We start from the raw sequence: 60,948 nt of genomic DNA on the forward strand, positions 1-60,948 counted from the left end.
GTTGAATGGATAATAACTATTTATAAAGCAATAACTGAAAAATAACAGTTTTTTAACTGTTAAATACAATCAATAAGTGTAAGTTATAGATTATAAATTAGTAAAAAATAGATTATAAATATAAAATTTTGTAAGTGATAAGACAGTTAGTTATAAAGCAAGAACTGTCATAGACAGGTCTAAGACTCCATTTTGCTGCTTTCTATAAAAAAACTGCTACAAGAACTGTTTCTGAGAAACTGAAATGAAAACTGTTTTCTTATATATTGTTTTCTGTACTTTGTACCCCACCTGCTCAAACTCAGGATATGGTTGTCTAACACCTTCTTGGACCCAAGATGTAGTTAACTGAGTTGCAAGCTATCTGTTTTGTTGTTGTTGTTGGGGGGGGGGGGTACTTTGTTTTCTTTTATTTAGCTTGTGTAACTTGCTTGCCTGCTAACTGGAAAATTCCAGTCCTGCTTAGGGCTTGCAGATAACTTCTGATTTAGCTTCTGTGATTAGCTTGCTTGCATGACACTGAGAAAAAGCCCCTGAGCTGTGGGTTTTTCAACCTTAAGTTCTCAAGACAAGCCAGGAAATTGCTGTTCTCCCACAGAGCTTTAGTCTCTACCTTTGGGTGACAGTCCCTGGCCAGGTAAATAAAGCTCTCTTTGATTTGGATTCGGACTTAGAGTGTTTTCTGAAGTAGTTCCTCATAACACCTACTGTGGTTTTTTTTATTAAATTATTTTATATTGCACATACATTTGAAATATACCTGGTGTTTCCTGATGCATTCAATTTCTATGTCAAAAAAGGTCATTTTGTCTTATAGGTGATAAAAAGAGAATTTGCTTTGTCCTTACCATCATAGAACTTACCAATAGGGACTGTAAAGTAAGTAGAGTACTTGCTATGTTTGAATTTCCCCTCAGAACTCATGTTGAAATTTAATTGCCATAGTTAACAGAATTAAGAGGTGGGACCCTTCAAGAAGTAATTAGGCCATTAGGGCTCTGTCCTCATGGATGAGTTTAATGCCCTTTAGAAAGGGCTTTCCTGAGTGGATCAGCTCTCTTGGCAATTCTGTGAGGACTCAGCGTTCTTCCTCTCCAGAGGATACAGGCATTCAGGGTACCATCTTGGAAACAGAGACCCACCCTTTCAGACACCAAAACTACCAAGATCTTGATCTTGGACTTGCCATTCTCCAGAACTGTAAGAAGTAAATTTCTGTTCTTTATAAATGATAAAATTTCAGGTGTACTGTTACAGCAGCACAAAATGGATGAAGACTATATATTGCTATGATTTTTAATACAAAGTGCCACTTTCTAAACATACACATTAAGTCACATAAACCTCATAGTATTACTATGAAATACCATATTTTCATGCTTTATGTTATAGCTATAGAAATTGAGACACAGAAACCTGTCTAAGGTCATATAGGTTAATATGTGAAATTTAGGTATTCTATTTCCAGAGTCTGTACTTAATCAGCTGCCTCCAGGACCACCTTTAGAATTTTTAGGATCCCATATAAATATTTCAAGGGCCCCACTTATGTAACCAACTTGATTAAACTATGTACTACATAATTCATGACCCCATATACAAGGTATAATATTTTATTAATAAAGATTCGAGATAATGGTTTGAAAGTGGTACTTACATATTTGATAAATGTCACATCAGTACACATAAAAACCCTTGGTAGTATCTAGACATTGTCTCTTTCCATACAAGTCTTAAGTACCATTTCTGTTGTTATTGTCAAATGCACCATTCCTGGCTAATTTTACATCTCCCATATAAGAAAAAATAATGATGCTCTTATTATTCACAGGGCCATGGTTCCTTAGAACCTGTTCTTTTAGAAACAATATTGATTTTCCTGCTTCTCTACTTTCTTAATACTTTTAATTTAATGCTAATTATGTCATTAATATATTTCATCAGCCATCTTGTGAATCCTGACTTCTAAAGACTTTCTCAGTGGTTATTACTGTATTTCATTGAGTTGACCACAAATGCAAGTCTTACCCAGAGGATATAGTCAAATGTGAATGATGATTGGTTTTCTGGATTGTTAAATTTAGCCTATGAAATTTTACAAAATAAATGTAGAACAGCATGCCTAGCAATCATGACTTTTCTTGAATTTGTTAGGCCATTCCTAGAATGCTGTCTTTCAATGTCTTTCAATTCAACTAGTTTATATTGCCATCAGCAGAGAAAATACTTGAGGGGCAGATGACTGCGTGAGAAGAGAAATTCCAATGGCATCCATCCCTTTTCCAGTAAGGCTTAAGATCAGCCAAGGAACATCCTTTTTTGATAAATGGAACTAAAAGAATATAAGTGAGCTTCCTCAAACCTGAAAAAAGGGCATTTGTGAGAAGTTTAACACAGGCATCATATTTAATGGTAAGATACTGTCCCCTTAAGATTTAGAAAAAAACAAGGACATCCACTCTCACCACTTTTAGCCAGGGTTGGCAAGAAAAAAAGTTAAGAGGTATCTAGATTAGAAAGGAAGAAGTAAAATTGCGGATGACAGGACTTCCTTGCATATAGAAAATTCTAAAGAATCCACTAAAAAAAATTAGAAATAATAAGTCAGTTCACCAAGGTTGAAAGATATAAGATCAATATACAAAAATTAATTTTATTTCTATGTATCTAAAATGAACAATCCAAAAGTGAATTTTGTTAAAAAATCAATTTTTACTAGCATCAAAAAGAATAAAATATTTAGAAATAAATTTTGCCAAATAAGCGCAAAACTTATCCTCTAAAATCTACAAACCATCACTTAAAGAAATTAAAGAATATCTAAGTAAATTTTTTTTAGTACTAGGGATTGAACACAGAGGGTTTTACATGACTGGAGTCTCTTTCAAAACTGCCTTCAGACTCTGATTCTTGCAATCAAGTTAGAAAAATTTTAGCTATGTGGCTCTGAGTATCAGGCATGAGTTTATTGATGAAAAAGGGAAAGGGGACACTCTCAAGGGAGAGAGTGGGTCCTCTCAGACAGCAGAGGGACAGCGTGCCTTTCCGGCACTCCAGTTTTATTGGGGATCCTAGAGAAGTTTCCAGAGTGTCTCACCCAGGTCTACCTCTTGACTTTTGACAGACAGCAGGATGACATCAGATTTTCAAGTTCCCACTGCCATAACTCTAGGTCACTTTGGTCCATGATGACTAATTCTAATTGGATTTATATATATATATATATATGTTGTAGATGGACAGAATTTTTATTTAATTTATTTATTTATATAAGGCCCTGAGGATCGAATCCAGTGCTTCACATGGGATAGGCAAACACTCTGCCACTGAGCTACAACCCCACCCTCTAATTGGATTCTTATTTTTTTCCTTCCCAAAACTATTTATTGAATTTGATTCCAGCATAATTTTTAGACTCCTTTCTCAAAAGGAATCATGAGAAATGTCAATTTTATTAAAATTACAGTTTCATAAGAACATCTAAAAACACATGGTATCAGTAAGAGCTGTGTCATTGCAAAAGGTTGTTATTGCTTCTCTGTCCTCAAGTAGAGCTGTTGCTTTGTACATTATTATGTAACCCATTTCTATTTCCCATTGAAAATAAAATGAGGCATGGAGTGGGAAATGTTCTAATGTTAGGCACTTCCTTGACTTCATTAATCTTCATGGATAGAGAAGTATCGAAGTACAGGAGTATAATGACATGATTACAAGCATTTGAAATGGCTCTGGTAGTATTTTTAGTAAATTGGAGAAGCCAATGATTTGCCTTGTCTTGGATGGATGAATACAACTGCAGGCCATAATGAGGGTTGACCTTGATGAAGGGTGCATGAGAGAGGCATGATTCCTTGCCTTGGTGATGTTTTAGAGATAAATACCCTAAAAATAATCCTCCCTTTTGCAATCTGAGTTTAGATGCCACAGTCACTTGTAGGGTATAAAAACAAGTAAATATCCTGCCGCACATTGGTTACAGGACAGCCATATCCCAGAAACACTTTATCAAGAAGCAAATACCAATCGCCAATTATCAGTGCTTTAAGGTCAACTTGAAGCCAAGTGAGAATAGGTAGATCTCATTCCTGCTGGTGCACTGTATCCAAACAAGTCACAGCAACAAGGAGATGAACTAAAGCCATCTTAAAGGGAGCCTTCATGACACCGGACCAGAGGCATAGCCTCAGGACTCAGAAACAAATCTTATTGGGTTCTAACCATAAATTCATACAGATTTTTATGGTTAGGAGCAATTATCCTTAGCTCCCTGAGTTCTGGCATCTGATCTGTGAAAAGGATCATAAGTCTCCCCCTTTAGGATAACTTGTGTACCTCTTATCAACATGAATTTGGTCACACATGCTGAGGACTGTGACGCGTTCTGTCCACATAAGCCAGGCAGAGTAAAAGGAAATCGAGGAACCAAGAGACGGGCGAGCGAGAAATGAAAGACAGAGACCAGGCAGAGAAACACACAAGAATTTATTTGTCAGAGCTGATGAATAAAGGCCATCTCTCCATAGACAGAGAGAGAGGCAACACAGGTTATGGGACAGGCTCAAGGATTAGAGCCAGGCCGGTCCTAATGCAGGCAGTAAAGGCTGGGATTGGTACGAGGAAGTGGTGAGCCTTTCTCAAAAACGCCTTTGGGCAGGAAAGCAAAATTTTTCTTAAAATGACAGCTGTCACTTAAGATGGCGGTCCAGATGCTAAGCAACTTACAACTATGCCGATCCCCACAAGCTTTCTTTTAAAAAGCAATTTATGTGTGGCTCTGTTGGCTTAAGTCAATAGGTGGTTACATTCCTCAGCAAGCAACCTGTTATTTACAGGAGAAATGAGAGCCAAATGCTGATAAGAAGACAAGTTGTCCTGTGGGGCAGGGGAATTGTGACCCTTACCTAGTCCAGATCCCGAAACTCAGGGAGATAAAGATAATGATAATGTTCCCTAAACATAAAATCTGTAAAAACAGGTTCCATTTAGAACCAGTTAAAATAGGCCAAAGTGACGGAGAGTTGTCCTGGCAGCAGGGACTTGAAAGTCTGATGCTATCCTGTCAGTCAAAAGATCAAGAGGTAGATCTGGGTGAGACACTCTCCAATCCCCCAAAAAAACTGGAGTGCAGGACAGGCACACTGTCCCTCTGCTGTCTAAGAGGACCCACTCTCTCCCTTGAGAGTATCCCTTTTCCCTTTTCCTATCCCTTCAATAAACTCATGCCTGATACTGACAAGTCTGAAATATTCCTGGTATGATCCCAAGAACCAGGGTGAGAAAGGACTGCCATGGCTGCTCAGCTTCACAGCAGATCCATGTCCTGCAACATTATATCCCCAAATTCTATCTCAATATAAAGCAATGAAATAGAATTGAGAGTCCAGAAATAAACCCATACATTTGTGATCAACTGACTTTCAGAGGAAATGGAACCTGAATTCCTCTTCGTCCATGTTTTCACACCCCAAACCTCACCCTTTGCTTTTCTCTGACCTAACTATGACATTTTTTATTTTGTTTTGTTCTGTGATAGAGTCTCCCTATGTTCACAGCATGGCCCCAAAACTGTCAGTCTCAAGTGATCCTCCTGCCTCAGCCTCCCTGATCTTTTAATAGAATCAGAATATGCTGAGTCCAGGGATGTCAGTGAGCTATTGCTTTTGTTGTTGTTTAGAATTCAGCAAATTAATAACTTCCTCAATAAAGAAGTTAGACTTTGATTCTAATACCTCTAGATATATCAGAAAGGTATTCAAGGCTGGAGTTGTAGCTCAATAATAGAGCACTTGCCTTGCCATGCGTAAGGTACTGGGTTCGATCCTCAGCAGCATATAAGAACAAATAAAGGGGCTGAGGTTGTGGCTCAGTGGTAGAGCACTTTCCTAGCATGTGTGAGGCACTGGGTTTGATTCTCAGCACCGCATATAAACAAATAAATAAAATAAAGATCAACAACTAAAAATATATATATATTTTAAACCAAAGCAAAGTTAATAAAATAAAAGAAAAAAAATTTTAAGAAAGGTATTCAACTGGAAAATACTAAATGTTCCAAAAACGCTGCTTTTTATTCTAATTTTCTCCAGGGTGATTTTGACACCCTAGCGTGACATCCACCTGAGTTGATGCTAATACTCATCACCATCTGGAATGTAGTTCTTGATTGACAAGTTGAAATTACTCCAAATTCCCAGGGGCCTCTTTTGCAGTCTGAAGGTACACCTGTACCCTCATTACATAGTTTTGATACTGTAGGTCTCACACTTTTAACTAAGTGCTAGTGAGAATGGAATCTGAGTCAAGCTGAGTCGAGTGAGCATGAACATACAGGCAGAGCTTTAAATGGGGGGAAAGTGGAGGGCCCTCTTCCTGAGAGTGAAGGGGACAGCCAGGTTGAGAGAGAAGTCAAACCACCAGAAAACAAAACAATAGCCCAGCCTTTTATTGAGTGGCTGGGTGGGAAGGGTCTGGTATTTTTATGTTTACTTTTTTAAGGAGTTTCTCATGGCACTACCCTACACCTGCTCCATACTGTTTTCCAGATTGGTTGCACCAATTTGCAGTCCCACCAACAATGTGTGCCTTTTCCCCCACATCCTTGCCAATATTTATTGTTGTCTGTATTCTTGATAACTGCCATTCTGACTGGAGTGAGATGAAATCTTAGAGTAGTTTTGATTTGCATTTCTCTAATTGCTAGAGATGTTGAACAGTTTTTCATATGTTTGTTGATTGATTGTATCTCTTCTTCTGAGAAGTGTCTGTTCAGCTCCTTAGCCCATTTATTGATTGGGTTGTTGTTTTTTGTTTTGTTTTGTTTTGGTGTTAAGTCTTTTGAGTTCTTTATATATCTTGGAGATTAGTGCTCCATCTGATGAGCATGTGGCAAAATTTTGCTCCTCAAATGTAGGTTTTCTCTTCACCTCATTGATTGTTTCTTTTGCTGAGAAGCTTTTTAGTTTGAGTCCATCCCATTTATTAATTCTTGATTTTATTTCTTGAGCTTTAAGGGTCCTGTTAAAGAAGTCAGGGCCTAATCTGACATGATAAAGATTTGGTCCTACTTTTTCCTCTATTAGGCGCAGGGTCTCTGGGACAAATTCCTAATCCTTGATCCACTTTGAGTTGAGTTTTGTGCATGTTGAGAGAAAGGGGTTCATTTTCATTTTGCTGCTTATGGATTTCCAGTTCTTCCAGCACCATTTGTTGAAGAGGCTATCTTTTCTCCAATGTATGTTTTTGGTGCCTTTGTCTAGTATGAGATAACTGTATTTATGTGAGTTTATCTCTGTGTCTTCTATTCTGTACCACTGGTCTATATGTCTGTTTGGGGGCCAATAACATGCCATTTTTGTTACTATAGCTTTGTAGTATAGTTTAAGGTCTGGTATTGTGATGCCTCCTGCTTCACTCTTCTTGCTAAGGATTGCTTTGGCTATTCTGGGTCTCTTATTTTTCCAAATGAATTTCATGATTGCTTTTTCTATTTCTATAAGGAATGACAATGGGATTTTAATTGGAATCGCATTGAATCTGTATAGCACTTTGGGTAGTGTGGCCATTTTCTTTCTTTAGTGTTCTGTAGTTTCATTGTAGAGGTCTTTCACCTCTTTTGTTAAATTGATTCCCAAGTTTGTTTGTTTGTTTGTTTGGGTTTTTTGAGGCTATTGTGAATGGGGGGGTTGTGGTTTTCCTAATTTCTCTTTCAGAGGATTGATCACTGATATATAGAAATGCATTTGATTTATAGGTATTGATTTTATATCCTGTTGCTTTGCTGAATTCATTTATTAATTCTATAAGTTTTCTGGTAGAGATTTTTGGATCCTCTAGGTATAGAATCATATCAGATGACTTTAATTCTTTAGGATAAATACCTAGGAGTGGTATAGTTGGGTTATATAGTGATTCCATGCCTAGTCTTTTAAGGAACCTCCATACAGATTTCCATAGTGATTATATTAATTTATAATCCCACCAACATCGCAAAAGTATTCCTTTTTCTCCACATCATCCCCAGCATTTGTTATTATTATTTTTCTTAATGACTACCATTCTGACTGGTATGAAATGAAACCTCAGTGTAGTTTTGGTTTGCATTTCCCTGATTGCTAATGATGTTGAAAATTTTTTTCATATATTTGTTGGCCATTTATATTTCCTTTGAAGGCTGTGTCTACCTGCCAGGGTGAACAGAGAGCTTTAAAAAATGGCTGTTTTCCAAGCACCATTATCAATAGATACAATTAATGTTTAACTTTTAAACTTGAGAGAGCTATTGCTCCAATTTCTAGGTCCAGGGTTTCTTTATTCTTGTGGACAGTGAGCTGAAGGACAGAAAACTTGGCATAGGATAGGAAGAAAGTTAATCTGCTTCTTACAGAGGGAGGGGAAGAGGGAGAACAGGAAGGGGAAAAAAACACGTCAGTCTTAAAATAAGCCACCAGTGATCAAGCAGCAAGGTTCATGTTTCAAGCATGAAGTGGGCCTCTGTGGCAGGGTTGAAGATCTATGAATGCAATTTTATTCTTTAGATTAAATTGTGATGAACAAAAAGAAACTTTGGACTTTAAAAAAAAAAAAAACTTACTTGACATGGTTAGTACTTTCTAACTTAAATTTTTCAAATGACTAATGATGTTGTGCATGTTTCTGTGTGCTTATTTGCCATCTATACATCTTCTTTGATTAAGATTTTCAAACCTTAAGCTATTTTCTAATTGCTTGTTTATTTTCTACCTGCTGAGTTTTGAAAGTTTTTTTTCTATATGTTATATAAAAGTCCTTGGTTCAATGTTAGATTTATCAATATTTTCTCCTAGTTTATAACTTGTCCTTTCATTCTTTTAACAGTGTCTTTTTCAGAACCAAAAACAAATTTATTTTGAGGAAATTCAATATATATTTCTTTCTTATGGGCCATTCTTTTAGATTCATGTCTAAGCATTCTTTCCTAACCCATGGTCATAAGATTTTCTTTTAGGTTTTTTCTATAAGTTTTATAGTTTCACATTTTACATTTAGATTACGACCCATTTTAAGGGTTTGGTGTTGTGTTGTCTTGTGTTGTTTTGCAGTGCTAGGGCTCTAACCTAGGACCTCACATATTCTAGGTAAGCTACCACTAAACTGTATCCCCAGCCCTATTTTAAGTTAGTTTTTTTTTTAAATATTTATTTTTTAGTTGTAGTTGGACACAATATCTTTATTTTATTTATTTATTTTTATTTGATGCTGAGGATCGAACCCAGGGCCTTGCACATGCTAGGCGAGCACTCTACCGCTGAACCCCAACCCCAACCCCTTAAGTTAGTTTTTTATAAAGCATGAGGTTGGGGTTTACTTTTTTGCGTGGTGATAACCATATGTATATGGATAATCAATATTACTTGATGGGAAAGCATTACTCTCATTAAATTTTCTTCTATACAAGTTCAAATGTTGAATGGCCATATTTGTTTTAGGTCTATCTCTAGGGTCTTTATTTTGTTCCATTGATATTTGTGTTTTCCTGTTTGCATATATTACTATATTTTGATTATGGTAGTCATAATATTGGATGATATTCCTCTGTCGCGACCCCTCGCCGGCAAGGGAAAACACCACACAGGATTCTTCTTTCAGCAGTTTATTCAGGCCTTGATTCAAGTATCATCTTTTAGCGACCCCCCCGCCGAGCGCCCAAGCACAGCCTAATAAAGCCTCCCGCATACCAATCCCAAGCTGCCACGTGGATCTCTCTCATAGGGTGGTAAGGGATTGCGCGCCAACTCTCCAAAAAAGGAGTTGTTTATCACAGGCCACAGTGGAAGCCGGCGCCATCTTCTAATGGCGGCCACGGTCTATAAGAATGGCTTACCACATTCCTCCAACAACATTCCCTTTTTTCAAAGTTGTTCTGAACATTCTACTTTCTTTTTTAGAATCATCTTATCACCATATAGTTTCCTTCATCTCCCCTTTTATATTATCTTACATATGAGATCTCAATACATTAACAACCCTATCAGACAATGTTACAGTTTCTGCTTGCAGGACTCAACATTTCAAACAAGTTTATAAGAAAAAATTATCTACAATATTTAGCCAGATGTGGTGGCTCACACGTATAATCCCAGCTACTTGGGAGCCTGAGGCAGGAGGATCACAAGTTTAAGGCCAGACTGAGCAACACAGTGAGACTCAATCTCAAAGTAAAATAGAAAGGGCTGGGGATGTAGCTCAGTCAGGCCCTGGATTCATTCCCCAATACCACCAAAAAAAGAAAGGAAAAAAATCTCACACATGGAAATTTATCATTTCTTTTGTTCTACCTTCATTCCTAATGTTCTAAGTTTCCTTCTGTTATCATTTCTTTTTTAAGCAATGATTTAAAAAAAAAAAAAGACTAGGTCAGCTAGTAATTAATTCTTTAGTTTTTCTTTATTTTTCTCAGACTATGTCTTTATTTTGCCTTCATTCTGAAGAATATTTTCACTAGTTAGAAGATTCTGTCTTGGCAGTTTTATTTCAGCACTTTGAGGGAGTTGTTACCACTTTCTTCAGGTCTCCCCCATTTCAGATGAGAAATCTGCAATCGATGAAATTTTGTTCTTTATAAATGTGCTGTTTTTTTTTCCTGCTTGCCTTCTGATTTCTTCCTTGTCTTTAATTTTCAGAAATTTGATTATTATGTATCTGGGCCTAAATGTCTTTGTGTTTCTTCTGTCTGGAACTCACTGAGATTCTTGAGCTTGTATATTTGTACTTTTCACCTAAGTTAGGAAGTTTTCAGACATTGTTTCTGGAAGTATTTATTCTGTACCATTTCTCTCTCTCCTCTCCTTATGAGACTTTAGTGGCATGCATGTGAAAAATGTAGGTTTTGCTCCAGGGCCCCCTGAAGCCCTGTTTTTTCCTAAAAACAAAACAAAACAAAACAACAACAACAACAACAACAAAAACTTTATCCTCTGTATTGTCCAAATTAAATAATATGTGATGATCTATCTTCAAGTTCACTAATGCTTCCCACTGCCTTCTTTATTCTGCTTCTAAGCCAATTCATTGAGGTTTTTTCTTTCATTTTGATTATCATGTCTTTTGGTTTAAAAATTTTCATTTCTCCTATGTCTTCTGTTTCTTTGCAGAGATGTTCTGTCTTTTCATTTGCTTCTTGATAGTGGCTGCTTTAACTTTATGGCGGATAATTTCAACATTTGTCTAATCTCGACAGTTTATCTGTTTTTGTGTATTTTTCTCTGCAAGTTGAGATTTCCCTAGTTCTTCATATGCTCAGTAACTTTGGATTGTATCCCAGATATGTTGAATATGATCTTATGGGACTTTGAGTCTTATTTAAATCCTATAGATAAAGTTGATGTTTTGATTTTGGCAGTCAATAGATCCAACTGGATTCAGACTACAAGTTCCAACTAGCTTTCTGAGAGTTGTTTTAACATCAGTTCCATTTTCAATGCTTTTGTGTTGCTATTCAGATCTTTGCATGTGCGTAGTATGGGATTTGGGCAGTGGTCTATTCCACATTTTAGCTTTCAGAGACTGTGTACTGTTTAGGGTTAGATCACTGCCTGCACACTTTGGAGGTGGAGCCAGGAATACATAAACAGCCCTCAGAGGCTGCCTTCCCAAGCTTCCCTCACTCTGTAATTCTCCAGTATTTATATTTTTCCCTGGGACTCCTCTTTTCTTGTCCCACACTGAGAAAGCCAGGGCTTTATTTATCCCACTCTGTGGACTACTTCCCACGATTGTGTCAGGACCAAGCAGCAGGAAGACACAAAGAGAGAAAAATAGCAGGAGTTCACTCCACCTTCTTGGGACCTCAGCTTCTTTGATCAAAGCAGAAACTTTCCTATTGGTGTTGCCACCAAAGAAGTTGTTTAAGATAAAAAATGGAATAAGTAGGGGGAAAAGAAAAGAAATACAGATTTCCATTCTTTAGTGAGTGTTAGGAGATCACTTTCTTTGTGTTTGGACAGAATTTCAGGGCTTCTGTCTATACCAATGCCTACTCCTAGGTTTCAGATTGGGGTTGAATTCAAATCAGAGAATATTAAAAAGAAAAAGATCATAAAATCCCCACTGATACTGGTAGGTTTTTTTTTAATCTTTATTTTTATTTATTTACTGTTATGTGGTGCTGAGGATTGAACCCAGGGTCTCACATGTGCTAGGCAAGTGCTCTATCACTTAGCTACAACCAGCCGGGTACTGGTAGTTTGAGCTCTTATCTTTTCACAATCCACCTGCTCTTATTTATTTTTCAGAGTGGCCTTTGTGTTCTGGTGAAAGAGATTGGCTGGCATGTGCTTAATCCATTTCACCCAGAACCGAAATCTCTCTTAGAAAGGCTCTTGGATAGTCTTGTTTCTGCTCTTCAAAGGCAGAACTATATTTCTGATACAGTGTGACAGAAACAACAGCGCATCCCTGTGGGTGGCAATCGTTCTTGAGTTAAGGGAGTCCCAAAGGACAGGAGAATCTCAGGGGAGAATGTTGGAGCAGCTTGGCAAGCTTCCCTTTCCTGCCCAGAATGTCTTCTTCCAGAGTTAAATCTTGAAAGTTTTGGGTTTCATTTGCAACATACAATATGCTATTATACCTCTGATCTTATTTGAATTATAATAGAAGTCCTTTAGACTTGCAGTGGCACATACCTGTAATCCCAGATACTTGGGAGGCTGAGGCAGGAAGATTGCAAGTTTGAAACCACACTGGGCAACTTAGCAAGACCCTGTCACAAAATAAAATAGAAAGGGTTGGGGATGTAGCTCACTGATAGAGTGTCTGCCTAGTATAAGCAAGGCCCTGGGTTTAATGCCCAATGCTATCAAAAAATTAATCAATAAATAAAAATCCTTAATGATTTTTAAAATTATAATAATTTGTGGTTTTTTTAGAATAAAAATACAATATTTCATGATTCTTATTAGGATGTTATACTCTTTTGGGGGGGACGGGTGGGGGGAGTAACCAGGGACTGAACTCAGGACACTCAACCACTGAGTTTAGTGTCAACCACTCAACCCAGGCCTATTTTGTATTTTATTAGAGACAGGGTCTCACTGAGTTGCTTAGTACCTCCCTGAGACTGAGGCTGGCTATGAACTAACGATCCTCCTCCCTCAGCCTTTCTAGCCATTGGGAGTACAGGCATGTGCCACCATGCCCAGCTACTCTTCTTCATTAAATAAATTCAGACCCTTTAAGATTATCATTAGAATAAGAAGCAAGGGCTATCTGTGGTCCAGGCACTATTTTTGCACCAATTATTCACCCTCCTTGGCCACAGTTCCTGCCTCCTGGGGAAATTGCTTCCCTTTAACATTCTAACTTTCATATGGACCCAAGGCTCTACTAGATTTTCCACAGCACCAGCTGAGATTAGGTTATAACATCTAGATGAGACATTGGGAATGTTCTAAGATAACAAATAAGAAATAAACAGAGAATGAAGTAAATGCAAAAAAAATATGAATTGTAAGTCAAAGATTATTTTTATGAGCTTATAGTGTTCTCTGCATTCTTAAGCAAACTTACGCTGGTTCTTTCTAGTCCTCGGTCGGCCTCCATCAGGTGGGAACCATCTGAACGCAGGCATGCTTTACATCCAGTAAGGCCAGGTAGTTTACCTTCTTGATTCTGTTCGAGGTTTCTATTTTGAGGATTGCTATGTTCCCTAGATATTTCACATAAGAAATCACCTCATCCTGCTGGCCAAGACCCTAGCGCTTTGCCACTAGGGATGTACCTTCAACTATGTGTCAATATCATTATTTAATTAAAAATACTCTCCTCCTCATTCTCAGCTCTAGTGAATCATTCTAATATTCCCTCAGCACACAAGCATGCTATAAGATATGTTAACAACATAAGACAAAATACTCCCTTTATTCTACATCTTTTAAGTTTATGGTTCTTTTCTCTGTTATTTGTCTCTTTAAACTCTCGCCTATTCTAGCTGTCTCTGTTTCCTGTCCTCCCATTCTCTCTTGGATCCACACACATCAATTCCTACTATTTGACAAATGGTCTTCAAGTTATAAAATCCAGCATTTAAATCAGTCCGTATCTTAACATGCTCTGAGAAGCATTAACATAGTTGATCTCCCTCTTACCTCAAAAACATTCATAACAAGGCCTCTGAAATACCACATTCTCCTAGCCTTCTTTATTATTATTTGCTCCTTCTCATCTTTCAGATTTTTAAATACTGGAGTGCCCCAGTGCCTAGTTCGTTCTGTCTGTCTGTCTGTCTCTCTCTAAATCTATATTTCCTCACTACATGATCTATCTACTCCCATGACTTTAAATACCTTCCATATGCTGATGATTCAAATTTATATTTTCAGACCCAGCCCCTCCTTTGAATTCAATACTAATCTGTGCAGCTATCTAATCATTTTTTCTACTTGTATATCAACTATATATATATATATATATATATATATATATATATATATATATATATATATATATATACATACATATATAAAATATCTCTGGAACTGAACGCTTTTGCTCCTCCTCACAGTCCCACCATCTCAGTAAATAACATACCCTTTCACATAGTTGTGCATTGCCAAACTCTTTGGTGCCATCATTGACTCCTCTTTTTTCTCTCATATACCACATTTAGCCCATCAGCAAATTCTATTGACTTGTCGCTTTTTGCCAGTTCTGCTACAAACACCTCAATCTAAGCCATCTGCAATTGCCTGCATGAATCTGCACTGATTGTCCTACTTTCACTCATACTCCTACAGTCAGTTCTCAAAGAAGATCCAGAATGGCCCTTTTAAAATATAACTATGATCATATTACACCCCTGCTCAATCATGTAACAGTCTTACATTACCCTTAGAATAAGATTCAAAGTCAATCCAAAGTTTAATGTTATCCTGAAGTCCCTACATTATCTGGCCCTTGATAAATTCCAAAATTATCTCCTGTAAGTTTCTCCTTTCTTAATGACATCTGTCAGACCAGTCACACTGGCTTTCTTGCTATTCCTGTCACTAACTTGGGGCCTTTGCAATTGCTGTAACCTCTGCTCTTCTTTTACCCACTGGCATTGTGCACACACTCCCTTTTCATTTAAGTCTCTGTTCAGATATCAAATAAGAAATAAACTTCAGAAAGACCTTCCCTGACCACTTCATCTAAAACAGCACTCTTTGGATTCTTTCTTTTCCTATACTATTTTATGTCTTTTTCAGAGTTTGACGTATTATACAATACGTTTGTTTGCTTGTTTATTGTCTGTCTCCCTGCAGTGATTTTATTTCATTCCTTGCTATGTCCCCAACACCCAGAGCAACATCTGATAGAAAGGTAAATATATGTTAAATTGATCATTGTGATGACTGGTACACTTATTCAAATCATACTGTATATCTTGTGTTACTAAATGCTTCATATGCATTATTTCATTTAATTTTGTTTACTCCACAGACCAGAAACTCAACATGAAATAATAAACTCATTTCTCTATGGACTTTGCACTGCTATGTAGTCGTACGAGTTCTTCCTGTGTGAAGACCAAACTCCTAGACCTGGCCCACTCCTGCCTCAGGAGTCTCTATCTTAAAAGTTCAAAGGGTTCCGATAACTTCTTCTCTTGCTTATGCTACAGGGATAGGCATGAGCCCCTGTGTTTACATGCTGGGAATACATCACTGAAATAACTGAAACTAATGATAGGGAAATTTGTGTTGTTACCAGAGTCCCAGGCTAGAGACCCAACTCTAGAGGCCCCCACAAATCAGGTCTGGCTACTCACCACAAAAACCAAATGGAAAACATAATGGTGAAAAGCAGGAAAGACAAAGAGGAGTAGCATTTCCAGCACTGTATTTGAAATACTAACATGAGCCTCCAGGTTATTTGGATAAGAAATATGCATAGTGAAGCAGTCTTGGTTGAACTGTGGCCTGACCGATCATTATCTCAGGATGGGTCATGCAAGGCCTTGTCTGAAACACGAAAGTTGCTGTTGCCAAGCGGGTAGTTTCAACTTATACAAAATGTATATCGATCAGGATGGTTGTTCCTGGAATCCAAGGTGATTCAGAGCAGTGGAGACAGATGCAAAATACAGGTACAGATGCCAAGTGTTTTTTATCCTGCTTTTAGTTACCCATTGATCATTTGCAGGTCCAAGTGAAGAGTCAGTGTTTTTAGCAAAAGCAGCCTAGGAGTCCTTAGTACAATGCTTTGATGTTGCTTTTTTTTTTCTTTTAAGGTATCAGTCAGTAAAATGGCCATGTATATTGGTTCTTGCTTTTGTGGTTTTTTTTTTTTTTTAATTCCAGTACCCCTGAATAGGAAACAATAATTCATGTTGAACCAAAACTCCTGCAACTGAGAGATAACTGAAATAAAAGGGTTTATTGAACCTTCACAGATACCAGCAGCAAGCCTAGGAAGTTCTTGGAAATTATACATCAGATCTAAAAAGCCAGTTTTTTGTTTGTTTTTTGGGGTGCTAGAGATTGAACCAATGGCCTCATACATGCAAAGCAGGCACTACACTACTGAGCTATACCTTCAGCCACAGTGTATTTTATAATGAAATTTTTGAAGAAGGAACACATAAGTTGTTTACATTGAGTTTACATTAACTATAGATAAGAGGGGCAGGATTACACCTAGCAGGGAAAGCTTTGGGACAGGAGGACCTAAGGAGAAGTAAGTAATGCCTCTGGTTGGGGCTACTGGCAAGAGGCAATGGCACCTGGAAGGTGGTGATGGGATTTAAGTTAAAGTTTTAACGGGTAATTAAGAATATTAAAGGTCATGTGTTCTTTTTGGCCTCTAACTTGTTACTGATTAGCCTTCCCCTTTCTCCCCTTCCTTCTATCCTCTCTCCCCCTTGTAATTAAATTTAGGACATCTCTAAAAAAATTTTTTCCTTATGATTCATAAAGCTGATATTTCACCATAGTTACCTGAGTGTGTTAGTCAGCTTTTCATCACTGTGACCAAAATACCTGACAAGAACAACTTAGAGGAGGAAAATTTATTTTGGCTCATGTTTTCAGGGATTCAGTCCATGGTCAGCCAACTCCATTGCTCTGGGACTACGGGGAGGCAGAAAGTCATGGCAAAATGGCCTGGCAGTTTTGCCTGGCACCCCTCCAGCCATGCCCTATGTGCCTGCAGTTACCACCCAATTAGTCCCTTCAAACTAGGATAGACTGATTAGGTTATAGTTCCCATGATCTAATCATTTCAACTCTGAATATTCCTACATTAACACAAGAGCTTTTAGGCAACACTTTATGTCCAGACAATAACACTGAGCATTACTAGAGCTCAAAGAGAGGAAAATTTCCCTTCCTGTGTAGGGTAGGGTGGGGAGTTCTATTTTGAAGCGTCTCTGTACTTCTTAGGGCCTTTTGTGCTCAATTTTGTTTCAAAGTCAGGATTTGAAAGGCTGGAGACTCAGGCAGACCTCTTTTTTCCCTATTAATTTCAGTTTTCAACCCTTGCTGACCAGCTTCGGGTAGGAAGAGGGAAGGTCTAGCAGCTGAAGGAATGAGGGACAGCTTCTCAGTAGGGTCTGAGAAAAAGGGAGGTTAATTTATTGATTGATATGGGGTGATTAAACTCACAAAGTGAATTTTGAGAAACAGCTGCACACACAGAGATAGTGATTTTAAAAAACTAATTACTGTTGTTGTAGATGTTTTGCATTTCTATAGCATTCTGTATTTATGAAGAATTTTGTAATCGCTTGTTAACTCTCCTCCTCCACAGACTTTTGACATAGGCAACACATGCTTGTTTTTGTCTTCTGGGAAGAATCTTAGCTGCTGTCACATAATAGGATTTAGGGAATAATATCCGCATTGCAGCTCTTTCATTTGCTGTGCGCTTTGAGAATCCAAATAATGAGAACTTGAACATTATCTTGCCCGTTAATTCTAATATGAAGAATAACTTGTGAAGACAATTCAGTGCTTTGCTAAATTGAACAAGGTACCATATATAAGTACTTAATAACAATATTAATGTTATGATTTGATTATGAACCCCAAGTTTCATGTGTTGGACACTTAATCCTCAAATTCATTCATTATGATATTTAGAAATAAAAAAGATATACCATTTACAAATTTAAAATGATATTTGGAAATAGGACCTTGGGAACCTCATGAATGGATTAATTAATTTTTGGATTAATGGGCTATCAGGGGAATGGCTATTAAAAAGCTATATCTGGCTCACTTGCCATGAGATACCCTTCACCATGTAATGACACAGCAAAGACTCCTATCTGATGTCAAGTAGATGCCAGTGCCATGCTCTTGAGCTTCCCAGCCTCCAGAACTAGGAGCTAAAATAAACTTCTATTCTTTATAAATCACCTAGTCTCACATATTTTCTTATGGTAACAAAATGAACTAAGACAACTAACCACTCTAAACTTCAGTCTGTCCTCAAGCTTATTTTTTTTAATCTTTATAAATTTGTTCTTTTTAAATATACACAATAGTAGAATGTATTTTGACACATCATACTAAATAACTTATTCTAATTAGGATCCCATTCTTGTGGTTGAACATGATGTGGGTTTACACTGGTCATGTATTCATATATGAACACAGGAAAGTTACATCCTATTCATTCTACTGTCTTTCCTAATCCCATCCCCTCACCTTTCCCTTCATTCCCCTTTGTCTAATGCAATGAACTTCTATTCTTCCCTTCCCACCACTCTTATTGTGTGTTAGCATCTGCATGTTAGAGGGAACATTGACCTTTGGTTTTTTGGGATTGGCTTATTTCACTTAGCATGATAGTCTCCTGTTCCATCTATTTACTGGAAAATGCCATAATTTCATTTCAAGCTTATTTTTAATTGTAAAACACACATAAAATGTATATTTAATCATTCTTAAGATTAAAGTTCAGTGAAATTAAGTGCATTGACATTGTTATGCAGCCATCACCATCATCTAACTCTAGAATTCCTTTCATTTAGTAAAATTGAAACTATACTCATTAAATGATAACTCCTTATATCTCCTTTTCTCCAACCCCTGGCATATACCATTCCATTTTCTATCCGTATGATTTGACTCCTGTAAGTACCTCATGTATATGGACTCCTACACTATTTATCTTTTTGTGACTAATCTATTTCACTTAGTATAAGGTCCTAAGGTTTGTCCATGTACAGCATATTACAGAATTTCCTTCCACTTAAGGCTGAATCATATTTAATATTTTTCTTATCCATTTACCCATTAATACCTGAGTTGCTTCCATGTTTTAGCCATGAATAATGCAGCAACAAACATGGTTACGCAAATATTTTTTCAAGACTTGTTTACAATTCCTTTGGGTAGTCCAGAAGTGAATTGTTAGACCATATTATGATTCAAAAATGCAGTATGCTTTTATAAAATGTTTGAAAGAAAATATTCTATTTATTTTACAAATAATATAATACTGAATTTTGAAGAACGGAAAAAATTATCCATAATTTCATTACTCATACAATCTCTCTTCAAACTTTTTAGCATATATTTGTACATAGTTTATTCAGGACACATTGATTACTACTGAACATCGATTTTGTACCATTCACCTAGTCCATGTAAAACTCTAAAGTAGTTAGCTACTGAGAATATAGGTAAAATTAAGTAAAGAATTATAGCAACGCTTCCCTGGAATTCCATGCAGTTGGATTCTAGAGATATACAGCTACTGGACATCTGCCCGTTTGTACTCTGAGGAATTTCAAGGCTGGAAGAGATCATAGTCATCATACCCAACTCCCACACTTTCCATCCTTGAAGCTCTTACAACAACTGTCTTCAAAATGATAAAAATGGGCTCAGTTTCATGACATTTGACATGACATAGGGTTGCAGACAGCTCAGTGGAATTGCCACAGTGGGAGAGAGTAGCACACAAAGGCACACTGACCTTTATAACCCACAGTCTTCTTTGAAGGAATGAACACAAAGTGGGAGGTGCTATGGAATGAATGCTTGAGTCCACACCCCCCCAATTCACCTCAATGTAGTATAGAAAGGTGAGGCTTTTGGGAGATGGTTAGGTTATGAGGGCTCAGCCCTCATGAATAGGAGGACTTCCCTTTAAATGAGGTTCAAGGAGTTTGTTTGCCCCTTCGTCCATGTGAGAACACAGCAGCAAGTTGTGCCCCTAAGCATGGTGAACCCTCACCAGATGCCAAATATGCTAGCTCTCTAATCTTGGACTGCTCAAGTCTCTAGTGCTGTGAGCAATAGATTTTTATTGCTTTTAAGTTACCTAAAATATTTTATTGTAGTAGCCTGAACAGATATAGGAAATATTGGCCATGCTGAGAAAAAAGCAGATAACTAAAAGAAGATTAAAAGAAGATTAATTAAATCCCTGGAATATACCAGGCACCCAAAGACCACAGAGAAGGTTCTGGAGGTGGACAGGAGCTCTGGGTTGTCACTGTAGACTTCTCATCCTCAACTGAAAAATAGCTGCCCCTACCCTACAACATAAACACCTATATTTTTCTGTCTTTTAGGGTTTGGCTTATGAGTTGAGATCAAAGTCAGAGTTTCTTCAAAGTAACCATGAAATGATTTTAAATTCTACAGGATAAGAGTTTGGACTCTTGTTTTCTTGTCTAGCTGCAACGAGTGTCTTCCTAAGCTGAGTTCTTGCCTAGATATGTCCCCAATTGGGATTCATTTTACCAATTAGTTGTTTTTGTTTTGTTTTGTTTTGTTTTGTTTTTACCTTTATATCCTTTCAGACACTGAAGCAAGTTCATGAATTTTTTTAAGGTTAGCACTAATTATAAAATTGAAAAAGATGACTATAACGTCATCTGGGCCAGTTACTCTTCATGTATGTACCTGACACTGGCTGAAAAGTTTGTGAATTTCTGTGTCCTGCTTAAAAATGTCAATTCCCTGGTGAAAAGATTTCATAAAATAAGGTAACAGTCACATCATCTTCAAAGAGTAAAAGTCCTTGATCTTGATGAAGATGCATTTAGGGCTCTTATGCTTCTTATGTGCCCTTTTCCCAACACCTTTGACTCTGCTCTGGAGATAAGCATGAGTCATAAGCCTCTAGCTCTCTTTATTTCGGACACTAGGCCCATATAATTCCAGGTACACCTTCCCATTTAGTAGGAAATCCTGTAAAGGTAAGTAAGGAACAAGAAATGGTAAAGCATTTCAGGAGACAACTCCCAAATTGTATGTCAGATCTCAGGTTCCTTATGTTTCAATGAAGGGAAAGTCAATCAGGTAGTTCCCCAAAAAGAGAAGACCTACAGCATGAGGCCTCTGTTGAAAAACCCACACAAACAAATGGGTACTCCCAGACACTGAAAACTTAAACTTTAGGCTTGGATCAAGCCCCCAAATCACTTGGGAAGATGACCAACAATTTTCCTTCTCTATTTATATGTGGAAATGCTCATTTCACTTGCAAAATAGAAAACTAAAATGTCACTTTTTATGATTACGATGTTATAACAGAAATGTAGGAGTGTGAAATTTGTAATGTTATAGACAAATTTAGTATGAAATGCAAATATCACAGCAGAGTAGGCTGGGTATCCAAATCTTAGCTGAAATTCCCTGAAAGGGTCCCTCCAGCAGGCTACTTCAGCTGATGAAAGGAACCCAGTGTCAGGAAAGAGAGAAAAGTGGGCAATAATATTAAGGGGTTGGGCAGTTTAAACTTCATAAAACTTCCTCAGCTTTCTTAGGAAGCTGTTGATGAATTTGAATATTTACAATTGCAAGTTCTCCCACTGTAGTTAGTGTGTACTTGATGGTTAATATACTAGCTGTTACTTGGGATAATATAGACTACTGTTTATGATAACTGTGACAGCTTGAAGACATTTGACAACCTGCAAATCTGATTGCTTCAATCTTCTGCTCAGATCCTCCAATGAATCCCAGTGCCAAGAGGATAAATCATTCATCATTCATTGGTTTGCTCATCTCATGCCTTCATTTTTTCCCCACAATTAATTGTTAGATAACAGGCCCTGTACTGTATGTTGGAGATACAACAGTAAAGAAAACAGACAAGGGAGTCCCAGAATTCTTAGAACCTACATCTTGTGGGGAGGACAGAAATTAATCATTTTAATATTTTCACAGTACATCAATTCATGTTTTTCTTTGACCTCCCACCCACAGTCATGTTCCCAACATTGAATCATGTTCCCCTACAGCCACTCCACTAATACAGTCCCAGGGAGGAGGAAATGATGAATGTCTCTTATGGAGGAAACAGATTATAAAAGGGAAACCCTCCTTAGACAGGAAGATGAAATAAAAGGAAGCATATTTCATTAAAGGCAGACATGTGGAAGGATGCAGTAGAAACCTCCAGGTAAGGAGGATGGAGACCTGAGACTATAAGAGCTTGGTAGCAGGCAACAAACCCAAAATCTCCAGATTTGAAATTGGGTGTGCCTTAGTTCTTATTCCTGCTATAACAAATTATCACAATTTAGTGTTTCAGAACAATAAATTCATTCTCTTACAGCCTTAAATTCCTAGGATATTCTTCAGTTATGCAGAAACAGAGGAAAAACTCTATCACAATTTTAACACAAATTAATGCTTTGATAATCTCAAAGCATTGAGAAATTATGTATTGAAAATTAATCCCTGTTGTGGAGGTATGAAGAGGGCTCCACCTTCACAAATGAGTTAACACCCTTATAAAAGAGGTTTCAGAGAGAGTGTCTCCCTTTCTGTCCTCTGCCGTCCCCCGTGTAAGCACATAGCATTTGTCCCTGCCACAGACAGAAAAACTAGGTACCATTTTGAAAGCAGAAAGAACAGTCCTCAAACCTGCTAGCATCCTGATCTCGGGTATCCCAGTCTTCAGAACTGTGAGAAATAAGTTTATATTATTTACAAATTACTCGGTTTGTGGTTGCTTTGGTTCGGATATGGTTTATCCCCTCAGAAACTCATGTTGAAGTGATTGCCATTGTAGTGGTATTGGAAAATGAGGCCTGTAAAAGATCATGAAGACTTTAAGAGGGATTAATGTCTTTTTCACTAAGGGACTGGGTTAGCAACCATGAGAGTGAGTTGTTATCAAGCAAGGGTGTTATCAAACACCCTGTGTTCAGCTCTTCAACACTCACCTACTTAGCCTTTCACCTTCCACCATGTTATGACTTCTTTGCCAGATGCCACATTTATGCCCTTGGACTTCCTAGCCTCCAGAGTCAAAAGCAAAATAAACCTCTAATCTTTGTCAATCATCCAGTCTCAGGTATCCTATTATAGTAACAGTAGTATTTTATTATAGTGACACAAATGAACTATGACAGTTAAAGGACATTTTTAAATTTGTTGTATTCACATTTCTAAAAAAAGTTAAAACATATTTCAAAAATAAAATTAAAGCCAGACATTTGTGAAACAACTGAACCATTTTCACTGATTTTTACAGAATACCACATCAAAAAAGTTGATCTATATAAATAGTTCTATATAAATTGATCAACATAAATAGTTCTATGACAAATCAAGTTCTAATATCCAATACATCTATAAAATTGGTCTTAATTCTTTCACTATCTTCAAATTTTTATTTGCCAAGAAAATTCTATGTTTAAAGGAAAATATATTTACTTAATAATCAAAATTGAAAAAGTTTAGTTCATTCTCATCATATCTGTTTTCTTTGCCAAGAAGTGTCCTGATTTTCAGGTGAAAATCTAAAGTACAAAAGCAGGATTATAGGAGTCATCAAATAAATTTATTTCAAGGAGTAGCTGCATGTGACACTGTCCTGAATGAAGAAAATTAAAAGTCAGAAATGGAAACTTTCAGACAATGAATTTGAACATTGTGGTAACCCTGGTATCTCCCTACACCTACTATACCTTTTTAGGTACTAGTAGAGGCTGAACTTTGTTCTAACCTGTTAGAATATCCTCTATTCCTGCAACTCCTTACTGGACAAAAAGATCATAGTAGTTTAAAAAATATTCTCCCCAAATATACCCTGAATTCTAAACTGGTAAAATAAGCAACTATTGGGGTTGGGACTGTGGCTCAGCAGTAGAGTGCTCGCCTAACACATGTGAGACCCTGGGTTCAGTCCTCAGCACCACATATAAATAAATAAAATAAACGTATTGTGTCCACCTACAACTATATCCTTCTCTCTAAAGCATGAACTCCTAATTGAGAACATCACTGACAAGTTGGTCCTGCACCTGCCCATGTATGTCATATGCACTTTCACTTGTGCACATACAAAATCATATAACTCCTTGTATAAGAAAACCTAATTACAAGGCAAGATGCTTCCACCAGCTGTAGCAGCAAGTATATTTATGGACATTCTTCCTTAGAGAATATCTTAAATTAAAATGAGATTGCCAGCTATGCAAGGAAACTACCCACAGAAGCTGCTTTGGCACTGACTTGAGCACAGAGGAAATAGTTGTCAAACCCACTAGCTACTGCTTCTTGGAGGCAGTGTTCAAGAACTATCTCAAAGGTTGTGCTAAAATTACATAGACTAAAAAATTCAGTGAGTAGATGAAGAGTATTACTGGTCTCAAAGAAAAGTTTTAATGATGCTTCAATATTACAGATTGCCTCATACAAGAATGGCAATGATATCCATCAATTAAACAGGGCATGATAGTGCATATCTGTAATCCCAGCTACTCAGGAGGCTGAGATGGGAGGATCTCAAGTTTGAGGCCAGCCTGGGCAACATAGACCCAGTCACACACACACACACACACACACACACACACACACACACACACACACACAAAATCAATTATGAAGTTAAACTTGAGTTCAAGTTGCATTCCAAATAGTACTATTCATTTTATTTGTTATTCTCTATAAGAGTGGTTCATCATGTCCAATACCCTCCCTGTGCTACATTCCATTTCCTAGAATCAGTAGGAAAAAACATGAGGGAATTGATAAAGGATTATCAAAATCCAAATTCTTAACATCACCAGAACAACTAGTCAATAAGACAAAAGTGACTTTATTGCTCACAGTTGTAAGAGAGAATTCTACCTCAACAGAATCTGATAGTTTCTCAGAGAAGAAAAGACAAGATTTGATTTATAAAGATTCTGCACTCTAGTTTAAGGCAGGTCCATAAGTGCAGGGGTTGGGGCAATGGGAAAGGACCTAACAAGGATAGTGTAAGGATTATGATAGAATATTAGGATTGCTGGAAAGAGGATAAGGATGATTTTGAGGGTAAGAGTTCAAAGAGTCTACAGATGTGAATGTTGATGCTTTCTGTTGAAGAGTCACTGATGTTTGGGGAAGTTCCTAAAATGAAGGATAAAGTTATGTCCTGCAATGAACAATAAAGCTTTATCTTCTTGAGCAAAAATCTCATGGAATAACCATAATGAAGTTACAAAGACAACTAAATATTAAAGTCATGCTAATGTAGACAGCAACGTGTGTCGGGATAAATGGTTTCAGTTCTCAATATTAAGAGCCCAGAGAAGGGAAGATGGATTCTAAAAAGCTGTTAGGCTCTCATAAAGTCTTTGTAGATAAGATGGAGCAGTGTGGCTTATCTGATTTTGTGCTTATGACTAAGCCTAGCAGTAGCCCTTGTTGAAGCATCGGGTAAGCATCACTGATAGGATTTAAGTTCCATCAACTGAATTGGGAGAAGCCAAAAAGTAGCAGGAAGATCTGCAGAGGGTTTAGACAAAGTTTTTAAAGCTGAGAGCAAGCTGAAAATGGAGATCATTTGGTAATTCTGGAGACAGGAGCAAGGCCAGGGGCGGGAGGAGGGGGCGGGGGGAGAGGTCTCAAACTGAACAGAAACAAAATGCAACCTGATTGAGCATGGTTTGCAGCTAAATCAGGAGGAAGGTCCTGGATGTTTACTGGGTTGGAATGCACATACGTGAGGCTGTTCTTCATTGGTTTTCAGATTCCTAGTGCTTGGATAAATCAAGTTAGCTTAGTGGTGAAGAGAGCCACCCCTCATTCCACCCCAGCCCAAATCCTACACTACTATTTAGGCCTTACCCAATCAAACAGTAAGTTGGGTCTGCAGCATTCTCAAGTTTGTTTTGTACAAAGCATGACATGGTTGGGAAGCTCTTCCAAGTATGGAAGAAGAACTGTTTCCCATGAATCCATAAATGCTTCTCTCAATCAGACCCTTACCCCTCCCTTAAGGATTGGAGTAGTCTGTATTGCTTCTCTTCTATCCTTTTACTTTCAACATACTGCATCTTTGTCTGTTGTATATCTCCTTAGCATAATGCTGGGTCTCGTTTTTTGTTTTTAAATTCAGTGTGACGGGCTGGGGATGTGGCTAAAGCGGTAGCGCACTCGCCTGGCATGCGTGCGGCCCAGGTTCGATCCTCGGCACCACATACAAAGAAAGATGTTGTGTCCGCCGAAAACTAAAAAATAAATATTAAAATTCTCTCTCTCTCGCTCTCTCTCTCCCCCCCACCTCTTTAAAAAATAAATAAATTCAGTGTGACAATCTGCATTTTGATAGATTATTTAATCCATTTATTTTTTTGATAATACTTAGGATCAAACTTGGAAGTTCATTCATGCTAGACAAGTTCTCTGCCACTGAACTACGTACACAGTCCTTTTTTATTTTTATCTTGAGATGGAGTCTTACTAAATTGCAGAAGCTAGACTTGTACTTGCCATCCTCCTGCCTCAGCTTTCTAATTAGCTGGGATTACACGTGGTGCCACCAGGCCCATGGATCCCTTTATTTTTAATACTTCACCCCATGATGTGGGCATTGTATCACCTCACATCATCACAAGAAGAAGAGTGATTACATGATAACAAGATATTTTGAGGCCAGCCCGGGGGGAGGCTCACGGGAACGCAGCACAGCTTGGCCAGAGTGGGCGACTAAGGACCACCAGGGAGGGGAGTGTCCGGATGGCCCATCCGCGGACCAGGGAATACAAAGCAGGCAACCTGGTCTTTGCCAAGGTGAAGGGCTACCCGCACTGGCCAGTGCGGAGTGATGAACTCCCAGAGGGAGCGATGAAGCCTCCAGCAAACAAGTATATCCTATCTCCTTTTTTGGCACTCATGAAACTGTGTTTCTAGGTCCCAACGACCTTTTTCCATAGAAGGAATAGAAAGACAAGTTTGGGAAGTCAAGCAAAAAAAGGAAAGGATTTGATGAAGGATTGTGGGACACAGAAAATAAACCAGGTGTCAGGTTCACTGGACACCTGGCAGTTCCGCACAGAGCTCCTCAGAAACTGAGGGAGAAGGTGGAAACACTGCAGATGCAAGCAGTGAGGAAGAAGGCCACAGAATAGAAGAAGATGAGAGAGGCAAAAGAAAAAATGAAAAAGGGGGCTCCAAAGGGAAAAACTCACATACATCAAAGAAATCCTCTGAACAATCCCGGAAATCTCCAGGAGATGCAGATGATAAAGACTGCAAAGAAGAAAACAAAGACAGCTCTGAGGATGGAGATGCTGACAATGACACAAGAACCACTTCACATTTGCAGAAAACCAGTGAAGGGACCTAAATACCCTAATGAATGCTGCATATTAAGAGAAACCCCAGAAGGTTAAATGTTGTCTAGTATTCTTGGATTTGATATGAACCAACACATAGTCCTTGTTGTCATTGACAGAACCCAGTTTGTATGTACATTATTCACATTCCTCTTTGTTTTGTTGGGAAAAGAGACATTTTAATCTTTTTTAAAAGGTTATTGATTTAATCTCATGTTATTTGGTTGCATGAAGTTGCCCTTAACCACTAAGAATTATCAAGATTTTTGCACAGACTTACACATGTCTAGGATCCTTTTACCAAGGCAGTTATGTTCATCATTTTTATGCCTTTACACCCCCCCACACCACCAAACACTTGGTTACATATTAATTAGCATTATTTTAGATGACCACTCCATAATGCTTAAGGATGGGATTTCTTCTTTTTAACAGAACCCAGGAAGTAATTCCTAGACACATAATGTTGGTATATCAAAAATGAAACTAAAATTGCCCTTCAGTTATGAGGCCCTGTGTAAAGTTTTAACCATATTGTACATCTATTCTGTATTAGAAATAGCTAGTTGACAGCTTATACTTCTCCAAACTCAAGTCATTATGTTTCACGTATAGAAATAAATTGTTTCTATATGTGAAGTTAGTGAGTCTTTTTGTGTTACTTCAGAAAAAAGGCAATGATTTATTTTTTTTCCCAATGCCAACATAATTTGAGCTAATTACGCAAGGTGGATACTTTACATTTTAAGGCTGGACTCACCAGCAGCAGCCCTGCAGGAAACCAGACAAAGCACTGACTTTTAAGTAGAGAATTTTAAAATGAACTATTTTCTTTTGGAACTTCAATTAGAATAGTTAATATTTGCCCATAAACCATTATTATTTGTACATTATTGTTGCTATCGGGATAATAGAGAATTTTATTTATTTTTATGCCAGCTTATATTGTGAAAACACATTTAGTCAATTTGAGTTTTATCAATCCTGTTATACTTGTCCTTGGAACATTTTTTTGTGTATTCAAGGTTTGTAGTTGAAGAGTTTACTGTAAAAAAAAAAAGAAAGAAAGAAAAGAAAAGAAAATCAAAAACAAAAAAAAGTATTGTTTTTATAGAATAAGTTTACTGGACTATGTAAAGAATATATTTTGGAAAAGAAGAAGATCATATTCATATAACTTTTATTAAAATATATTTTTATAATTGTTCTGTTTTATTATTAGCTAGCATTGATATTTTACTGTGCCAGTTTATAAATGAAACTTTATCATAGATATGAATATACAGAAAAAACATGGTTATACAGGATTTAGTACTATCCATGGTTGCAGGCATTCAGTGGAGATATTGGACATATTCCACACAGATAAGGGGGAACAACTGTATTTTGAACATGTTGTCCTATTGCTTCCTGGCTTCTATTGTTTGTGCTAAGAAGTTGTCTGTTAATCCTCTTGGTGTTCCCTGGTATATGATGAATTGTTTTTTCTTTTTACTTTCAAAATTTTCTCTTTGTCTTTCAACATTTCAACTATAGTTTGCATGAATCTTTTAGGGTTTATCCTACTTAAAGTTCATTGAACAACTCAGATGTATATAATAATATTTTTCATCAGTTTTTGGAAGTTTTCAATTATTATTTCTTTGAACTTTTTTTCTGTTACTTTCCTTACTATCTTTCTACTACTTGTATGTGTGATAAAAGGTGCCCCACATTTACCTGAGGCTCTGCTCAGTTATTCAATTCTTTTCTTTCTCTCTCCTTCAAACCAAATAATCTCTATTGGACTCATTGTTCTGCCAGCTCAAATTTAATATTGAGCCCCTCCAGCAAATTTTTTTATTTCAGTTATTAAACTCTAGAAATTCTATTCCTTTCCAAAATTGAAAGTTCTTATTTTATAACTTCTATTTCCTTATTGGTATTCTCTATTTGATGAGACATTGTCATCATGTCTTCCCATAATTCTTTGGATCTGGTTTACTTTTGTTCCTTTAACATATTTATAATAGCTGCTTTGAAGTCTTTATCTTCAATTTCCATATGCACTCCTTCACAGGCAGTTTTTATTGCCTGCTTATGAGTAATATTTCCCTGTTTCTTTGCATGCCTTATAATCTTTTGTTTAAAACTGAATATTTTATATAATGCATTGCAACATCTCTGAATACTGATTTTCTCTCCATCTGGGGTTTGTTGTTATTTCCTTGAGTTCTTGAGTTCTTTTTTATTTGTTTAGTGACTTGACTAAAGATGGATTCATTGATATGTCTTTATCCTACAGTGTACAACCGCTCAGAAAAAAATAACGTTGGAAATTCACACTGTCTCCCTAAGCTTCTAAACTGGGACTTATATTCTATTGATATCATCCCATTTGTAAGCCACCATTAATTGCTAGCTGATTGTTCTATTTCTTTGGACAATGCTCTGAGGCATAAGTGCCCCATAATCTGATCCAAATAATGTAGGACCTCTTTGCTGTATTGATTTATTGACATGTCTTTTTCCCAGTGTACAACTCCTGAGAAAAAAGCAGACTTGGAAGGGCACGTTGTCTCCCTGAGCTTCTAAACTGGCATTGATACTTTATTGATACCACCCCATTATAAGCCACCATTAATTGCTAGCTTGTTGTTCTATTTTTAAATAATGATTTGAGGAATGAGGGCCCCACAATATGATCTGATATTCAGGTTCCTTTGCAAGGGCAGGATGTTGTCAATCTTTGAGATTTGCTTTAATCTCAGCTTCTTAGCTGTATCTTTCTCTGGTTCTCTCTGTTGAACTTCCAGCTGATCTACCATTTTGCTTGTGACTGAGTATGGAGCTACTAACCTGATCTTAATTAGTCATTACAAAGATCTATGCTGTTTTAAACAATGCCCTTAGGCACAAACCCCTACTAAGTGAAGGCAACAAGGAACCAGGCAAACACTGAGGTGAAAGAGTCATAGAGGTGAAAAGAGGCCTTTACTAGAGGTGGTCCTAAGATATGTATTTTGTCATTTTTTTCTTCCATGATAGCCACCGATTTGTGCCTAGCATAGTAATAAACTCTTAATTTACAAAATCCTATTTAATTCTACACACATGCTCTGAATCTTGTACTACTACCAGCTTCATTTTATAGATTAAAAAAAAAAAAAAAAAGAGCAGGGCATGGTGACTCATTCCTGTAATTCCAGCAAAGGAACATTAAGGCAGGAGAATCACAAGTTCAAGGTCAGTCTCAGCAACTCAGTGAGGCCCTAAGCAACTTAGTGAGACCCCATTTCAAAATAAGAAATAAAAAAGGCTGATGATGTGGCTCAGTAGTTAAACTCCCCTGGGTTCAAACATAACAAAACAAAAAAACCCTTGAAACTCAGAGAGGAAAAACTTCTCCAGGGTTACAAAATAAGTAATAAAATGAAGATTAAAATCCAGGTTTATCTAACTCTAAGAAAACCATTCTCCAATGCCATAGTATGTGGGTATACCTGAGGGTTGCATAAGGCAGCATTGTCTGTGAATTCTCAGAACATGAAGAACTGGTTTTGCTAAGGACTGGCTTCTTGAATCCAGGGACTTGTGCATGCTAAGTAGGTGCTCTAACACTGAGCTACATCCCCAGCCCTGGAAACCCATCTCTGAACAGTGGTCTGTACTTTTGGCAGGATTCAGATTCAAATTTCTCAACCAGGTTAAAAGGGTTTCCTAGGGTATCCCTGAATGGGTTTGAAGTTACCTATAATCTCAGAAATATAATAAACATTTTTGTGTAGAGTATAATTTTAACCTTGAACTTGTCATTTGTAAGTGATGTCCAGTGGGATAATGGAGTCTTCCCACAGGCAGAGTAGATTCATGTAACCTCTGTGCATTGTTCATATATAGCATTTACAATGTCCATGAACACAGAATTCTAATAAAACTGTGACATATGGACGTTCAGCAAGACTACAAGTGAAGAAAAGTGAAGAAAAGATAAAAGAACCCACTGACTTCCACAGGGTTTTGGTAGATGTGCAGAAATCAAGAAGTAAAATAAAATAATACTGGGTGAAGTGGCACCTGCCTGAAATCCCAACAACTAGGAAGGCTGAAGCAGGAGGATCACAAGTTCAAGGCCAGTCTCAGCAACTAAATGACTGCCTATCCCAAAAAATAAAAATATCTGGGTATGTAGCTCTGTGGTAGAATGCTTCTGGGTTCAGTCCCCAGTACCAAAGGAAAAAAAAGAAAAAAAGAAAAGAAAAGAAAGAAGGAGACAGAGGGGAGGGGGAGGAGAAGTAAAATTCAAATTGTTGACTTAGTTTGATTCAACATTTTCACCGTTCTGGCAACAATGAAGTGAGTATGCATAAATGAGCTCTAAAGTATAAACTGTATAATGTTGGTGATTCTGTATAAAAGTTAAATGCTCTGATATGTCCATTTAAAACTGACAATGCACGATGGACCTAAAATTTATGCAGATTTTTAAACTTTTAACTTTCCTTTATTTATGACATTAAATAGCAAATAAAAAAGACACCAGAACAAGTTGGGGGAGGGGAGGGGAGAAGAGAGAAACTACAGTAAAAAAGGGAAAGCTTTATATTTCAGTACCTTTAACAGCATTCTTTCCCTATTTTTTGAACAAAGGACCTACATTTTCATCTGATACTATGCCATGCAAATAATGTAGTCAGCCCTATTTTTAACAAGCCTCCCAGTAATTCTGACGAAAAACCAGGATTGAGAGCCACTGGAGCAGAAGACCTTATTAAGTCCCCGTGGCTGCTGAGACTGCGCGGGACTGAGTATTGGATGGGCCCCTGCTGCCCTCTAGCGACGACGCTGCACTGGTGCACGGTGTATTAACCGGCTTCTGAGCTATGGCCTTCTTGCTGTCTGACACTGCTCTGGGGTTTCCAGTCAAACTGCCCGGTAATTTTGGTTCTTGCTCATTAATAACGATGCTCAGGTATAAAAGTGGTGATGCATCTCTGTCCCCAGCACCTTGGAACATCCTAGCTATTCATTGGTAAGGCTCGTGGCAAACATCGGTGGCATGTCTGTCAGGATTTTTCTTTCCAAGGATGTAGGACCCATAACATGTAAGAATCGGTAGCCATAAACAGTTTCCTGAAGAAATTTGATGACGATAACTGTGGCACTACAGCATTATAATGGAAGCAGGATCTGGATTAAGCAATTTTCCTAGAAACAAACGAATAAGAATCCTTCACAGCTGAGTGGCCCTCCAGAGTCCCCAGAGGCTCTTCATGTTCTTCCCCTCCCTGGTTTGCTGTTCAAGCTGTGAGGCAGGTGGGCAGATGTGAGGATCCATACCCACATCATTAAAAATAGCAGGCCTAGCTGTGCATCATGTGAGAGTGCCCTTGTTTAGGAAGTCTGATCCCGCCTTCTTGTCCGCATGGGCACCTCTGTCTGCAAGTAGGACAGGTACTGACTAAATCCATGCTAAAAGCTACTCTGTAAACAGGCACCTCAGTGTGACCCAGCATGTGGCTCTAACTCCCCAGTACTGAGACAGACAGCAGGGACTAGACAAGTTGCCGAAGTTTCTTCTCATTGCAGCACTGTCAATTTTAAATTTTATCTTTTCTAGTAGGCTTATGGTAGTATCTTATTGTGGTTTCAATTCTTTGTGTTTCTGTGATTTCTAATAAGGTTGAGAATACTTATTCATTTATTTAGAGGCTCTTTATCTTTTTTCTGTGAAATAACTTTTCCTGTCCCTTGAGCATTTATCTATTTGGTTGTCTGTTGTTTTTTTTTTCCTCATTAATTTGTAGAACCACATATTCTGCATATAATCTCTTTATTGGCTACGTACTTTGCCTATTTATTTTCCTCTTTTGTGGCTTGCCATTACCCCCTCTTAATGGTGTTTTTTGTTTTGTTTTTGGTACCAGGGATGAACTCAGGAGCATTTAACTACTGAGCCACATTTTGTATTTTATTTAGAGACAGGGTCTCACTGAATTGCTTAGCGCCTTGCCAAGTTACTGAGGCTGGCTTTGAACTTGTGATCCTTCTGCCTCAGCCTCCCAAGCCACTGGGATTACAGATGTGTGCCACCGTGCCTGGCTTAATGGTGTTTTTGATGAATGAAAGGTCTTGATTTTAATCCATCTAATGCTTTTATTTTTTTTTTCAGAGTAGAAATTAGAAGTTTATTAAAGGACAGCAGAAAAGACTTCTCCCGGAGGAAGAAGGGGACCCAAGAGGTGGAATCCGTGGAAGGGATGTTGTCTCCCCTTTTTATAGTTCTTTCAGTGATGGAATGTAGGTGGGAAGGACCGAGGGGTGGGACACAGGTGGGCCAAAGAAGTAATCTGGTCAGGAAGGACTTCTGAGTCAGCACCTTTTTGCTGGGGGCTGTTCATTAACATTTCTTTGAGGTGGACTTTGGCCTAGGGCCTTTTCGGGACTTCCATGAGTTGTCCTGTGTTTTCCCTGAGTCATTCTCCGCATGGTCTCCATTTTAGATTTCACTCAATATTAGACCCGGATTTATCTAACTACACTGACTACCTAACTTTAAATCTGGCTTCATTCCCCCCTCTAAGTTGGGAACTCCTTACTGCTGTAAGGAAGGGGGGCGAAGAAGATCTTTCTGGCTTCTTCAGGCTGAAAAGGGACAGTGTGGGGCAAGCAGTTTGGAGTCCCCCTTTAAAAATCGGGTCTATCGAGTGGTCCATGATAGAAGTCTGATTGAGAAGTAATAGGCTGGAGGGCCATTTGAGTGATGGACGGTCTATAAGAGAAACAAGAATTCATTAGTACTGGAACCATATTGATGCAGCAATAAACGCCATAGCACAGGAATATGCCAATGAGTATGATGGCAAAGACAAAGACTAACAATGTTTTCCACCAGGAAGTACCAAGAACTAGGAGATAAGATATTGTTTCCATGACAAAGTTGCTGAGGACATGGCTTCTATCTGAGCATGTAAATCTTTAAGGATATTTGTCACATTGCCAGAAATGTCAGGGATGTAAACACAACATTTAACGTTTAGGGTTACAGATGTCCTTTCCCTTAAGATATAGTTTAATAATTTAATGTCATCTGATCTTGCAAAATCCTTTTACTAGTATGACCTCTGTGTCTAATAGAGAAATCTTTAATTCTGTTACTTAGGGCTGGATAACCATACTTGCAAACACTAAGCCTACCTGTGTAGGTTAGAAATAAAGGCCTTAAACTAAAAACTACTCTGGCAGTTCCTTTTGATAGTTATCAGGCATTCCTGTCTGAGAATCTCTTTTGCAGCCTCCAGTTTACTTATTTTTGGAAATTACATTTAACTATTATTATTATTTTAAATGCCCAGGAACAGCTGTGCTTTGGCTTTGACTGTCTTTGCTAAGTGTTTAAGATGAAGCAAGTCGAACTGACTTTTGTTTTTATCTATTGTTAACAGTCAGCTGAGCTTCCCTGGGAGTCCTCGGGGAACTTCATAGCAGCTTCTCAGTTCTGCTAGTGCCATTGCGCTAGGATGGGTCCAGGCCTTGCTTGACCATGTGGCTTCCCTTGGAAGCATCAGGGATGTCTCCCTTTTCTGATGACCCTCCTCTTCACAGCAAATGCACTGATTGGCTTTCTGTCCTCCACTGGTCTCATTAATCTCCCTGCTCAGGAGGTTATGTGGCCTAGAGTTGCAGAGCCCTTTGGAGAAGTCCCCTATTCCCTGATTCAGACTGACTCAGAGGGCAAGAGCCAAATTTTTAATTTTAAAACTTAATCTTAAACATCCAGCAAATAAGTTAACAGCCTTATATTAAGAGCACTGGGCTTTAATGTCTATCTCTCTATCCTGTAGGTGATAACTCCTTATCTTATGTTGACCCAGGTTGTGTTCTTAAAGCAGTACCTCTTTAAAACATTAACAGGCAATCCTTAAACCATCTATAAGCAAACTACAAAATAAAATTATCAAGAGTAAAAACATATTTAGTTCATGTAATAGCTACATTGAATTTTGGTAGAGTTATACATTATAATCCCTTGTTTGAGATCCTGGTAATCGTGACAAAAACCAACTTTTGGACACAACTTTAAATGTACTGAAATCTGGCCTACTTCTTCCATAGTTACTTTCACATGTAGTGAGATGGGACAGAGCCTTATCTCAAGTAAGGCAGGGCTCATCATAAATCTTAAGTACTGTAGTTCTGAAACTGATCTTTGCTTTTTAAACATCATTTTACAAAGCCTACATAAATTGTTGCTCAAGTTCACATGAATATTAGGTAACACAATATAATATCACACCTAAAACATGAATTAAAGAAAAGCTGAAAGCTTTTAACCTTTTGTAGAAAAGTAGTAATGTACTTTTGTGTTTTGCAATAAAACCTTCACACAGATTAGGCTCTCATTAACTTAAAAATACATTTAAATTGTATCTCAGTGTAAAAAGTAACATAGAACTTTACATAACTTATGGATAACAAGTCCAGTTATAGAACACAAATGATATAAATAAATCAACATGTTTTTCTTTTTAAATCTAAAATTACCATATAATTTTAGAACACCAGCTTGATATAATGCTCTTTCTAAAGCTTCTACCTTACAGACTTGTATACCTGGAAGATATGGACACATTAACACCACAATTACATTGATGTTTTTATATTAATCAAGTTTAGCTTTTTAAAGAAATAACATGGCACAATTCTCTAAAAACAGTACTTGTTTAACCAGCTGTTTAATTTCTTTAAGATTACTTGCTCAAAAACTTACACTTATAAGCAACTTACACAGACCTTTTTTATATCATTTACTTAAACCCTCTTAATTACTTAATCATATAGACTCTTATCCAGAAACACATTTTCCCTCTATTAAATCCATACCTAGAACCTTCTAATTTTTCTTTTTCATCTGTTAACCTCCTTCTGTTCACATTTTGAAACAATATTTGTAAATTTTATAGACATATTTTTTCATCTATTTACCAAATTTAAATTGAGCCATTTGAATCACGTGAATCAAAGATATTTGGATCCATTTTTAAAAAATTTTTCATGAGCGCTCCTCATCTGTCAATTGTCATATCCCTGCATGATATATGGACATACACACAGACATACCGACATACAACACGTAACACAAGTGTAACACAACACAATAGTAAAGGCCTTGTAGCTTTTTCAGGTGAAATCTCATTGCAATGTTTAAAAAAAAAAAACTCCAGTTGATCAAAAATAGAACTTATCAGAAAAACATTAACTTGTCTGTAGGATCAAAATCATGAACTCAAAAAAAATACAGAATCTAAGAAAAAGCAAAAGTCCTAGAAAAAATTGACCGGCCAGTAATTAGTAAATGCCATACAATTTACTCTTTGGTTTAATCTAGTTTGAGTTCCCATAAAAAGACACTTTACTCTTTTTTTTTCTTGGGCCTCAGATCTGTCTCATACTGAATGCTCTAGGCTTCTTCTATTTGCATATCAACTTAAGTCCTGGCTGAGGTCTGGAAGGAACTGGGAAAACTGGAATTCTGAGCAGAAACCTCATGCCTAAGGCATTTTAACCATAAGTCACAATTTTCAGGTTTGGATGTTGAAAATTATGATACAAGTTTAAGATACAATTTACAAAATTTCATACCTTTACATTTTCCTACACTAGAAAAACTTGCTCACACAAAACTGAAAATAGGATCTTTCTTGATAATATAAAAGCCACCATCAGAAGAAATTCCTTCAGGATCATTAAGCTACTTCCTTTGTTCTGAAGTGCCTAAAGTAGTATTAAGTTACATTAAATCACCTGAAAAAAAAATCTTAAAAGAGAACCACACTACCATGTATATCCAAAATTAAGCTTTAAAAATTTAAGACTGTTGCTATTCAATGTTATTTCAATAAGCCAGACCAACATTTTTTTCCTAAATCTTACACACTGAGGGGAAAGATACCATATCATAATTTACTATCCTTGCCCAAGTTAATGCACTGGTACACCTAGTGAAAGCTTCTCAGGCTACCCAGTTCAAAATAAAACTAAATGATTGGGAGTTACTTGCCAACTTGGAAGTAGAATTCTTTTAATTTTCTATCCTAAGTATTTAAGTTCTCCAGCATGAATTATCTGAAATCACAAACTAAACAATTACCTAACCCCAACTTTTAACTGCAAGATTATGCAATGCTTCAAACTCATTTAGATACCAGATTGTTACAATAAAAAAATCTTTTAGATACACATTCAGCCAAGATCATCCCCAAGAAACAATCTATAATAACCTTTAAAATAGAGAGACCAGATAAGAGAAAAATCTCTCCAGGTTTTTAACTTCCATTTAATTATGACTCCTATCAGTGGCACCATAGATTTCCCCATGAGTGGACCAGATGTTTTCACAGAGGGGCAACTATAGGTGTAAAATCAAGGGTCTCAGTGTGACTGACTTTACTGCATTCAGTGTCCCTTCTTTTTAAGTGGACAGAGATGGAGCAATCCTTACAGTGCAGGGAAGAATGAGGAAATTCCCCAAAGCGAAAAATGGCTCTGGCAGCTGCTGGGAATCCTCAGTTTCCCTTTTACTTACAGGATTAGCTCCTTTGGATAGATCCAATCCCAGGCAATCTGGCATATCTCTTAACTTTCCAGTAGAGTCAGTTTTTATCTGCCTTAGGTCTTGAAGGGGGAAGGGGGTATGTACTTTGATCGGCCCAAATTTTTCTCTTGATTCTTTTTCCTCAGTGAGTCCCCAAGATTTTTTCTCTTCATGGCAGATATCATAGCTAAGTCTACTTTACACTGTTGGCATAATTTAGGATTTTCCCTTAGAGCAAAGAAAATCTGAACATACAGCACCTCACACCATTTCCTTTTTTGTAAATTTTATCAAACTGTAAAATTGTATTAAACTGATATTTCCCTCTGGTGGCCAGGTTTCTTCATCAGAGAGTTTGTATTGAGGCCAGGCCAAGAAAATGAGGCGCTTTTTCTTGAGCGTCTGATGTTCAAATTTATCCCAATTTTTCAATACGCAGGCTAGTGGTGCACCTGGCGTATTGGAGAGAGAGAAGCTCCCGTCTGAGAAGAAAACAGGACTCAGGCGCCCACGCCGCGCCAGAGAAAACTGTTCTCATTAGGGACGTCTCCCTAAGCTTGAGCTTCCTAAACGGTCCAGAAAACCCGTCTCTCACCTTGCTTTGCCAAGGGGTTTCTCGTCCCCTTTAGCAAAGTGCTAGCGTCTCAGTTTGCCCTGTGCCAGAGACCCTGGGAGGATTCAGACTTAAGGGCATTACTGCTTATCCTCCCGGCCACTAAAAACCCATTGCAAAAGAGAATCGTGTGCTCTTTCATTGCCTTTGCTCTGTAGACTAAAGGAGCCGCCTGTGTGTTAAAGGATATCTACTGGTTGTAAGGTAGCAGATTACCAGAGGAGTTGATTCTAAAAATGCCTCTCTAGCAGCTTAGGGAACACAACACATTTTAAACATTGGGGCAGTAAAACAGACTAGTGAAAGTTACCTATGCATCTTAGGGAACCTGGGCAGATTTTGCTAATTATCCCATGCCTTTCTCTCAGTCCTACAACCTGAATTGCTAACATTTCTGACCTGCGAAGGAAGGGGTGCATCCAGGAGGGAATGGATGCGGGGTTGGGAGTGTTGCATGGCCCATACGGAGGCAAATGTGATTGGGGCTTTCCCTCAGTGCCATTCATCTACCGATCACCCTAGATACCCCTGAGGGCTGTCGGGAGGGGGCTCAAGAGAAAGGAACCTTAGGAATCATCTGAGTGTAGCCCAGACCGGAATTCCGCAGTTGTTCCAAACTCCTTCCTCCACCTCCACGCATCCGAGGCAGATCGGGATTCGGGACACTGTGTACTCACACCAATTGCTCTCCAGGCCCAGACAGAAAAGTTGGAAGCGGCTTTGGCAGAACCCAACATGCCTGCTCTGTATTGAACGGGTGATTGAGAGCTGCCTAGGCCGGGAAACCTCTCACCCGAGTCTTGAAGAGTGGCGGCTGCACTAATTGCGTTTAAGTAGCCGTCGGGTGCCCACCTTACCCTCCAGAAAGAAAGAGAAAGATGCACCTCAAACAGACATGGGGTGCGTGCACTTACCTCGGTGTAGAATCTCAGTATGGGACCTCCAATATGTTACCGCTGTTGACCGGTGATGAGTTCTTGCTTCCCCAATGTTGAAGAATAACACCAAAGAAGCACGCCGAGGCAAGGTCAGAGTAGAAATTAGAAGTTTATTAAAGGACAGCAGAAAAGACTTCTCCCGGAGGAAGAAGGGGACCCAAGAGGTGGAATCCCCATCTAATGCTTTTAAAAGAAAATTTTCCTTTATGATTAGTGCTTTTCATGTTTTTTAAGGATTTTTTTCCTATCCTCAAAAATATTCTAATGAAAATATTCTACGTGCTAGTCTAAAAACTATGATTTATTGTGACCAGCCTAATACAACATGATCAATCTTAGTCAGTTTTCTATTGCTATAGACTGAATAATTTATAAAGAAAATAGGCATATTTAGCTCACAGTCCTGGAAGTCCAAGAGTATGACACTGGCATCTGCTTGGCATGTGCTCCTGCCAATTCAATGACACAGTAGAGGTCAATATATGGTAAGACAGCACAGGCCAACCAGAGGGGGTTCACTTTTATAACAAAACCACTCAGATGATAACTCATCAATTCATGAATTAATTAAACCAGGAAGAGCCCTCATGACTCTATTGCCTCTTCATTGTCCCACCTGGTCCCACCCCTTAGCACCTCACAACGAAAACTGAATTCAACATGAGATTTGATGGAGAAATTGAAACCCTAGTAGATCTCCCCCGAAACTTGGTTTAAATGTCAAGACTGATGACACAGCACACACAATTAGAGGCTATGAAATGTTTTTTTTACTTAAATAACTAGGCCTCCAGAGATAGCAGAGTGTGCCTCCCAAGCTGATCCAAAACAGCTTGAGCAAGCCAGAAAAGGAGACTGGCTCTGTTTTTCTTGTCAATTTGGTGTTGGGGTCAGTGTAATGAATTCTCATGCCTGGGTGAGGGCTTGTATGGTTTGAATCCCCCACCAATGCCAAAAGAGAGAACACCTTGGCTTTCTTATCAGATGGCTTGCCCAGATGTGGAGCACAAGCAAAAGAGAAAAATGAGGGGCTAGGGATGTGGCTCAAGCTTGCCTGGCATGAGCGGGGCACTGGGTTCGATCCTCAGCACCACATAAAAATAAAAAATAAAGATGTTGTGTCCACTGAAAACTAAAAAATAAATATTAAAAAAATTCTCTCTCTCTCTCTCTCTCTCTCTCTCTCTCTCTCTCTCTCTCTCTCTTTCTCTCCCCCTCCTCTCTTTAAAAGAGAGAGAGAGAGAGAAATGAGGCTTTAAAAGCTGTCAATAGCCAAACATCAAAAAACGAGTCAGGCTTTTTATTACATGATTTCACTTTTGTTGTATAAATATACTGCCCATCTCTGGATATCCAGATGACCTAACTGCATTACCTTTGAAGTAAGGTTGAGACACACTCTTGATATTCAATATATATTATGGGGTTTCTAATCAGTGTAACAAATCATGAAAAAGAAGGAAGGATTAAGGATTGTCTATTCTCCCACCAGTATCATGTTGTCAATTTACTGTCACCTCACAATAAGTTTCAAATCTGTTAGATTACTAAGAGCCACAGCCAAGTAATATGATGCATGGCATTTTTGGTTGAACAGTGATGCCAGCAAGCCATTGAGATGATATGATTATGTTAAGATTTGCATTCATGTGGATATTGGACTCCTGCTGTTCACCTCGGCCTGCTACGGGACTCCTGGAGAGTTCCCATTGGTTGGGGAAGTGCGGTAGGAGGGAATTCCGGAGGAGGAGGAGGAGGAGGAGAGAATTCCGGAGGAGGAACTTCCTCTTGGGATCCGGGGAGTACTCCGAGTGGGTCGGTCGGTATGGGGCATTGGCGGCAGTTTCAAAAATAAAGTTTGTTCCTGCTTAAGTGGCTCGTGATTTTGTGCCCAGCCAGACTGCGGCATTAGATGATATCCTTTCTTCTTCAAGATTGTCTTAGTTATTCTTGGTTCTTTACATCTCCATTCACATTTTGAAATCTAATTGCTAATGTTCATCAAAATATGAATAAATAAAAGAATAACAGCGAGATTGAGATTTCATTGAGATAACAGATCAAAGCAGACCCCAGTAGCACAGGCCCTAATTCCAGCAATTTGAGAGTCTGAAGCAGGAGGATTGAAAGTTCAAGGCCAGCCTCAGGAACTTAGACTCTGTCTCAAAGTTTTAAAATGTTTAAAAAGGGATGGGAGCCGGGCTTGATGGCTCACACCTGTAATCCCAGCAGTTCAGGAGGCTGAGGCAAGAGGATCACCACGTTCAACGCTAGCCTCAGCAATTTAACAAGATCCTAAGCAACTTAGCAAGATCATGTATCAAAATAAAAAATAAAAAGGGCAGAGGATGTGGCTCAATGCTTAAGCATCCCTGGGTTCAATCCTGGGTACCAAAAATAATTTAAAATAGAAAAGGATGGAGATGTAGTCAGTGTAAAGTGCCTCTGGGTACAAAATAAAGGAAGGAAGGGAAAGAAATGATGATTAATTTGGGAAAGAAACTTCCAATACATGAACATTGTACATTCTTTAATTTCATTGAGTACTTTGCAAGTTATGCACAGAGCTCTTGTACAATTTTGGTTAGATTATTCTTGGTTGTTGATGATTTTTTGATGATTTGTAAGTCTTATCTTTTTAAGTTTATTCTCTGACAGTATGTTGCAAATATATAGAAATTCAATTGACTTTTATATACTCATCTTCCATCTGGTAATCTTGCAAAATTCACTTATTTATTCTAATAGTTTTTATCTGTAGATTCTTTTGGATTTTCAATATATAACTCAAGCCACCTGTGAATTATGGCAGCTTTATTTCCTCCTTTTCTATCCTTAACCCTTCTTTCTTTTTCATGATTTATTACATTGGCTTGACTCCCAGTTTAATATATATTGAATATTAAAAAATGTTAGCAAGCATAATTGTCTCATCCTTATCTCAGATGTAAAAACTTTTAACATTTCTCCTTTAAATATAGTCATTCCTTAGTATCTATGAGGGGGTTGGTTCCAAGACCCAGTGCAGATACCAAAATCTGATGATGCTCAAGTCCCTTATATAAAATGGCATGGTATTTATGTATAACCTATGCACAATCCTGTATACTTTTAAACATCTCTAAATTACTTATAATACCTGATATAATACAAATTCTATCTAAATAGTTGTTGTATTATATTTTTTTAGAGAATAATGACAAGAAAACCCACCTGTATATATTCAGTACAGACACATTCTTTTTTCAAATATTTTCACACAGTGCTTGGCTGAATTTGAGGATGCAGAAGCCACAGATAGAGACAACTACACATGGTTTACTTAGTTCATATGCCTTATCAGATTCTTTCTGTTCCTTATCTGAGAAAAGTTTTTGTAATGAATAGGTCTTGAATTTTCCAAGTTTTTGTACATTCATTTATATGATCATTTTTCTTCCTAATTATTTTCATGTGAATTGCATTAATTGCTTTTTCAATCTTAAACCTGCCTTATGCTCTTGAAATAAAACCAATCCAGTCTTAATGTGTTGTTTTTATATATCATTGGATTTGACTTAGAAATATTTTGTTTAGGTTTATAACGTCCGTATTCACAAATAAAATCAGCCTTTCTCATACTGTGGTTGTCAGGCTTTGGTACCTTATGACTGTCCCTAAGCTAGAGGCTACCATAGTTCAGTCAGAGTGGATTCCCTCTCTCCGAGGGCTTGTCCATTTCCAGTTCATACTTATTGCCATGGCAGAGCCCCTTAGGATTAAACCAAAAACCACTTTGGTGCTTTCCAGAGCCCCTTCTCCTTGTCAGGCCCCGATTTCCAATTTTTGTTCCCTTTATCCTATGAACATGTCAAATTTTCTGCTTTTTAGCCTGTTAGTTCTTGTCATCAACAATAGTATTATGGGGAAGGACAGCCCCAAATGTCAAGCTCACCTAAGTAAGCTTCCCTTCTCACCCAAGTCTTGGCCCCATAACTGTTCATCACTTTGGTGGTTATGCAATACTTTCAAACAGATTTTTTTTTTAAAAAAATATGTTTTGTCAATCTTCTAGTTGTTCTGAGAAGGTGTGGTCTAAATCAACTTCTTTTATCATTGTGTTGAAAGTTCCCCAAGGTTTACTTTTGAAATACTGTCTTAAACTACAGATGTACAATGGCATATTCAGAAAAAATGGAAAAAATATACACAACTTTTTACCCCACTAATAAACACTGCCATCAGTCTGGGGTATTTCTTCCTGGTCTTTTCTCATGGGTACATTTTTATATGGTTGCATCCATGGTTCTCAAATAAGTTCACATGCTGGGGTTTTTTTGAGGGGGTAGGGGGTGTTTTGTTTTTTTAACCCATAACTTTATTCCAATCAGTATTTTTCACCTACTTACTTCATATTGTAAAAATCACTCCCTCACACCCCCTCCCCCAAAAAACCTTTAAATTCTCTCCCAACCTCTCTCTTTTCTCTCTCTTTCTCTCTCTCTCTCTCTCTCTCTCTCTCTCTCTCTCTCTCTCTCTCTCTCTCTCTCTCTCTCCCTCCCTCATTTTTTTTCAGTTTTCCCAAGAGAAAAAACTACAGCTACTTCTCGTACTCTAGTGAAACAGTAGCCTGTAAAATGAAGCTGATTGATGGGTGGAAAATGGAGTAGCCCTCTCTGCTGGTCCTCTTGATCATGACTCACAGTCTTGGCTAGCCAAGCTGTGCATCCAAGAAACCAGGTATGGGGGAGCAGGAAGGGGAGGTCTGACCAGAATTAACAATACCCCAGCTGTAAGTTCCCCATACTTAACCTATTTCAACTCCTTCCTGACCTTTCCGCTGCTCTCAATCAGAATGGATAATATGTGAGCTGGTTGCTCTTTGTTCTAATCCCTCTTCTGCTTCTGTGTGCACAGTATCCCCACCATGCTCCATTAGCATCCCTGCCAGCAATAGTACAAGTCTCTGCCCAAGCCTGCTAGTTATGAGATGATGTTCTCTCCTCCCTTGTGCTAATGCATTTCTGTCAAGTTGTAACCCCTGGCTTCCTTTCAACATCTGTCTGGCTGGTGGAGCAGATGATTAATGAGTATGTTGTGAACTTGGATCAAAATAAACCTTGTCAAGACATGACAGATGATAGCCCCTCCTCCATCTACCGGGAATGTGCCTGTGCCAAAGATGACCTGATTTTGGCAAGATCTGTTCTTTAGAGAAGCAGCTCTCAACGTTTTTTCTGCCCTGATACATTTGATAAATGATATTCAAAAGCTCAGTGTACTTCAGTGCACAATTTCCAACTTACATGTTGTAATTTGAACTCTTTCATAGAGCAAATCATGTGTGGAACGCAAGTGAGTAAAAGTGGCATATTATAAATTTAAGTTGTCTTTATTTTTCATCAGATAAAACATTTAAAGATTTTGGCATGATGTTATTTAGTAGCAAATCACCAAAGCTGAACAGCTTCCCGAATTTCTGATTTGGTGTTTGTCATCAATTTTGAAGAACGCTTGGCCACTATCTTTTCTAATATTTCTTTTGTCCCATTGTCTCTCTCCTCTGCTTCTAGGAGGCCAATGGCTTATATGTTATGTCACAGCTCTTGGATGCTCTATTCTGGTTTTGTTATGTTTTTTTTTTCACTTTTATCTTTGGATGATTTTTATCAAACTATCTTCAGGTTCACTGACTCATTCCTTCCCTGTGTCAAGAGTACTGATGAACCTGACAAAAGTAAACAAAAGTTACTATGTTTTCTACTTCCAGAATTTCCATTTGGTTCTTTCTTCCAGTTCCCATTTTCTGTTGAGATTGCCCATCTGATCAGGAAGGTTGCTTCATAATACTATGTTGTTGAAAGAAGAAAATCTATTATAAGACTGCAGAGACTGAGCTAGGTTGTTTGCATGCCTGGAAATGGTTACCCTTTTTTTTCTGCTGGGCCGTTAGTGTGGGAGACCGATCCAGCCTCGTCAGGAACTGAGCCATGTTTGGGTTTTGTTCTTATTCTATTACTGTCGGTGCACTATAGACTCCAGCTCTCTCTAACATTGTCTTGTATTTACGTTTGAGGCTAGTTTGCCAGAGGTTTTCTCAGTATCTGTTCTACTCTTGGTTTACATGTTCTCCTTGGCCTGTTGAAATGTCTTTATGTTCTTCATGACCATTCAGCAGTAGATTGCTGTTTTTATTTATTGCTTATTAGCCTGGCTGGTAGTGGTGATGGTTATGGTAAAGGGGGTGTTCTCTGCTTTTCTGATTCATTATTAGTTTTAGACCAACACTGTGACCTTGGGTCTCAGGAGTAGAGCCTTTCCATGATCCTACCCCACCGTCAGATGGAAGACTTCTAATTGTCTGGGGCTTACAAGGATAGAAGTGTTTTGTTGTTGTTATTGGGTTTTTTTCCCTTTCTCTGACTGCAATGGGTCTTCACCAATTCATAATTTAATGTCTCATGTTAGGATTTACTGACCTTTAACTCAGCAACTTAAGGATTTGTTCCCACAGGGAAGATAGGGAGAGGATCAGAGAAGGGCTTGGTGTTTTTCTCCAAGCCTATTCCACAAGGGAGACAGACTTCTCAAGATTCGCCCACTGCTCACAGGACTTCTTATGAACATACAGTAGAGCATTAAAGTCTGTGGAAAAGAGCCTGGAAGTGAGTCTGAATTCCCTGTGGAGTATTGGGTCCCAATTTTCTGTACTCTCATGCTGGCCTATACTTGGTCTTTAGCAATTCATTAAAACTGTTACCTATTTTATCAATAAGTAGAAGACAGGAATGCAGAGTCTCCAAAGACAAAATAATGATAAGGAGATGCAAACATTAAGTACTTGATTTGATCAGCACATGTGCACATGTCTTGAAATAGTCAACTGGACCCCATAAATATGTAATTAAATTTCTTTTAATTTTTTAGTTATAGATGGACACAATATCTTTATTTTACCTATTTTTTGTCTGTTTGTTTGGAGTACCAGGGATTTAAATCCAGGGCCCTCAACCACTGAATCACATCCCCAGCCCCATTTTGTATTTTATTTAGAGACAGGGTTTCACTGAGTTGTTCAGCACCTCGCCATTGCTGAGGCTGGCTTTGAACTTGCAATCTTCCTGCCTCAGCCTCCTGAGCTGCTGGGATTACAGGCATGCACCACTGCGCCTGGCTTATTTGTTTATTTTTATTTGGTGCTGAAGATCAAACCCAGTACCTCACACATGTTAGGCAAGCACTCTACCACTGAGCCACAATTGCAGCCCCAATAAAAATTTTTAAAATACTTTAGCTGAATTCTTACCAGCTTGATGGTGGTAGGAAGAGAGTCATCCCCAAATAAGCAAATGCACCTGTACCATGTTTTCCTTGGAAGAATCTGTCTTGGATTAAGTTTAACTTAAGAAAAATTGTAAATTTGCAGTATGTCCTGTGTTTTTTTGTGTTGTTGTTAGAAGAGTGAAAACAATGCTATTTCCAGACTTCTTTTGTCCTAAGGGAAATCCAGAAGCTTCTGAGAAACTCTGTTTGGTAGATAAATTTCTGTCTCATTTTTTTAAAAAAATATCTTTATTTTATTTGTTTATTTATTTAAATATTTAATTTTTTATGTGGTGCTGAGGATCGAACCCAGGGCCTTGCACGTACTGGGCGAGTGCTCTACCGCTGAGCCCCAGCCCCAGCCCCTGTTCCATGTTTTTGAACACAATTTTTTTTTTTAGTATTTATTTTTTAGTTTTAGGTGGACACAATATCTTTATTTTACATTTATGTGGTGCTGAGAATTGAACCCAGTGCCTCACGCATGCTAGGCGAGCACACCACCACTTGAGCCACATCCCCAGCCCCTTGAACACAATTCTTAACCAATACATCTAACAACTTCACTCATGACTCAAAAATAAAGTTTAAATGGGCAGAGGTATAAACATTTAAAAATTAAACTATGAGTATATAAAGAATTAGAACTTTTTTTATAACTTCAGAGAAGGAAAAAAAATCTTTCTAAGTGTGACTTGAAACACAGAAAACTAACAAATTAAACTACATAAAATGCAAAATTTTCTGCATTACAAAAACTCATCATAAAGGTTGGGAATATGGCTCAGTTGGTAAAGTGCTTGTCTCACATGCACAAGGCCCTGGGTTCAATCCCCAGCACCACCAAAACAAAAACAAAACAAAGCAAAACAAAAAAAACAAAAATAAGAACTCATCATATACATCAAAAGACAAACTGAGGACAAAAAATGTAATACATAAAGAGCTAGTTTTCTTAATATTGAAAAGCATTTATAAATCAATGTGATTTTTTCCCAATAATAAATCTTTTGTCTAATACCTGTGGGCAAAGGATAGGAACAGATATTTCACAGAAAAGAAAATAAATACACTAAAAGGTGATGTGCCTACCTCAAAACAAATTTATAAATGTATAAAATACAATTTTTTACTTCTAAATTGACAAAGATAAAAAATTTTGGTAATATTTAGTGGACAAGTATGGTACAAGAGCCATCTCTATACAATTTTTGGTGAGAGTGAAAATTTGTACAACTGGTGGACAATAGGCAATATCAGCATTGAAAATACACACACCCTTTGATCTGTCAATTCAACCCTTAGGAATTTCTCCTACATCTGTACTCATTGCTGTGACAAGACTTCTTCTACACATGAGGTGCGTGTCAGCATTATTTTGTTGAACAAAAGATTTCAAGTAATGAAATATCCAAGAACACAAAATTGAAGATAAATTGTGTTTTGTTCCACCAAAGAACACTATGTAGGCAGTAAAGAAAGTTTAAAAAGAAAATGTGTTCATGTTGCTAAACAAAAAAACAAAAAAAGGGAAAAACAATGTCTATGGTATGTTTCCAGGTATGAAGAAAAATATATCAATTTACTCATGCTTCCTAGGCTAAATTAATTCTGGAATTTTTACTGTGTATGTGTATGCCTACTTTAAAAAAATTGATCTTAGTGACTGCATAAAATAAATGTCTAGGCCCTCCTTCAAAAGGCCTCATTCCTGCTCTTTCAGTCTTTCCCCACATTTGTTCTCCCATGTACACAGCTGCACCTCTTCTAGAGAGAGACTGCATTTATTACCTCCAAATGAACTCTATGGATCATTCCTTAGTTTCTACATTTGTTGGTAAGTTTCTCTCCCACCATAAACAGTCCTTTACTCCACAATTTGCACTTTTAAACCCAACTCCAATTACCCAATAGCTCTCTCTAAAGACCATGATCATTATTATGATTTTCCAGTGACCCAACAGCCTATTGCAATGGATCGTGATTATTGTTAGGATTTCTGTCTTCCAAAATATGATGTTTGTGACTAGAGCCCCACAAATGAGTTTAAATCTACTTATCCTAAAATAATTGTTGACTCTTGCTTTATGTGAATTAATCATATTTTTGAAAATGTATGTGTGAGTCTCTTGAGACCAGGCAGGGAGAACACAACTACACAACTCAAATGTCTTTGTACCCTTGACACTGCCCAACGTAGGGTTGAACATACTGAAAGCTCACCATGTGTGCTGGGTGAGCTGGATGCTGTGGGGAAAGACAAAAAAAACAAATTAGCTTCTCCAAAGATTTTGAGCCTAAGGATTTCCTGGCTTGGATTACTGTCATTAAGGCAAACCTCTCAATAAAATTCAGAAGTGCTGGGTTATTAGAGGCATATTACACTATCCACAGAGGCCAAGAAGGTAATACAAATGTCTAAATAAATAGGGCATAGGAGTGATAGGACCTGGGTCTGAATGGAAGACACTTGTCCTCCCTTAAAGATTCCAAAATCAGTTATGGACTCCAGGCAAACAATACATTCAACCATGATCAGCAAGCAGGTTGTGACACATAGATGGAAGTGACCATTAACCCATCCATCTCTGCAGGCTTTCATCTCCCTGAGCAGGCAGGATGCTATAACCTGGGCAAAAACAGCTCTAGAACACCCAGCCATGGACAGAGTTCCAGAAGCAAGCCACATTAATGTGTCTGCATGGAAGGCGATGTTTACAATCCCCCCACCCTACACACACAAACACACACACACACACACACACACACACACACCCAAGGGCCTCCCTTCCTTCCTCCCACAATGTCATTTAAAGATACAGCCAACCCTGCCTTTCATCAGCCATGGTCTCCTCTCCTTGCATTTCTGATTTCTTGTCACCCATTGCCAGAAATATCAAAGCTCTCCATTTGCAAGCCATAACCACTCGCTCACCTCCCTAAACTCCTGTGCACTTCTCAGTTATATTTCCAGGCAAGTGGGGAGTTGGTGAAGTTCCTCCATCCCAGCCACTCTTCCTCCACTCTTCCTTCCCTCCCCTGTGTCACAAAAGCACTCAGTTTTCTGAGGACAGGTGACCAAACATGTGTTGTGAAAGGAGTGAGCCGAGCCAGCAGCCTGGTGTGGGAAATGGAGAATGAAGAGAAAGTGGGAAATAGACATGTGCGTGTGGCACCTCTAGACGCAGGCTCTGCAACCTTCACAGAGGAGCAGACACCTTCTCCTACAGACTGAACCACCACATGAGCCTCCCTTGTGAAACAGGAGGGCTTTGTGATGCAGTCTGCAGCTTGTTCTGTCCTCTGTGAGGTGGACATGACAAGGGTGAAGAACTGGGAGTCATTTGGCACTAAGCCCCTGAACGCCTAGTTGTGGAGATGGTTGGTCTCCTTATGCTAATGAAGTTTAGGCCATGTTGAGCCTTATATCTGTTCTGTGGGACACTGGATATCCCTTATATACCTATGGTTCTCTTTTCATCCTTATCCTAATTATCTGGCAAATTAGGCAGAGTTACTATGGATTGAAGCGCAAACCTACAAGGAGCTGCTGCCGGGTAGGGAAACACTGTCACCACAATTGAGCTAGTTTAAGCCTCAGATAAGCTTTCAAGTTTTCAGTGTTTCTCCGTATTAAATCTCCCCCCACCCCATTTTTATACCATACTTTCAGTTACCTTTGTATATTGCTTTTGTTTGGAGAACCTATTTAATTCCTCACCAGCTCTCCCTCCAATGCAATGAAAAGCCTCAAGACCCTCCCTATTTGGCTTGAGCTGAGAAATAGGTGCTATAAAGTCTACCCCACTATATCTCAAGACTTCCGAATATGGGGGATTTTTCTGATTGATGAGTTTTGTAAAGCAGAAGTCCTTGGGTCATTAGAAATGCTCACCCTTTAATCTATTCCACTTTTCTTCTTGTGTCATCCCAAACTCTCTGTAGAACTTGTCATGAGGACAGGAGGATGAAGAATGCAGAATCTTGAAGTGAATCAGAAGGGTGAAGCAGAAAAGGGAAATGTTGGGGTGGAAAAAGGTGGAATATGGTAAAGGAAATGTAGGAGAGTGTATAAAATGCGATAGCTATGGAGAAAGAGAATGGGAAATATGAGTTTTTGTCTCATTTTGGACATGAAAAAGAAAATGGCATCCTAGTCTCACATTCTCATGTTTTTTTGTCTTCAAGCATCATCGAAAAGTCAGGCAAAGGAAAAAAGATGCAGCGTCAAGAGGTAAAGTCCCAAACTCTCATTTGACTCCCACTGTGGGCTAGCTTCCTATATAGTATCTGTCGCTCTACCCCTGGTACCAGGATCCAGGTGTTCTAATCTCTGAAGGCTCCAATTTCCCCCAAATTGATGACTTTCACAGAGGACTTCCATGGGTGGGAAATCTGAACATGGGAATGTTCCAAAATTCACTACCTTATGACCCTGAGAAAAATCATTGAAGAAGTAAGGCAGATGTCCTTAACTGTCATTTATTAGTTTTATGACCTTATAGGAACTGTTTCATCTCTCAGTCTTATCCATTAAATAGGCTGATGATCCCCTCTCACTCACGCTGTGATTGTGAATATCATATGACATTAGGTAAGGGATATCATGTTGTAAATGGTGATTCTGTACATAAACATATCTTGGAGCACTGACCTTGAGTTTTTAGTTTCCTCTTGCTTAGTCAAAGGTCTTAAAATTGAGCTTCCTATAGGAGGCCCCTGAAACAATCCTATACCATATAACACTGTGTCCTGGTTCCTCAGTTAGGAGACCTTCCCAAGAGGAAGCTGAGGAGCTTCAGGAGCTGCTCTCTTTCATGAAAAGGTGATCTCTTGCTCTTTACAGTCTTTCAACTCCCCATCTGCCCTATGAGTTCTTAGCTAGGCCTGGGGCAGGGATGAGGAGAGGGATAATGGCTGGTTAGGAGACATGCATGGTTGGGACTAGTTTATTGGTTGAGAAAGTTGCTATGGCAGTAAGGAGTCCAGGTATCTCAGGAGGGAAGAGGCAGTCACCTAATTCTTCTCTGTGCTAGGTTCACAGCATGTCTTACTCTCTTACATTTATACCCTTTCAAGGGCGACTCCTGGGTCTTGCTGGACTCTACTGACATTACCTCCTCTGGTCTGTCTTCAGGGAAGACAGTTCCTGGGATCCCTCATACAGGAGCCTATCATCTTATTTTCTCCTTAAAATTTCAAGAGAATAATATCCAAAGATGCTGGGTATAGCAGCAGGGTATAGCATCCCACAGTTCTCAGAATGACGAGTTCCCATAAGGACCTCATTTTCCACAGTATAGGCCCAGCTCTTGTAGGACTCAGGGATGGGGTAGCAATCCCCAGCCACACTCTTGAAAAGAGGCAGATGTCACTCCATCCTTAACGGTTGCCATGTTTTCCTTCCCAGCCAGGGATGGCTTCCTCAGAAGGAAAGTGTGCGGCAGCTTCTATGTGCAGATCCCTACTGCCAAACCTGCAATGGTGTGGCTCTGGAGATTGACCAATTGCTGGAGGGTGAGAATAACCAGATCCCCTCTACTTTACTGGGATCATCATGGGGCTCTTCTTGCCTAGAGACGTTGTCCATGTCAAGTATGTCTTCTGAGCAGAATCTGGAGCTCCATTCCCAGCACTCCAGAGATTCTTCAGTGGCATCTGTAACTCCAACACTAAGCCAACTAATAGAACACAAATGCTTAACCCAGACAGTTTCCCAGAAAAATGATGGAATCAGAATCCAAGAATACTGGGCCGATCACCTCAAGTTAGAGCAGGAGTTTCAACTGGCAGATAGGCCAGTGGGCCCAGAGACTATGGCTTCTTCAAGGCTTGAGGAATCTATAGTTACAGTGAATGAGCAGGAGATTATGCAGAACAACACTTACCTTGACCAGGAGGACCAAGTTCATCACCACTTGAAGCCCAAGGTTTCTTTAGTATCACCAAATTCAGGGATCACTAACCTGGCCCATCCTATGGTCTTAGAAATGGAGTCAGTTCTCCCCGTTCACCTGCCTTTACTCAATCCTAAAACTCTGAGGTTTCTTGAGGTACATGTAAAAAAATGGATGCATTTCCAGAGGTGGGGGCTCCCCAGGCGTGTCGAAGACTCCCTCAGGCAGCTTATGCCAGACCCAACATTGTTTTACCGATCTGAAAAAAACCCACAGGTTTCCTCCATGACTTCTCAGGTTATTATTGACAAAATTAAAACCATTTCCCACCAGACATGGGGTTCATTTGTGGCAGGACAGCCCATTCAGTCTATCTGGGTTTCGGAATGGTCTGATGTAAATCCAGAACAAAGACGCCACTGTCAGCAAATTCAAAACTATAACGTACTAACCCTACCCTCTCCTGCCCTTAACGTACTAAATGACTTCTATTCACTGCATGGGGAACAGGATAATGACTCACAGTGCAATTTGCAGCAAAAATACAACCAGCTCTTCTGTGGCCTCCCTACTATGCACAGTGAGTCCCTGATTGCTACTTTCTTGGACTCTAAAAGTCTCTCCAGGAACAAGAATGTGCCCAAGTCTCCCTTGAATGGTCCTCTTCTCTTCAGTGAGCTCCATTCCCTGCTGTCCAATACTCCACCTGAGTCAGCCCCAGCCTCACCCCTAGCCTCACTACCAGCCTCACCCCCAGCCTCACCCCCAACCTCCCCAAATTGGATGTCTCCCTCTGAGAATCAGGTCAGTGTCCCATTTCTGACTACAGCTGAGTGTGAAGCCTTGGAATGGCACTTGCTGCAGAGGCAACTCCAGCTTCAGTGGGGCCTGCCAACAGTCTTCCAGAGATCTCAGCATGCTCCAGGTCCCAAGCAGTATGAAACATGTGACAAAATCCAACCTCCTGAGACCATGAAGACCTCCTGGCCAGGAAAGTCCTTCTCAGTCCTCACCAGGGAACTGCTCTTCTTCCCAGAGCATGCCCGCAGGCTGCTGGAATTCCATCTCCAGAAGCAGTTGATCCACCATCGCTGGGGCCTGCCCCCAAAGATTCAGCAGTCCATCCAGTTGCTCCTTTCCTCCACTGACCAGCAGACCCTGACCTGGAGCAGTACAGCCCTACCCAGGGTGAGCATGCCCCCGCTTGCAACCCTAGACGACAGTGAAGCTGGTGTCCTATTCTCACCCATGGTAGCCCAAATGCCCACCCCCATGCCACACTTGTTTGCCCAAGCCAAGGAAATATTGCAGAGCCACATCGACTCCAAATGTGGACAGATCCACCAGGGCCAGGTCCCTGCCTGTGTATTCAGCTCCTGGGAATGCAGAATTCCTGGAGGCCTGGCAGTGGCTCCCTTCCCTTGCATTCCACAAAGCCAGCACCCGGAACTGCAGGCAGCAAGTGAACCTGACCCACAGCCCAAAGTTATGCCCTGGATGCCAGTGGCCCTTGATCAGCAGCAGCAGCAGGCCTTACCAAGTGCTGACACTGAACACCCTAAGCTGCCCCGAGTCCTGTCTGATACAGCCATTGAGAAACTGGAAACCATGCTGCGGCACAAGTATCTGGTCTTCCTGTCAGGCCTGCCTGCTCTGTACTGTGTGGCCCTCTCTAGGGCCATGGCTCCGGCAATCTGTAGTCAACCTGTAATCACAGAGATGGTGTCTGGGCCTGTGGAAATCCCAGAGGAGCCTCCGACTCCTCCACTGACTCAGATGATCTCATCTGAAGACCCCTGCAGGAGGCTTGAACCACGCTTTCAAGATGACAATGAGACTTGGGCAGACAACACAGAGGAGTTCCAGCCTGAAGTTCGGGTAGAAGAAATGACAGAGATGGTGACTCCAAGGAGCCAGACTCTTCCTACTATCCCTTCCTCATCCAAGACACACATCCTGGCCAAACTAAATTTTCACCTGAGAAAAAAGGTCATAGAGATACACCTGGGAATTTCCATAAGGATAAGGGAGAACAGGGAACCGACTGAAGGATTCACAGAGAACAAATCCACACAGGAGTCTCTTGGGAGTCTAAGCACCCCAGAAAGCACAGTAGTCCAGGAACTGTCCATCACACCAGAGTCTCCTCATGCCCCAGACTCAGAATGGATCCCCCTTAAAAAACAGCTGGCCACTGAGTTGAAGGCAGTACAGCACAACCTAAAGTCACTTAGTTCCAAACCAGTGCCCCATGGATCACCCGACTGGGCTTCCAAGATCTCACAACTCAGTGCGAACATGACCCAGGCCCAGATACTTTGCGTTCAGGTGGAGGCCAGTGTGAACAACCCCATCCTGGAGGAACCCTGGAGCCCTGAGCTCCAAAGTCCTGACAAGATCAAGGACTCAGCCCAAGTCCTGGCACTGGCAGAAAACAAAGAGGACCCAGGGAAACCCAAGGCAGCAGGGGACCTTGGAGAAGGGGATGCAGGGCTTGGGATCTCCTCAGTCAGTGAAGAAAGACACCCTGCTGAAGATCAGAGGCCAGAAAGGATGAACAGGACATCCCAAGGCTCCTGGCGATGGAACCAGAGCTTTCTTCTTGAGGATCCCTGTCCACCTAGCCACCAGCATCACCCTCAGCTGCAGTCCCCAGAGCCACCCCCAGTAGTTCCTGGGGGGAAAGAATCTGAGCCTGACAGGCAAGACAGTCCAAGCAAGCCACATGTCATCCCTGAGCCCACAAGGAACCCTAAGAATGCCCAGCCCGTGGTGCCTCGCATTTCCCAGGACAAGTCTTTCCTCCCCCAGAAAATTCAGGGTAAACCTCTGCAGGGCCAAACTCTGCACAGTCAGGTCTTGCAGGGGAAGGCAATGCCAGCCCATTCTCACAAGAAGCCCATCGTTCCAGAGACTGGCTTGAGAAATAAAATAAAATCCTTTCTGCACTGCATTACCCCTGAGAAGAAAGGCAAAGGGCACGTAGAGTCCATGTTCTCCAAAGCTGGGAAAGTGTCCAAAACCAGAAAAGAAAATGTTGAAAAGAGCCTCATTCCAGCCAAAAGCCCCATGGGGAGAACTAAGACAGAGAAGCCAAGTGGGCACCCCAAGGCCCGTTCAGCCTGCCCTGAGAAGCCAGTGGGCCTGACCTTCTTAGATACCAAGGCCCGTTCAGCCTCCCCTGAGAAGCCTGTAGGCCCAGCTGCCTTAAATGGTCCCCATTCCCCAGACAGTAAGCTCCGGCTACGCTCCCGACAGCATGGCTCTGCCTCAACCCTGGGCCATCCCCGCCACTGCCCTCGGCACTGTCCTCGAGTGGCTTGTGCCTCCCATCCAGGGAGCCTCCCCTAGCTCCCAGCCCTCAGCTCTGAAACATCGTCCTGCTCCAGAGAACTCCCAAAGCAATGAGGAAGTGTTTCGAGGCTCCCCAACCTGGGCATTCCTTGAAGAGCGCTATTTTCTTTTCCATTGATGAACAGGTGTAGCAGAGCACCACCTGAAATACACTCTATATCTCTAAGCGGAGTTGTCTGTCTCTTTGTCTCCATTATACTTTGTTAAAAGGTGGCATGAAGAGGGCTAGAAAGTCCTTCCTATGTAGGAAAGGAGTTTTCAGCCACATTTCAGAAGGGACACTATTGCACTGCTCCCTATCAGGGACTTGAGTAAGGCATATTGAAGGTAAACGTTGGGCTATTCCAATAATTTACCATCCACATTTACCTCACTATTTTAGATCAAGGATAGTGGAAAGAATAATTCTGAATTGTCCTAAATTTAATTACAAAGTCCAGAGGGTGGTATGAAGAAGATAGGAGATTAATCAGTTACTAGCTGCAGATGGAATCAACAAAAGGACCATTAGTGTTGACTTAAAATCCCATCGCCACCATGTTCTGTTTACATATAAACTTTCTGAACTTCATCCCCAACCTATCCAGACAATACTTCTTATACATTTTCCTCCTATCCCAAAACATTGCCTAATTCCCATTATTGTGCCCTTATTATCCATGGCAAATGTAGGTTAAGGTGCTTTCTTTTCCCACAGTTTATTAAAAATACATTTGGTTTGAGGCTGGGAATGTGGCTCAAGCGGTAGTGCGCTCGCCTGGCAAGTGCAGGGCGCTGGGTTCAATCCTCAGCACCACAAAAAAATAAAATAAAGATGTTGTGTCCACCGAAAACTAAAAAATAAATATTAAAAAATTCTCTCTCTCTCTCTCTCTCTCTCTCTCTCTCTCTCTCTCACTCTTTAAAAAAATATATATATATTTGGCTCCAGTTTAGTGGACATTTTCCAACCTAGTTCTGCTGCTGGAATTTGTGAAAACTTGTCCCAGGAACTCATTCTTTATTTTTCTGGCTAGTATCTGTAATGGCTTGATAAGCCCTTTTATTTCAGAGATCTCTTGGTCTCTCTAGTGTTTTGGTTTAACTGTGTCTAGTGCATAATGATACTTATATTAGTTTCATCCAAGATCTAGACAAAGCACTACATCATGTGATGAATTCTATGAATTATGAAGCCCTGACGCAGGAGGAAGTACTCAGTTGATGAGAAGGAACTGTCACAATAAAATGACCTTAAGAAGTATCTTGTATTCAAAAATTAAATATTTAAGTACTTATTACATGTCAGGTACTACTACAAACACAACATTGGAAAAGACACAGCCCTGCCATGTGGAGCTCCTGATCTCATATCATGTGATAGACACATGACCAAATTGTTTACTCAGTATATACACTTGGAAACCAAATATTCATCTCAAACTATACAAAAATGAATTCCTGAAATCTGCTCCACACCCACCCACTCACACACATCAAACCCCTCTGATCATATTTCCCACATCAGTTAATGGCAGTTCCATATTTCCAGTTGTTCAGATCATGTACAGTGGAATGTAACATCCATAACTTTTCCCCTTAACAGTCCACATCCAACCCATCAATAAATCCTTGTTGTCCCTACCTTCAAAAATGTATCCAGACTATGACTTACCACATCCTCTAGTGTATCAAAACTGAAGCAGCAGCATCCTGAGACCATACCCTAAACAGTCTATCCTCAACACAGAAACATGATGTCCCCAAAGAGAATCCTGTATTCATGAGAGAAAGAGATGTAACCATAATACGAGGTTAGATCACCAAGGTAGTGAATGTAAATGAAGGAGAGATCTAAGGACTGGGTCGTGGGATACTTTTATTTTAAGTTGGAAAACATAGGAAGAACCAGTAAGAAGAAACTGAAAAGCAATAGCCCTTGAGGTAGCAGAAAAACCAAGAGTGTGGTACACTGGAAGCCAAAAGATGACATCTTTCAAAGACAAAGTGATTGGCTGCACGGAAAGCCAAAGAAGACGGGGACCATCAGATCTAGCCACAAAGAGATTATGACTTTTGAAGAATAGCCTCATGTACGTGATGCAGATGAAGACATGGCTGGAGGGGACTCAAGACAGAATGGAATGAGAGCAACTGGTGACAGCAAACTTAATTCTTTCAAGAGGTTTGGTCAAAATAAGATGCATAAATATGAGGCAATAGCACCAAAAAGATATGCTCCAAAAGTTTGCACAAATTAATAATGAATGTTTATGGAAAAGATGCAATTAAAGGGGATAAATTAATGATGTAGGAGAACAAGGGAAGAGCTGCTGAAACCATGAATGAGTGGGAGAAATGAAGGAATGGGAGCAAGTCCCCAGGGTGAGGGGCCAGCTTTGGCTAAAGTACAGACACTTTGCTTATGTAAACACAAAGAACATAGTATTAATGAGAGAGCAGTTAGTGGATCAGAAGAATAAAGATTTCTTCCACAATTAATTAGAGCATAGACAAAGACCTAGAGGGGTGAATAAGAATCTAGGAAAGGACCACAAGGGTGAGAGCTATACAGAGAGTCAAAGCCAAAAAAATGGAGGTAGAGAGGGATTCTGGAAGTTACCACAGAAAATTTCAATTGGGGTTTAAGTTATTGGTCCCAGTATGAGAGCCCAAGCGGACACCAAAAAGTGGTTGAAGTTTCAGATTATGTGTGTGAAGCAGGTGCTCTTGCAACACTGGAGGAACAGGAAAGACCCCAGAGAAAACACCAAATGCATCAAACCTGCACAACAGCAAGGGGCTAATAAAAAATGAAAAGGGGCATGTGGCATCCTAGTGCTCAGCAAGGGACCAGAGAGGATTGGGTGTGAGAGGAGAAAGCTGGGAAGCAGGAAGACAATAAGCTGCCCTGAGTAGATAAGATAGACCTGTATTAGCCACTTAATGTCCCTCAGAAGGTGGCACCTCTGCATTCTCCTTCCACCTACCACAGAGATGTCAAGAGCTTGAGAAAGAAAAGAAAATGCTGGACTTTCTTATCATGTGGTTTGAGGGATAGGGGATGCCCCTCATTCCTAAGGAAATCCAGAATCATTCAGCATCCTGTCAAACCAGGAGGAAGTTGTGGCAGGACTTGCTTCCTTTAATAGACCACACAGATTAGCACAATGTGTCCACTGTGACAGGATGCAGCACCCCAGATGGGAAGAAGCATGAATGAGTCCCTCCTCTGAATGGTGACTCTGTGCCTAAAAGGATGGAGGCCCAGACCCTAACTGGCCCCCAGGGAAGGAGGCACAAGGCCCAGGCCTGCTGAGCCAATACTCTGCAGGTGTTTTCCTGAAGCATCCCCAGAGATCAAAGAAGGCCTTGGGACAGGCACATCCTCTCTGCCTGGTGGGAGTACAGAGGGACACAGAGATAGGACACTAAGGGAGGCCCAGAATGAATGGAATTCACTCAGAAGGGTCACAGTGGCATCAGGTGGGAAGCCGGGTTAGTGTGCACACATCCTGGCTTAGGGTGGAGAAGGCCCTTCCCAGGGCCCCCCACAGGCTCCTACCTGCCTTATGCCCATGTTGCTGAACAAAGCCCCATAACAAAGAGCTGAAGGAAGAATTGAGCTTCAACTGAGATCCCTGGATCCTGAGTTCTCAACAAAGCCAAGATCTGAGAGAACAGGAGCAGTCTGAGATCCACACAGTATGCTGATGGAGGATGAAGCCTGCTATCCCATAACCCTAGCACAACACCACCCTTTACCTCTCCCTCAACTCAAGAGAGGAGAAATCAGAAGACACATACATTCAAGAATTTGCTACTCCAGAACTAGGGGTAGATGCTAGGAATGCACTAGTGCTTGGGAACTTTGGGGTTCACCTCTACCACATTGTGATATGTTGAATGGCCTGACCTTCTAGAACCCTTTCCTTAGGCCCTCCAGAAGTCATTTCAGAACTGTCTAGAAGGAATCTCGGGCAAGGGGCCACCAACAGAGGGAGGACAGTGGCCTCTCCACAATATCATTTCTGTTCAAGGCTGGGTCAAAACCAACAGGGAGTGTTAAAAAGGCTGCTTGGCTTTTTTGCCAGTCACTGAAGCCCAGGCAGGAAGGGCAAGAACACAGGATGAGCACAAGAATAAACCCCCTGGAGATGCTGCTTCCTGCACCATGGGGAGTTGTTTGGACCTCTGCTTCTCTATCAGCCAACCAAAACTTAATACTTTGCCTGGACTCTGGAACCCATGGCTTAGGCCAGTCCTGTTATAGAAGGAAGGACAAGAATGGTTCCTGTGTTCACTGCAAGAAGAGGAGAGAAGGGGGGACAACCTTGAGTTCAATGAGGACATGAGAAATAAGCATAACACAGGCACGTAGGGTGCTGGGGACACAAAGTGCCAGATCCTCACCAGGTCTAACTGGGTTTGCAGAGGACTGTGCATTCCCAAACCCACAGACAGAGAGGCCAGGACCCTGAATACTTGGTTGGGATAAAAGCATGGGGAGAAGGACTGGCCAGAGAAAGATGCTGTTTCCAGAAGGATGGGTGGGTGCTGCCAACAGGCCCCCTTCCCTTCCACGTGCCCCTCCTTCACTGTAACTTCTCTGGATCCAGGACCAGGCAAGGAGCACATTAGGGGATTTCCAGAGTGTATCACTTCCAAGGTCAGGCCCCCTACAGAGGCCACAGGGGCAGGGCCCCGGGCAGGCAGCCTGACCATGGGAATCCAGACAGCGGGAAGGGAAGCCA

At 39.6% G+C, this 60,948-nt stretch overlaps 1 protein-coding gene and 1 pseudogene across 1 annotated transcript; both read left to right on the plus strand.

The window, feature by feature from the left end:
* Window positions 1-14,495: 14,495 nt before the first annotated feature.
* On the plus strand, window positions 14,496-51,789 carry LOC131423150 (hepatoma-derived growth factor-related protein 3-like; annotated as a pseudogene).
* Window positions 48,331-56,381, plus strand: LOC124101371 (protein SPATA31F1). The gene is made up of 4 exons (XM_046457354.2): window positions 48,331-50,521; window positions 51,153-51,198; window positions 51,729-51,789; window positions 52,375-56,381. The coding sequence occupies exons 1-4, from the start codon at window positions 50,378-50,380 to the stop codon at window positions 56,210-56,212; spliced, it is 4,089 nt and encodes a 1,362-aa protein (XP_046313310.1). The 5' UTR covers window positions 48,331-50,377; the 3' UTR covers window positions 56,213-56,381.
* Window positions 56,382-60,948: the final 4,567 nt, after the last annotated feature.

The sequence above is a fragment of the Marmota monax genome, unplaced genomic scaffold (genome assembly GCF_021218885.2).
Source record: "Marmota monax isolate L192 unplaced genomic scaffold, Marmota_monax_Labrador192_F-V1.1 WCK01_AAM20220418_F8-fsc00069, whole genome shotgun sequence".
Taxonomy (NCBI): Eukaryota; Metazoa; Chordata; class Mammalia; order Rodentia; family Sciuridae; genus Marmota; species Marmota monax.

What these genes read in the sequence shown, in the direction of transcription:
- LOC124101371 (XM_046457354.2), top strand. Translation starts at nt 50,378, where the DNA reads ATGTTGAGCCTTATATCTGTTCTGTGGGACACTGGATATCCCTTATAT. An exon ending in AAAAGATGCAGCGTCAAGAG is followed by an intron (nt 51,199 to 51,728) that starts GTAAAGTCCCAA and finishes CTGGTTCCTCAG; the next exon opens with TTAGGAGACCTTCCCAAGAG. An exon ending in CTGCTCTCTTTCATGAAAAG is followed by an intron (nt 51,790 to 52,374) that starts GTGATCTCTTGC and finishes TTTCCTTCCCAG; the next exon opens with CCAGGGATGGCTTCCTCAGA.